This window comes from Hevea brasiliensis, chromosome 17, assembly GCF_030052815.1.
Source record: "Hevea brasiliensis isolate MT/VB/25A 57/8 chromosome 17, ASM3005281v1, whole genome shotgun sequence".
Classification (NCBI taxonomy): Eukaryota; Viridiplantae; Streptophyta; class Magnoliopsida; order Malpighiales; family Euphorbiaceae; genus Hevea; species Hevea brasiliensis.
The window spans coordinates 7,965,434-8,028,207 of record NC_079509.1 but is presented as its reverse complement, the minus strand read 5'-3'; the positions used below and the strand labels follow the sequence as shown (position 1 = coordinate 8,028,207).

General features: G+C 35.5%; 2 protein-coding genes across 2 annotated transcripts; both read left to right on the top strand.

Moving 5' to 3' along the window:
- Nucleotides 1–33,506: 33,506 nt before the first annotated feature.
- LOC110672506 (cytochrome P450 71AP13) lies at nucleotides 33,507–35,298 on the top strand. The gene is made up of 2 exons (XM_021835300.2): nucleotides 33,507–34,463; nucleotides 34,566–35,298. Exons 1-2 carry the CDS (start codon nucleotides 33,540–33,542, stop codon nucleotides 35,175–35,177), a joined length of 1,536 nt encoding a protein of 511 aa, XP_021690992.2. The 5' UTR covers nucleotides 33,507–33,539; the 3' UTR covers nucleotides 35,178–35,298.
- Nucleotides 35,299–54,667: 19,369 nt separating this feature from the next.
- Nucleotides 54,668–56,730, top strand: LOC110672507 (cytochrome P450 71A9). The gene is made up of 2 exons (XM_021835302.2): nucleotides 54,668–55,901; nucleotides 56,003–56,730. The coding sequence occupies exons 1-2, from the start codon at nucleotides 54,837–54,839 to the stop codon at nucleotides 56,624–56,626; spliced, it is 1,689 nt and encodes a 562-aa protein (XP_021690994.2). The 5' UTR covers nucleotides 54,668–54,836; the 3' UTR covers nucleotides 56,627–56,730.
- Nucleotides 56,731–62,774: the final 6,044 nt, after the last annotated feature.

Sequence of the window (62,774 nt, the reverse complement as noted above, 5' to 3'; positions counted from 1 at the left end):
TGAGAGAGAAGAAGCCATTTGGTCACTAAGCCACAATCACTCCTTATGTGGAAGCGGCCGAGGAGTCGTTGAAAGCTCCTTCCAGCCCTTGAGTTACAAGAAACCGTAAATGAAGGGGCTATGGCTATGGTAGCCAAGATAATGTCGAGAGTGGGTACGAAGAAGGCAAAGGCCCAGCGCCATTACAGGAATCGTGGAACCTATACCGCTATCCGTAAGGTAGGCCGCTGTGGTTTGGGATATGAGGAAGATGCCCTACGATGGGCGATTCGATGAGGAAAATGCTTCGGATCAAAGATTTGACCGTAAATGGGAAAAAGGAAGGTAGTCCCAGAATCGCGAGATCTTCACTAAACCGCCATTGAAAATCCAAACAGATGTGGAAGAATCACCCGATGAACCATCCATTGATGTCGCCCACCGATTCTTTTGTATGAAGCTATGGTCTCACCAATAGCCGAGGGGCAAGAGCTAGACAACCGGACAGCAGAGGACATCCTCGCACTAATCTCGAGTAAAGTACCTTGGTTATCTACACTTGATCATTTTGTCCATAGTGGCAAGTGTAACTCAGAATGAACCTTTTCTTATGGCATAAATATTAATAAATTAATAGCGCATTTTAAATCCAATTCTTTCTTTCCTTTGAATTCCATCCTTATAATATGTTCTATTTTCGCTCATTCAGACTATTCACCAATTAACACCTAATAATCCAATAGACTAAAATTCCTCCGTTAATTTGAAATCTCCATAACAGACATTACTTCAAGTGAATCTGAGGAAGATCTTGCAGAAGAAAGAGGTGAAAGGGATGAACCTTCCCTAGTGCCTTGTGGCGATGAAACATGCACCATAAACCTAGGTACTAAGAAGTGAAGAGGGAACTTAAGGTTGTGGAGAGTGAGGAATTGGGAGACGTGATCGCTTGTTTAGAGAATTCCGGACGATTTTCCGGAGCTATGATGATATGGTTGGTTTAGACCCCCGCATAGTGACGCATAAAATCCTCCTAATTCCGTGGACAATCCCTGCCAAGGTAAGCTAAGAAGAATGAATCACACACCGCCAAAGTTATGGATGAGGTCAAAAACAAGATGATGTCGGGTTCCTGGAAGTAGTCAAATATCCCCAATGGATACCAAAAGTTGTCCCGATACTGAAAAACGATGGCAGAGATAGGTTGAGCGATGGTTACAGGGATCATAATAGAGCAAGAGTGAAGGATGATTTCACTCTCCCCCACATTGATGTGTTAGTAGACAATGCTGCGGGATTGGGCAGGTGTTCATGTATTGATGGGGCATCGGGGTACAATCAAATCCCAATGGATGAGGAAGACAAAGAGAAAACCGCTTTTATCACTCAATGGGGAGTATTTTGCTATCGGGTCATGCCTTTCGGGTTAAAGAATGCCGGTGCTACCTATCAACGCGCTATGGTCACATTATTCCACGATTTGATGCATAAAGAAGTGGAGGTGTACGTGGATGATATGATCATCAAATCCCGAGAAGACGAAAGCCATGTGTGGGTGCTAAGGAAAGTATTTGAAAGACTCAGGAAATACCAGCTGAAACTAAACCCTGCCAAATGCGCATTCGGAGCCAGATCTAGAAAATTGTTGGGATTCATAGTGAGTGAGAGGGGAATAGAAGTTGATCCAGACAAAGTTCGAGCTATTCAAGAAATGCCATCCCCAAAAACAGAAAGGGAGGTGCGCAGTTTTCTGGGAAAGTTGAACTACATATCGAGATTTATTTCTAATCTCACCACTAAGGCCGAGCCTATTTTCAGACTACTCCGGAAGAACAATTCCACTCAATGGGATTCAGTTTGCCAAGAGGCTTTTGAGAAAATCAAGCAGTGCTTGTCCAACCCACCAGTATTGGTTCCACTAGTGGCAGGAAGGCCTCTGATCCTGTATATGGCAGTCCAACAGAACTCGATGGGATGTGTTTTGGGACAACATGACGATACTGGCCGAAAAGAGAGGGCTATTTATTATCTGAGCAAAAAGTTCAATGATTACAGTCAAGGTATTCTTTCCCTGAGAAAACTTGCTGCACTAGCTTGACAAATAATCGCCTCAAGCACTATATGTTGAATCACAAGACATGGCTCATCTCCGTGATGGATCCTATCAAGTATGTATTCGAAAGCCCATTCGTGCGTGAAGGATAGCTATGGCAGGTCATACTCTCCCAGTATGACATTGTCTATATGACCCGGAAAGCAGTGAAAGGTAGCGTGATCGCTGATCTCCTAGCAGAAAACCCTATCCAAGATTATGAAGCTTTGGATTTTGAGTTCCCTGATGAGCATATTAATGAAATAGACTGCGAAGAAGAGGGGCCAGCCGATGTTTGGGAAATGTATTTCGACGAGTCACAATTTGTCCAAGAATGGAGTTGAGCCGTATTGATATCCCCGATGGAAAACACTATCCGATAGCTATCAAGTTGAGATTTGATCGCACTAACAACATCGCGAATACGGGCTTGTGTGATGGGTCTACAGCTGCCATCGAAATGAAAATCAAGAAGTTGGAGGTATATTTGAGACTCACCATTATTTATCAGGTCAAGGGAGAATGGCAAACTAAGGATCCTAAGCTAATCCCGTATCAGAAATACTTACTGAAGCTGATTAAGAAATTCGAGGAAATCTCTTTCACTCATCTTAGTAGAGACAAGAATCAATTTGCTGATGCCTTAGCTACTTTAGCTGTTATGGCTCAAATGGAAGAAGGGCAGATGACTCAGATATTAAAGATTAAAGCAAGAAGTGAGCCAGCGTACTGCTTCATGATTGAGGAAGAAACTGATGGTAGACCTTGGTACCATGACATCTGGATTTATATCGTAACTGCAGAATTCTCCAGGACGCAGCAAGAACGAAAGGAGGATGATTCGGAGATTAGCATTGGGATACTTCCCCAGTGGAGAAATCCTATACAAAAGGAGCTCCAATGGCGAATTGTTGAGATGTGTGGATGCAAAAGAGGCGAAGAAGATCCTTTTCGAGACTCATGAAGGAAACTGTGCCACCCATACTAATGGACATATGATGGCTAAGCAAATCATGCGACGGGGATATTTCTGGACCACCATGGAAAAGGACTACATCGAATATTTCCGGAAATGCCATAAGTGTCAGATCTACGCGGATCCGATAAATGTGCCACCTCACAAGTTGTTCAACCTCGTCTCACCATGGCCTTTCGCAATGTGGGGCATCGATGTGATTGGTCCCATCAACCCTAAGGCATCCAATGGGCACAGATTTATCTTAGTAGCCAACGACTATTTCTCCAAATCAACATCCTACGCACACATTACGCAGAATACATTTCTCAAATTCCTCAAAAACAATATCATCTGCCGGCATGGTCTCCCCAATGAAATCGTCACTGACAACGCCAAGAATCTGAATGGTCCAAAGATTCAGAAATTGTGTGATCAATACAAGATCCGACATCTCAATTCCTCCCCATACCGTCCCCAGATGAATGGAGCGGTGGAAGCTGCAAACAAAAACCTTAAGAAGATAATCCGGAAAATGATGGTTACATATAGGGATTGGCATGATATGCTTCCCTACGCTCTTCACGCATGCCGGACTTCTATAAGAACCTCAACCGGGGCAACTCCATACTCACTGGTTTACGGGATGGAAGCAGTATTACCTATTAAAGTTGAAATTCCTTCCTTAAGGATTCTGAAGGAATCGGGGATTGATGAGTCAGAATGGATCCAGTCAAGGTTGGATCAGTTAAACTTGCTGGATGAGAAAAGGTTAACAGTAGCATGTCATGGACAGTTATACCAGAGGAGAATGGCTAGGGCATTTGACAAAAGCGTTCGCCCATATGAATTTCAACCCGGGGACCTAGTTCTGAAGAAAGTGTTACCAAATCAAAACGATCCCCGGGGCAAATGGTCACCAACCTACGAGGGGCCATATGTGGTTAAAAAGGCATTTTCCGAAGGAGCCTTGATCTTGACCCACATGGATGGTGAAGAACTTCCAAGACCTGTGAATGCTGACACTGTCAAGAGATACTATGCCTAAAAAAAAAAAAAAAAGGGGTAGGAGTGAAAACCCGAAAGGGCGCTCCCAGCAAAATGTGTGAAAGAAGGCGAAAACCCCGAAGGCGCGATGACGTAAAAATGAGAAAAGGATGAAAACCCTAAGGCGCCCCGAAAGAGCGAGCCATAAACAAAAAAAAATATATATATATATATATATATATATATATATAATCTAGGGGTGAAAACCCAAAAAGGGTGCCCCTGGAACCAGAAAATGGAGAAATAAGGGGGAAGCACGAAACCGAGAAGGGAAATGAATCGTCACGACATGAAACTTCAGAAATGCTTGAAATAATGGCAGTTAAGGGACTTCAAAGCTAACCACAAGGAATATGTGAGATCTGTCCTTGTACTCTTTTTCTTTGAAACTCTATCTTTATTTTTATTAAAGCTATAATAAAGTCATACTTCGATTCCCTTTATACTCACTCTTTAACATTATCTTTCTGCAACCTCGTTATTTAATGCGTTATTAATCTGTTAAAATTTTTTGCCATAAGATTAAGATTTGACAATTGATAACCTCACGTACTTTACTATGAGATTTGCAGGAAATGACCAAAAAAAAAAAAAAACAGCGGTAGGAGTGAAAACCCGAAAGGGCGCTTCTAGTCATATAGACGAAGGGGAAGTGAAAACCCGCAAGGGCGCTTTTCGGGAGGAAGTCAAAAAAACAGAAATGGGGCATTTGAAGAAATGAGGCCATAGGTCAAGTCTTGCAACTCGTCCTCCATTCATTATTGGCCTTCGGGAGTCTGTGAAGTACACTACCTTGGTGAAGATCTTCTTGTGTCCGGTTTAGGCGTTCTTTGTAAGTGGGATTTAAATTTCCTGTTATCAACCTCTTGTTCCTTGATCTAAGTTGATTTTAATTTCATGCATTTAAATTTCCTGTTATCAACCTCTGGTTCCTTGAACTAAGTTGATTTTAATTTCCCGCAAATTAAATTTCCTGTTATCAACCTCTGGTTCCTTGATATAAGTTGATTTTAATTTGATGCATTTAAATTTCCTGTTATCAACCTCTGGTTCCTTCATCTAAGTTGATTTTAATTTCATGCATTTAAATTTCCTGTTATCAACCTCTGGTTCCTTCATCTAAGTTGATTTTAATTTCATGCATTTAAATTTCCTGTTATCAACCTCTGGTTCCTTGATTTAAGTTGATTTTAATTTCATGCATTTAAATTTCCTGTTATCAACCTCTCGTTCATTGATTTATGTTGATTTTAATTTCTCGCAATTTAAATTTCCTGTTATCAACCTCTGGTTCCTTGATCTAAGTTGATTTTAATTTCCCGCAATTTAAATTTCCTGTTATCAACCTCTGGTTCCTTGATCTAAGTTGATTTTAATTTCATGCATTTAAATTTCCTGTTATCAACCTCTAGTTCCTTGATCTAAGTTGATTTTAATTTCATGCATTTAAATTTCCTGTTATCAACCTCTGGTTCATTGAACTAAGTTGATTTTAATTTCATGAAATTAAATTACATGTAATCAACCTCTCGTTCCTTGATCTAAATTGATTTTAATTTCCGCATTTACATTTCTTGTTATCAACCTCCGTTCCTTGATCTAAGTTGATTTTAATTTCCGCAATATACATTTCTCGTTGTCAACCTCCGTTCCTTGATCTAAGTTGATTTTAATTTCCGCATTTACATTTCTTGTTATCAACCTCCGTTCCTTGATCTAAGTTGATTTTAATTTCGCAATATACATTTCGTTGTCAACCTCTCGTTCCTTGATCTAAGTTGATTTTAATTTCCCGCAATTTACATTTCCCGTTATCAACCTCTGGTTCCTTGAGCTAAGTTGATTTTAATTTCATTCAATTTAGATTTCATTTTATCAACCTCTGTGTCCTTTTTCAAAGTTGATTTTAATTTAACTTTTGATTACAGATCTCTAGGTCACTAACTTATGTATTCTTTAGTTCCCTAACTTCGAACACCTAATCTTCCAAAATATGGGTCTTAATCTTTAAATAATTCCTAATCGGGATAATTTTTCACTTTAATAGAAATTATGTAAAGAGGGGCAGCTGTCGACACCATATTTTGGCCGATCCCTGCACTAATAAACTTTGAAACCGATCCCAAGATTTCTAAGTCTCCCTTTGACAAATAACCACATTTCCGATCTCTCTTGCTAGATAACCACATTTCCGATCTCTCCTCACAAGGAATTGAATCAATACTAAGTCCTCACATCCACAAAGCCTTACCGGCCTATTAAATCACTCACCGATCTCTCAAACCCATTGTCGAATCTCCCGACTACCAAGTATATTCCTGATCTCTGTTGACAAACGAAATTGAACTGACACTAGATCTTTGTTACCATTTTTGTTGCCGATCTCCCTTTCAAAAGTCTAAGTATAATCAAAGGTTCCGTTCCGGTTTAATGATGATCTCAATCTTAAATGTTCAAGCTAAATTTCTAATTTTAATCAAGTCTCGTTTAGCGTTGGTTCCCTACCAATCTCACGCTCGTTGTGTTTTCCGATCTCTCACACTTAGGTTAATAATCACTTTCTTATTTCAACATACTGCATAATCAAGTGTTTAAATAATTTAGAAATTTTCCGATCACAACCATTCATCGAACAAAAGAGGCATTCCATTACATTTCATTTCAAGAATTTGTACAAGTTATTCAGCTGCAGGATCACTCCTAGCCTGATCTACATTTTGTCCGTCCCCTCTCTCACCCTTAGCCTCCTCCTCACTCTCATCACCTTCATCCTCGGGAGCCAGGTTGGCCATCCAGGAGAAGTCCTCCTCAGGGTAACGCTTCTTGAGCCCAGCCAAGAGATCTCTGTGAGCATTCACATAAGCGCCGCCACCCAGTCACCATCTCCTCTTCTTTCGCTTTGAGCTCCTCAGCAAGGTGAGCAAGTTGAGCAGCTTCATCGGCCTGGAGCGCTTGCACTTCTTTAAGAGCATGATCTCGCTCAGCCAGGACATGAGCTTGCTCAGCCAGCTTGTCCTCATAGAACTTCATTCGCCCCTCAATTTGAGATATGTAGTCCTGAGCGGATGAAAGTTGAGATCGGAGGGAAGCTGCTTCATGACCCATCCTCTTGACCTCTTTACCTGTGCGATGCGCCTTCTCCCGTATGATGTCTGGTTCACTGTGCACTCCACGCTCGTGCTCATAGATCGGGTCAAGATATCATCAAGGTTATCCGAGACACCTATCCCGATCTTCTCAAGACAGATAGAGGACGCCAAGACCTTGGCAAAACCGTGGTTCTCTCGAACTGCATCGATTCTTCTCCAAAGGAGTGGACTAAGACTTGGGCAATCGCGAGATGGTTCTCACGTTAGGTTGAGAAGGACCCTCTTCCGCCTGAGCAACCGGAGGAGGTGGAGGCGACTCTACCGGCGAGGAGGATCGACCACTTCTACGACCACCGGTCCCGACGGTTGAGACGAGCCTTCTTGTATTTCCCTGGGCTCATGCCTGGGTGTTTGCATTTCCTCGGCCCGCTTCATCTCCGTACCTTCCGAGATCTCCTCTCTTCGCTCCGGCCTCCTTGGAGGCTTCGCTTGCCATACTCGCATAAAGAAGAGGTCGCGAGATCGCTAAGGTCCTGAGATCTGAGATGTAGAAAATACCGATGCTGAGGTCAGAGAGCCGAAGTTCGCGATCTTTGCCGGTGATTAACTCCATTGTCCAGTGATGTAGTTCAGCGGTCACTGCATCCAAACAAGAGAACTTCTCTCTGGACGCCTGCTCCTTCAACTCCATCACCATTGCGCCTCTTCCCTATTTAGGCAATATGCTTCGTGAGCACGGGGCCTTGGTGCAGCCAGTGCAGGGAAGCCCTCAAAGTCGTTTCAAAATTTTGCTTCTCGTGATAAAGAATCTGCTCTTCCAATTCTTCGTGAGGAGGGCAGACGGTGAAAAGCCCACGGTGGTTTCGCTTGAAAAACTAGACTGCCGCCCTTTCGACGAGTTAACCGGTGCAGTTCAATGAACACTTTAGTCAGAGGTCTGAGCCCCTTAGCTCGACATAGGCCTCGAAGGCTACTAAGATCCGCCACGAGTTTGGGTGAACTTGGGCGATGCACACTTGGTGATATTTCAAAACTTCCTTAAAAGTCGCCCGAGGAAACCGTAGACCGGCCTTTAATCGCTCCTCGATACCATAATCATGTCGTTCTCTTCAAAGAAATGATCGCCCGAGATCGCCATGACACGGATAAGTTCATATGAATCGCTCAATGTTGTACTCTTGGTCGAATGATCGCAGACGGTTTCTTGCAAGACCGATGGCGCTCGCCCATGGGAAGATTCTCTCCTCAAGAATGTGTTCGCCTGAAGATCTGCTTGGCCACGAGCGGGAAATGCATAATGGAAGAGGTTCGTGTCGCCCAATCGGTCCTACCACCTCTACTTCATCGACGACCACGAACCGAATAGAAGGGGGCTCATCGCTCTCGACCTTCTGCACCGCCATTTTCAAAGGAAATAAAGAATTTAAATGAAAAGAAAGATCAAAACCCTTACCGAGCTTGATCTGAGTCAAGAGCTTGAGAAAACGAGAGAATTTTGAAGTTGTTCGCGAAACCGAAATGACACAAGAGAGTAATCACTAACCCCACCCCTATTTATACTGTCCGAGCATTTAATGCTCACGATGTTCCGTGGTGCATCGGATAGCGACTCGCCACTGCTCGACAAGTCTCACGAATATTCCCAAGATTCCATGAAGAGATCGGTTAATTATAGAGCAGATCAAGGTGTTTTGAATTACTGATCGTATAAGTGTCATTCAAATGAAGAATAAGATCATATAATCACATAAAAGATCGAAAAATAATTAATGCAATAATAATAAGATGATAATCGACAAAATAAAATCTTTATTTCCAAAAGATCGGATTACATCATTTGGGCGATCTCTAGGATCTGATTACACTAAAATTGATTACATCATTTCTGATCTCTAGAGATCGGATTACATTGAAAATAAAATACATCATTTGGGCGATCTCAGAGACCGGTGGAACATCCCATCTAAAGGGCTTATGTCAAAGCCCACATTGTGACTGATCCAAAGGATGTCATCGACCGGAACCGAGCCGCTGTCGGAACACCCAATGTGGAAGAAAGCCGCTGTCGGAACACCTAATGTGGTGAGAAGCCGAATAAACTTAGAAGAGCAACCGCCAAGGGTCGGCGTAACATTAGCGCCTTCTCGGCGAAATCGGTTCACGATTATACCGGCCGAACGACTCGAGATCAAGACGATCGAGGTCCGTGACCGGACGGTTAGTTAGTCCATTCTCTCACCATCATCGATAAGGTCATCATAATTCCTTGATCACCGTGGATCGTAAATTTTCACGGGAATAAAGAGGTCCATCGGAAAGGATCAAAAGCCACAATCGTGGCTAAACTTCACGAGCAATAGAATCGAAAGTAAGAAGGAAGAGAGGAAAATCGAATGAGGAAAGTCTCTTCTGTCAGGGGTATATATAGGGGAAAATCTGTAACACCCCTGATTTTTTTATATATTATTATTGGGCTTCGTGTAGGTATCCTCAATTCGCGAAAATTCGAGCTTGTCCGGATCGTGAATTTCCGCCATGCATCACTACCGGAAAAGTCTCCGAATTGGATCGAGGTTTTGGCTACCCCACCATTGTCAGGCATCCCGAGCGCGTTCCAGAAGTCGGAATCGGCAAAGGTAAACCCGAACCTAGTTTTTACGTAATTTTCTAGTACTTAAATAGGATTAAAAATCCATAAAATATTCGTGGTAGCTTAGAAAATTACGATTCTTTTGCAATAGCTTAGTAATATTGCTAAGGACCGCGGCAAAGTTTTATAATTTTTAGAGCTTGTTTGGGCGCTTTTGCAAAAATGATCAATAATAAGGACTAAATTGAAATTTTATTGTGATGGATGATTGATTTGATGGGCCCAGGGGAGGGTGTGATATGATTGAACCGTTGATGTATGGATTGTGAGTATAGAAGTGCGCTTAGCCCTTTTGCAGTTGGGTAGGTCCTAGGTATAGGAGACTCACGATTTTCACGACTTAGGACGAATTGGTCTTTTTCTTTATTTGTATTGAGTCGATTGTATTAAATAAATGTAATATGATTGTCGTGAGCGATGCCTTCTTCCTCCGCCCACCGCCACAAGAATTTGTCGTCAAGTCTGTGAGTAAAATATTAATTTTAATTATCATTTCGATATTATTATATGTTCAGCATGCCCATGCATCACTTATAAGCATATATTTATGTAGTTAATTCCTAGGCACGATTTTTGTTGCATTCATAACTGTTGATGTACCATTGATGTTGTTGTGATAATTTGGAGCAGTGTGCGTGCGTTGGCGTGCGTGTGATGTGGTGTGGACTATGGATAGGACGGGGTAGTCACGGCTTGAGTAATTCGCTGGGACCCATTCCTTCGAGGGGTAGTCACGGCTTGAGTAATTCTGGGACCTCGATTTGGTTATTAAGTGGAAGTCCGAGCTTGAGTAATTACCGCACAAGTTGGATTTAAGAGAGTCAGATAGGATCACCCCATATATTATGATTGATGTTACAGGGTGCGTGAGTGCTCCAAATTAACTTTTTGATGTTATGATGTGAAAATGTTGTGTATGTTGCATTTCACTCTACAGGTTGCATTAGTTTCAGATAGTTATAGAGATTATAGTTAAGATTGATATTTTACTCTCTGAGTCGAACGCTCACTCCTGTTCAAAAATTTTTACAGGCCACAGGAGGATATTTTGTTCTGGGTTAACCTGCCTTTTTACCTCGCAGGTTGTTTATCAATATTGTGTAATTTTAATTACTCCTAGAATTTCCGCATGTGTTAGCAGTAATTATTTGAAATTAGTCTGTAATATTATTATCATGTTGGACCTGTAAACTTAATATTCTATGTCTATTTTGATGGATTGGATGAGGGAGCTGAGCTCCCGTTTATTAGTATGTTGATGAGTATGTAGAGGGTGAGCTGAGCTCCCCAATTGACTATATATTGTGTTTACAGGTCGGGTGAGTCGAAAACTCCCGTTGGAAAGTCCATTTTATGGCCGGACTGTCCGCTTGTTTTCTTGAATTTGGGCCCAATGGGCCTTAGAATTGGGTAAATGAACAGTTAGGCTTACTACGGGCCTCGGGGCTTTAGGTCGCCTGTGTCCTAGTCTTGGTCCGGCCCATAGGTTGGGTCGTGACAAATGTGGTATCAGAGCTTAGGCTCTAGATTCATGGGAAAGAATATAATTGGGAGTGTAAAAAAAAGAGTCTTGTTAGGATGTTACATGCCGAGCATAGGATTCTGATTTGTCTTTTCTGTAATTCTTTGTTTCTAGATTCTGCGTTATACCTCGGGAAATATAAAAGTACCTCAGTTAGTGTCTTGATTTTCGTGGAGTACATAGAAATGTGAAATAGAGTTAGCAGACATGTTGAGGTCTATCATGAAGATACGTACTCTAAGAAATGCTATGTTTCTGTCTGTATGGGTTTAAATGGTGTGCCTATTTCGTGCAAGGCACGAGTACATAAAGGTGAGTCTTGAAAGTACAGTTGCCTAGATAAAGATGAGGATACCACCGGCAACATCATGGGTGACCCAATGTAATAAGTTTATGATAATAGAAGATTCAAGAGAGATAAGAAATTAGGAGACCTAGTCGGCCAGACGTATCGTAGTAACTATACAATGTTCTCGATGTCCGCTCCGTAAGTCGCAGATTACGATCGACATGAGATTATTGTGTAGAGCCACGACTTCCTGTAGTGCTTATGATGAGGATGTTAAAGCGCTTTTGGTACAAGAATACCGCAATGTAGTTTTATATCCGCAGAGGAGTTGGGAACTCTGGTTAAGAGTCTAGAGCTAAAATATCGAAAGGTCACAGCTGGGTGGTAACTAGAGTCGTTGACTCGCTTACCTAGCATGAGCTAGAGTTACAAGAAGAGTTGCCATCGCACTGCAGGTTTGCACTAGTTGCAAAGTAAAGGTGACACCTATAGAGTGAGACCATCTAGTCTTCGGTATGGAATTTTGGATGATTTTTTGCAGTATGACAAATATTTTGCTTAGAGCTTAGTGAGAATAGTATACCTTGTGTGTATTAGTATGGAATAAAGTACAACCCTACTACCTAGGGAAGGTCGAAACTATGAATTAATGATTCACAGAGCTATAATATGATAGGAGAGTCATTAATTTGACATGGTTTGGGCAACGTGGTAAATGTAGTACCTTTGTTGCAGCAAGTTAGGGTATAGTCCTATATTTTCAGAAGGGATCGAAAGTTATTATTAACAATGGGGTCCAACAAAATAGTTCCCCAGATGGGACTGTAGAGTGTGGTAGAGAGTAGTTGGCTCGGGTATCCTGGAGAGGATACAAGTCCCATTATAGGAATCATATATAGTCAAGATCATGATGGATGTAAATCCTTTAAATTGGATGGCAGGTTTGGGTGCCCGGAATCTTAAATATTGGCGAATTGAGTAAATATAGAAAAAAAAAATAATAATAATAACAAATAAATAAAATTACTGCAGAATCAGTTCTCGAGGTAGTAAGGATATTATGTAAGCTAAATGATAAGAATAGAGATCCTACAATAAAATTATGACTAATTTCTGAGTTCCTTTCTAACTTCACATTATTCAAAACAATAGTATAATCTAATTATAATAGTGTTAAGAGAAATAAATTAGCGAAGATAAATTATAGAAGGCCAATGGATAGAGGAAGTGCAGAATGAAGGTTTGGATAATTGATTACAGATGCAATATAATCTAAATGCCAGTGGAAGTACTAGCTAGAGTGGTCAAAGGACCAAATCTGAGTAGCACAGATATGTGATAACGTGGTAGAGACTCTGAAAGATATAGTTAGCAGGTACAGCTGCCATGTTAGGAAGAAGAATGGAACCAGGGATAGAATAGTTAAGTTCTATTTTGGATAAGAAAAAGGAAATAAATGAAAGGACAACCTAAAGGGCGCGTAACAAAAGGAACGAAGTTAAGATATAGGGTAGGCTAAGTGTTATTCTTGGCAAGGAGAATGACAATGATGGAAAACCCAAAATGGGACCACATTAGTAAGAACAGTGATGGAGGTATGGAATACAATAATAATGAGTAAAAGCTAGAAGGTGTGCGATGATATTGTGGACTATCTAATTAGGCAGAGAAGAAGAAGTTAGTAAGTAGTAAGTTTAATAAAAATTAATCTAAGGGATCAAAAAGGTATGATGAGAGGAAAAGAATGATAGATAATGACACAGAGGCTTTAAGTTAGACTTTTGAGATAGTGACAAGGTAGTTAGAGGTTCATTATGAATGTCAGGCAAACATTTTTAGTGTGATCAACAGAATCACTTTGTAGTGAAGCAATAACGACATGACAACAGAATGGGTAGAATGAGAAGTGACAAGTCTTCGTTGTTATAAATCACTAGAAAGTTCAAGGATCAAACTAATGACCATAGATAAGATTAGAATTAGTGTTGGAAGAATCTATTATTAAGAGAAATCTTTCAGGAATCAACAAAAGTTAAGGCACAATATAAACGATGATGGATATGAATCAGAGGTCGAGTATAAGTAAAGTTAATAAATTATAAAATATTATGTCAGGAAGGACAATGGTTCGGTAAAGAGTTCATGCAGATGACATCTTATAGGTAGAGCACAATTGTGCTAGGAGATGATGAAATTTTAAGAGAAAGACCAAGAAACATAGGTTAAATGTTGTTATATGGACAATCCGGTGTAGTTGAATATAAGAGGACATTTTTCTTTCTATCCAAGTTTAGCTTGTGCTATTGGTTCTAGAGGGCTGTATAAGGAACAAAAATTGAGGCAAGGAGACCTAGTTATTTGAGATTTTAATAGGCACCAATTCATATACAATTTCCTGATATGAGAATGACAGTAAGTGCATACCTAGTGTTAAGTATGAAAGGACGATCAGAGTAATGACAGGAGTTAAATTGAGTTAGCTACTAAGGTTTGCGACTGTTCTAAACTATGAGCTAGATGAAGTACTATTTATGGATGAGTTTCAATAGATGAAATTGTTACTAATGGGAAAAGTTGAGGCTGGAGTTTGGAAAGCTATGGGCAATATATGTGATTATATTAAGGAGAATGAACATGTGAAGTATCTTGTTTAGAATTAAGGCATGGCACACATTTTCCATAGCCGTGTTAGTTCATATGGAACTTATAGTTCTGGGGCTCATATCCATCCAGGATAAGCAATTTCCTACTAAGGCTGGTAGGGAATGATAATATTCTGATAGTTAAGTTGGGAAAAGGGGGATACAAGGAAAATTTTCTATGGTTAATTACAAGTGTTACATAAGGTGAAGAATGTGCTGATAGGAGTAAATCGTAAGGTTAGAATTCCTGAAGTAATAGAACTAGTAATCAAGATAAGACTAAGAAACAAAATGAAAGTTAAAGTTGATGATGGGATAGACATCTTTGAAGGAAAATGTGTAAGGATGAGATAGGACTAAAAATTAAGGAATAAGTACAGCAGGTTGAAAAGATATCAACAATACTAAAAATAGGAAAAGGGAAGTGGATAAGATCCAAAGGACAGAAGAGAGCTCGATAGAGTCGCTTATAATGATGAGGATAAGGAGTGTCTAACCACTGCCCCTGTGTTAACACTACCTATGAGCGGTGAAGGATACACCGTGTACTGTGACGCCTTCAGAGTTGGCCTAGGGTGTGTTTTGATGCGGAATGGAAAAGTAGTGGCTTATGCTTCAAGGCAGCTGAAGAGGCATGAGCAGAACTATCCCACCCATGATTTGGAAATGGCGGCTGTAGTCTTTGCACTAAAAATCTGGAGACACTACCTATATGGTGAAGTGTGCGAGATATACACCGACTATAAGAGTTTGAAGTACATCTTCCAACAGAGGGATTTAAACTTGAGACAGAGGGATTTAAACTTGAGACAGAGGAGATGGATGGAGCTTCTGGAAGACTATGATTGCACCATCCAAGCACCACCGAGAAGGCCAATGTAGTAGCAGATGCTTTGCGTAAAAATCTTCCGCGCTTTGACATTTCAAGAGAGAAGAGACTATTGATTCAGAGGTACATGAGTTGATGGATCAAGGTTTAATCCTAGATCTTTCAGATGAGGGGTATTGTTGGCTCACTTTTGGTGAGGCCGGACTTGAGGGACAGAGTTAGAGTTTCCCAAAGACAGACCAACAATTGATGAAAATCATAGAAAGAGTACAGCAAGGTGAAGGTGGTGAGTTTGGATTTGCCAATGATGGCGCCCTAGTGCAAGGTTCTAGGATATGTATGCCCGATGTGGACAACCTCAGGAACGAAATCATGCGAGAGGCACACTATACATCAGACAAGATTCACCTGTGTTCCACCAAGATGTACCATGATGTGAAAGATAGTTACCGTGGAATGGCATGAAGAGAGACATAGCAGACTTTGTGTCCAAGTGCTTGACTTGTAAGGTGAAGTTTGAACACGAGACCGTCAGTGAAGCTGCAAGAGCTCCCTATCCCGTAATGGAAGTGGGAAATGATCACTATGGATTTTGTGACTGGGTTGCCTCGCACCACGCGAGGATATGACTCGATATGGGTAATTGTAGACCGCCCGACCAAATCACCACTTCTTACCAGAAGACTACATACTCTGTGGCACAAGATGCGGCTCTACATTCGAGAAATAGTCGATTGCATGGAGTTCCGGCCCATAATATCGGCAGAGGGCCCCGATTCACTTCTGGTTTTGGAGAAAGTTGCAGGAGGCACTTGGCACACGCTGAACTTCGATAGCCTTCCACCCTCGCATGCATTGACAAATTGAAAGGACAATCCAAACACTGGAAGACATGCTTCGCATGAGTGTCTTGGATTTTGGAGGTCAATGGGATGAGCAGCTAGCTTTGGTGGAGTTTGCCTACAACAATAGTTACCACTCCAAAGATAGGATGGCACCCTATGAGGCACTATATGGAAGAAAGTGTAGGTCTCCTCTGTTGGACAGAAATGGGAGAAGCGAAGGTGCATGATGTAGACCTAGTGCAAGACACTCGCAGGTAGTTCCTTTAATCGTGAACGATCGAGGACATTTTCAAGAGGCGTAAGAGTTATGCACCCTGCACGGAGGGATGTGGAGTTTGCAGTGGGCGACTATGTATTCCTGAAGGTATCTCCAATGAAGGGAGTCATGAGATTTGGAAAGAAGGGCAAGTTAGCACCTCGGTATATCGGACCTTTTGAGGTTACTGATAGAGTTGGAGCAGTTGCCTACCGGTTGGAGCTACCACCCAACCTTTCTCACGTTCATCCCGTGTTTCACATCTCTATGCTCAGGAAATACATTCCCGATCCTTCTCATGTACTACAGTCGGATGTGATAGAGCTAAAAGAGAACTTGACATTTGAGGAGCAGCCTGTAGCCATAGTGGACTACCAAGTGAGACAGCTGAGATCCAAACAGATCCCTATGGTTAAGGTTGTGTGGCGGAGTCGACTGGAAGAGTGCACTGGAGTCAGAGCGGGACATGCGTAGCAAGTACCCTTACTTGTTCAATGCATAATCATGTGTTTTATTCTGCCTTGTGTAAAATTCGAGGACGAATTTTCTGTAAGGGGGAAAGAATGTAACACCCCTGATTTTTTTATATATTATTATTGGGCTTCGTGTAGGTATCCTCAATTCGCGAAAATTCGGCGCTTGTCCTGGATGCGTGAATTTCGGCATGCACTAGCCACTGGAAAAGTCTCCGAATTGGATCGAGGTTTTGGCTACCCCACCATTGTCGCATCCCGAGCGCGTTCTCAAGCTCGGAATCGGCAAAGGTAAACCCGAACCTAGTTTTTACGTAATTTTCTAGTGCTTAAATAGGATTAAAAATCCATAAAATATTCGTGGTAGCTTAGAAAATTACGATTCTTTTGCAATAGCTTAGTAATATTGCTAAGGACCGCGGCAAAGTTTTATAATTTTTAGAGCTTGTTTGGGCGCTTTTTGCAAAAATGATCAATAATAAGGACTAAATTGAAATTTTGCGTATTGTGATGGATGATTGATTTGATGGGCAGAGGGGCTGTGTGATATGATTGAACTGTTGATGTATGGATTGTGAGTATAGAAGTGCGTTTAGCCCTTTTGCAAAGTTGGGTAGGTCCTAGGTATAGGGAGACTCACGATTTTCACGACTTAGGACGTAATTGGTCTTTTCTTTATTTGTATTGAGTCGATTGTATTAAATAAATGTAATATGATTGTCAGTGAGCCGATGACCTTCTTCCTCCGCCCACCGCCCACAGAATTTGTCGTCAAGTCCGTGAGTAAAATATTAATTTTAATTATAATTTTGATATTATTATATGTTCAAAGATGCCCATGCATCACTTATATGCATATATTTATGTAGTTAAACTCTAGGCACGATTTATGTTGCATTCATAATCGTTGATGGACCATTGATGTTGTTGTGATAATTTGGAGCAGTGTGCGTGCGTTGGTGTGCGTGTGATGTGGTGTGGACTATGGATAGGACGGGGTAGTCACGGCTTGAGTAATTCGCTGGGACCCATTCCTTCGAGGGGTAGTCACGGCTTGAGTAATTCGCTTGGACCCTCGATTTGGTTATTAAGTGGAAGTCCGAGCTTGAGTAATTACCGCACTGTTGGATTTAAGAGAGTCAGATAGGGATCACTCCCATATATTATGATTGATGTTACAGGGTGCGTGAGTGCTCCAAATTACCTTTTTGATGTTATGATGTGAAAATGTTGTGTATGTTGCATTTCACTCTACAAAGTTGCATTAGTTTTATAGTTATAGAGATTATAGTTAAGATTGATATTTTACTCTCGAGTCGAACGCTCACTCTGCTCAAAAATTTTTACAGCCACAGAGGATATTTTGTTCGGGTTAACTCGCCTTTTTACCTCGCAGGTTGTTTATCAATATTGTGTAATTTTAATTACTCCTAGAATTTCCGCATGTGTTAGCAGTAATTATTTGAAATTGGTCTGTAATATTATTATCATGTTGGACCTGTAAACTTAATATTCTATGTCTATTTTGATGGATTGGATGAGGGAGCTGAGCTCCCGTTTATTATTATGTTGATGAGTATGTAGAGGGTGAGCTGAGCTCCCCAATTGACTATATATTGTGTTTACAGGTCGGGTGAGTCGAAAACTCCCCGTTGGAAAGTCCATTTTATGGCCGGACTCTGTCCGTTTGTTTTCTTGAATTTGGGCCCAATGGGCCTTAGAATTGGGTAAATGAACAGTTAGGCTTACTACGGGCCTCGGGGGCTTTAGGCTGGCCCAGGTCCTAGTGCCGGTCCGGCCCATAGGTTGGGTCGTGACAAAATCGGGCATTTATTGCTAAGCAGAAAACGAAGCGGACGCTTCAGGAATCGAGGGGAATTAATGCGTTGACCGGACCGGGCCTGATTAAAGGAAATATTGAGATCGGAAAAGGGGAGACCGGTATGAAAGATCGGAGAAGGATCAAGTTAAGAAGATCGGAAAGGAAGAGAGAGCAGAAAACAAAGAGAATAAGGCGCCTACCGCTATCATCATAATCAGACCCAAGGTAGTTAAAGCGCTGCAGGAGAAATCTCAACCGCACACCCCAGAATCGCCCGCATTTCTAACATGCGTACGTCAGGACAGCGCTGTACATCCTAATCTCCACCGTTGATCTTACTTGTAAGGATGAGCTCGGAGCCCTCGGATCGAAGAAGAAAACGACAAGATCAGCGCCCTTCACTCCCAAAATTTCTGATCGACCCGACAAGAGAATTTAGAACCGCGATTAGAAGAAGAAAATGACAAATGTTCAAGGGGATCTCACCGTCTGCTCGATCCTCTTTAATTCCTGAGCCTCAGATCATGTCCTTCTAAATCCTGACCCTCCATCTCCCTCAAAATAGATCCTGACCCTTCAAGGGGAACACCCGGTCCGTATAAATACCTGCATGAAAAACTGTTCAGGGGACGGACAAAAAAAGAAAAGGAGGAAGTTACTATAGCAGAAGAACTCTGAAATTTAATTCAGATCGTTACTCTGCTTTCATAAGAAGAACTTTTGGAACCAGTTTCAAGTGTTTTCTTAAAAGATTTTGAACACTCAAACTCTCCATTTTCACTGCTCATTATCCCGTAGCGTTCACATTTTTCAGTTCCTTGTTATCTTTATTTTCACTTCCATCGCCCATGCTCAATCTCATTTAAACTCGGGTATAATTCTGACTCGATTGCATTTAGTGAAGCACTCTTTGTTCCAAGGCGAACCTTAGTCTCCTGGCTATCAACTTGCAATCTTATTGCGTTTTGTGATTCTCGGTTAGTTCACTAGAATCGACTCCTTACAGGTCAGTATTCATGTTGCCATTTTATTAAGTTTAGTTCTTGTTTTACGCATTTCCATTCTTCTTTCTTTATGTATGTTATTTTCTTTAAGTTCATATCACGCTAGAAAGATACAGAGAAAGGTTGTGCCCTAGTTTATTTCTGTGTCGATACCTTTGTTAATCTTTATTATTTCTGAGCGTAAGTCCTCTAGTTCCAAGCGATACATAAGTAGTTGGATGAGATGTGGGTAACGGCAACTTAAGAGTCCTCTTGAAATAATGAAAGGTCTGAATAATAAGCCTGAAAAATGGTAAAGCTGAGTCACTAGAATAACTCAATAGGTCATAGGGCAAGACGTTATAAGACAGTAAAACCAAACCCTAGATAACTAAATGGAATAGATCGGCTACCAAAAAATGCTGGTGAGGCGACCATATAGGAAGGTCGGAGGATTCGGTTTAGCATCCCCTGCCTAGTCCTAAGGTACCAATAAGTTAAAGAAGTCTTGCGCAGACCTCCTGACACCTTTGAACGTCAAAACCCTTAGCCTTAGGCCCTCTCGATAGGTAAAATTTAGAGAGATCGGAAAAATCCTTATTCGACTACCATTTAATTAAAAGAGGTCGGAGGAGAGTTCTTATCCGATTCTCAATCTAAAATTTTAACAAATATTTTAAAGGAGATCGGAGGAGAGTTCTTATCCGATTCTCACCTAAAACTTTAACAAACAACTTAAAAGAGGTCGGAGGAGAGTTCTTATCCGATCCTCGAGCTAAAGTTTTAATAAATATTAAAAGAGGTCGGAGGAGAGTTCTTATCCGATCCTCAAGCTAAAATTTTAATAAATATTAAAAGAGATCGGAGGAGAGTCATTATCCGATCTTCAAGCTAAAATTTTAATATTAAAAGAGATCGGAGGAGAGTTCTTATCCGATTCTCAATCCAAAATTTTTAAAAGAGATCGGAGGAGAGTTCTTATCCGATTCTCAAATTGAATTTTAACCAAATAGCCCCCTTCAAACAAATTAACAATACAACAATAACTCACTAAGGTTGTCTCACTTACTTATGTATTTGGGTAATCCGAATTTAGTGAAAAATTAAATATTCCTTTTTGTTAAAAGGATTAACATTTCCATTCAAGCCCTCCTAACTAATTTATAAAGAATGCAAAGTTAAATCTACTTACCCTTATCAAGGGACGAGGTGGGGTGCCTAACACCTTCCCCACCCGTTTACGGACCCCGAACTTAGAATCTCTGTTTTGAAGTGGTTTTATTTAACTTTGTCTTCACAAATGGTTTTCTTTAGTTTCCCTTAAAACTAAGGTGGCGACTCCTCATTCTTTTCCACTTCGGTGAGGGTTCGTTCAGGCGACCGCAAAATCCCTTGCGACAGAGTCGAAATCAAATAGTACATAATCATTCTTTTCAAAAACTGAAAATATACCGGTATCTATGTTTGATGTTTTTGCTTCTTCTCCTTGGTGCCTGGAGTACACCCTGGCTGGTTCATTACTCTGTTCAGGTTGATTTGTGGTGCTGCAATTGCCAGTAGCACTGCTTCTATCTCTAACTCTGCCCCTACTGACTATCTGTGGACCTTTGAGGGTTAGACCTTGGACTGATCTCTTTGGTGTAGTACGTGGTGGAGATCGATGTGCTCTAGTACAATTCCTAGCAAAATGTCCAAGCTCGCCATAATTATAACAAGCTCTAGTGGCCTTATAACAATTACCCTCATGTAACTTGCCACAAACATTACAGATACGGGTAGGATAGGCACTTTGGGTTGTACGATGACTAGATCTTAGTGGCTTCTGCCCTAAAGATCTGCTTCTATCATATCCATAATCACTAGGCTCTCCAGCTATCTTCCTCTTTCCCAAGTTACTATTTGAACCTTGACTAGTTAGTTCCCCACTTTTTCCTTTTTCATGTGGTCCTTGTGGGGGTTGGGCTTGGGCTTGGGCTAATATACTGTCAGCCAGTTGTTGAAAATACGTAGCCAACTGCTGGGTCATTTGTGCAGAAATCTGCATAAGTGGGATTGGAGCAGTTGGATCTCTGATATTCTGAGGAGTTGGGCCTCCTCTCGTGCCTCAACTGTATCTAGTTGTTCTACTATCTTATCTCCCTCTTTCATTTCTATTCCTAGAATCTTCTATTCCTCAAACCACCTACACAAGGAAATTTCTCTCCATTAGTTCATATTGACGATGTAAATGTACTATATGTATCAAACATTTGAGCTGTTATACTTATCAAGAAAAATAATCAATTTCACAGTTCAAAATTCACATTAAAACTCGCTGTGATACCACTTAAACATGTCACACCCTATCCCTCCATAAGGCATGATATGATCCCGTAGTATACCTAATAAATTACCGAACTTTGTCTACCAATAATCTATTAAATAAACTACAAGGGATTTTGACGAACAAAGGCAAATTTTAAAGTTGGTGTGGTGAGAAAAATCTATCTTAAGTGTTCTTAACTTAAGTATGTGTCCTAAAACTTAATGGGGATAATTAGGTAATTTTTAAAATTCTTGAGGAAAATCTTGGTGGTTACGGCTAAAATCGGGTAAAAACAGTTCTTCAATTTACCTGCAAAAGAAATTTACAAAAATTTTCCCAATCCAATTTCAACCAACTCACAAATTATTTCCTGTAATCAAATTCAATCCATCTCAATTCATTTTTAACAAAACTCATCATAAAGGAAGTAATTCATTAATTTCAAAATTTAGAAAGAAATCTAAGTACTGCATTTATTGGGGTAATAAAATTTATTTTACAGAAATATACAAGTAGATAAAATCTCCATTTAACATTTCAGTAATTTGCATTTGAGTACATCCAAAAATATTATTACAAAACTGGTTGTACAACTGCTCGAACGTACAGTACATACAAATAATTATATAATTACATCAAAATTTAGTGTACAATAGTATACCTATGATATAACCAAAATTTATCCCAGCCCTTCTTTAAGTCGCAGCTTCAAGTGATCTCACTCAGCTACACTATCCTTACTTTCACCTGCGACAGCATACAAAACTATCGCTGAGCGGTGAACTCAGTAGTACACAACTATAATTTAAAATGTAATATACTATATTCTGACAAAATCATAGCAACAATTTTGGAAGTATTTAATTTCATCATATTTCACAAAATCAAAATCAATGTTTTCAATAATGTAAATTATTTATTTAAATGACAATGATCAATAATTACAATTTTCCAATCATAAATAAATATCAAAACATTCTCATCAATTTATGACAATAGATGTTGAATTTCATTAATAGGGAAAAGCATCAAAATATGAGCCAATTAAAATAAATAATTTCCTTTAAATTATTTGTGCATAAAATATCATTTGGAAAGCACAATTTCTCATTTTCAATCCATTCTTATTCTCACTATCTCAATGCAAGACTAATCCGTAAGAGCCATCTTCGAAGTGATTCTCACTCCCTATGGTAAGGGAGATCGAATTGTGCACATTCCATCCATCACACCATATCAATTTAATTTCCAAAAGAGCCATCTTTATCATTGATCTAAACTCTTATATGAGGAAGATCATACATCAATGTGCACATACCATGGTAATCAAAACAAAGCTAACTCCATTGTCTCCTCAACAAATGAGGGACTGGTAATAACCCTGTCAAGCATTAATAGTGAGATAGAAAATAACATCATAAATCTCATTGCCCTTTTTGTGAGCATTAAATCACAATACCAATCATTTTCAATGCCAATTCCGATAACCAATATTTTCCATGCCCATCACAATTCAAAACATAATTTTTTTTTTTTTTTCATTTCCTATGTAAACCATATTTCAATCACAATTTTCCAAAGCCAATTTTATTCAATCCACAACAATACTTAATAATTATTGAAATCAATTCATAACTTAATAAACATAAATCACAAAGAGTTAAAATCATTTAATCATTCAAAAAAAAAATATATATATATATATATATATAAGACATTTATAAATTAAAACTAGTTGTGCACAAACCTTGTTAGTTGTCTTGATCTATTCCAATTTTCTTTCTTCCTTCGAAGACCTCTTTCCAATTGAAACACATAATTTTAAAGTGTTTCAGTATCCATTCAAACTATTTCTAATAATTAATTCCAATAATTTCATTTTTGCCTACTAAATTTACCTTATAAGTTTCCCCTAAAAATTGAATTCATTGTATGTGGTATGTTATGATTACTATTCATTTGACCAATTGGTCAAAATATTGACTTTTTCATACTTACTAGATATACTATTTCCAAATACCCTATAATACCACATTTTAGGTCTTAATTTTTTTGGCATTGGTTGCCAATTGAATTTCAAAGTTCCCTTGATGTATTTCCAAAAATTCAGTTTTGGTTACTCAAGTTTACTGTTCCATTGACCATATCTACAATGAAAATTTAGCTACACTTCCTTCATCAAAGTTGTTTCTTAATGTCTTAGCTTTAATTCCGTTTTTGAATCACTACATTTGGAGTTTTGTGGCTCAAGTTATGCCTATTTTTCTAAGGCTAGCTAGATGGGGTATAAACCCAAAAATTCTGGGCAACTAGGGTTCTAGCAGATTTGAGCAACCAACTTTGGTTGGAAATTTGACATGGTTATGATCAGAATTTGGGTTCGTGTTCTTCATGAAATTTGTAGTACTATGTCTAAGCTTTCCATTGGTATAAAATCAGGTCATTTGGACCTTTCTACACCAAGTTATGACCATTTGAACAAGTACTGTTCATATGATCAATTCTGTATAGTGGCGGTGTGTCTAATCTGGATTCAACCAAGGTTTTCAACAACTTAAGGTCAGTTTTAGGGTTGGGTTTCTATATGAAAATTGTAGCTTTGGGTCTTAATTTTCATCTGCAATTGGCCTCACACCAATTGGAGCAACAGAATTTCAATTACGGCCATTTGAGTTGACGAAGGTCAAGCTGCCAAAATTGGCCATTTCACCTACACAACTTCAATTCTATTCCATGCATTCAATCACACTCTAAATCACACCAATTGACTAATTTCAACCTCAATTAGGTCAATTTACATTAATTCACTAAATCCCCAAATTTTTCCCCAAATTCCCAATTATCAAGAACCTTAAGTCTCCAAATTAGCACAATTCACACAAATTTACTTCACTAACCATGCTCAATACCTCTTAACAAATCACAAATCATATTTAATTTAATTAAACTCATCAAATTCATCACCCCCCATAAGCTGGCTGAATTTCCTAAGTTACCTAACATGCATGATTTTTCATATTTTCCAAACAATTCTCACTCAATTATATGTTCCAAGATGAATTTTAAAGAGAGAATTGAAAAGGTCTTTACCAACCTTATGGGTAGCTTTTCCCTCTTCTCCAATCCTTCAAGTTCCCTTTCTTTTCCACTTCCAATCTTCAAATCAAGGCTCAGGATTAAGTTTTTCTTAAGGGAGTTGTGAAATTGATGGGAATTTTTAGGGTTGTAAAAGCTTAAAAAAAGCTTCATAGTGGAAGAAGAAAATGAGAGAGAGAGGTGAGAGAGTGGAATCAGCTAGAAGAAGAAGAAAGGGAAAAATGAATTTTATTTTCTTTTAATTTGTCTTTTAATTTAGTAATTATCCCACCAAATAAATAATTTACTTAATAATTTTAATTAGGTCATCCATATGTCATGGTGATGTCATAATCCCTTAAATTTAAAATCCCTTTTCTTTTCTTTTTCCTTTTCTTCTATTAACCTCTCCACTTTTAATCAATTTTTCAAAATTTAAATTTCCTACATTTTATTGGACATTTAGGCCAAAAGTCACCTCTAAGGGTGAATTGAGCATTTTGCCCTTTACCGATCTGATCCATTTTTCCAATAGCACTGATTGCTTCTGAAACTCTAGTTCAATTTTTTAAACTGGTTCTTGATTCTTTTCTGTGGTTTCATAATACCCTTAGCTTCGCAATAATTCTTAGGCCTGGAGTGCCATAAAGTCCCACTCGAAAATAGGGCAGGGACTAACCTCGCAGTCACTTCCCGATTCGATCACCCATCGCTGTGGCCTTGGCTCATTTAACCCATCATGCTTTATTTTCTTCATTTCCATTTCACCTTCATATAATTGCTATTAATTTTTGTTCATGGCTTTTCTAGGTGACTTAAATTTGGTTCTAAGCCCCTTGACTATCTGGACCAACTCTTGTCACTGGAATAGTAAACTGTATGAAACTACCTACTTTAAGGGCGTTACACTCATCACTGGACAAGTTGAAGAAGATATAATTCAAGTCAAACAGTACTTACATAGACTGTTTACAATCAAAGATCTCGGTCATGTTCGTTATTTCTTGGGACTGGAAATGGCTCATTCCTCATCTGATTTATTCCTTAATCAGAGGAAATATGTGTTAGACATATTAAAAGATGCAGGATTGCTTGAAGCTAAGTCTACTGAATTTCCTTTACCACAGGGTCTCAAATTGAATAATGAACAGGGGAGGTGCTACCAGATCCTGACAGATATCGTAGATTAGTTGGACGATTACTTTACCTTGGAGTAACAAGACCGGATATCACTTATTCTACACAGCAGCTTAGTTAGTTTATGCATACACCTCGCAAACCTCACTGGGATGTTGCGCTCCATGTTCTTCGTTATTTGAAAGGGTGTCCTGCTTGTGGTTCGTTCTTTCCTGCCCAGCCTGACTTCAAGCTTCGAGCTTTTTGCGATGCTGACTGGGCTACCTGCCCAATGACTCAAAAATCTTTGACTGATTTCTGCATCTTTCTGGGTTCATTGTTGATTTCCTGGAAGACAAAAAAACAAAATACTGTTAGTCGTTCTTCGGCAAAAGCTGAATATAGAAGTATGGCCACAACAATTTGTGAACTCAAATGGATTACTTATCTCTTGCAAGAATTTGATATTCCTCTTTCTTTGCCCATTCCTTTACACTGTGACAATCGTGCAGCTCAACATATTGCTGTCAATCCTGTTTTTCACGAACGAATGAAGCATTTAGAAATCGATTGTCACGTTGTACGTGATCAACTCACAAAAGGATTTATTTCCACTTTGCATGTCCCTTCACGCCTTCAATTAGTGGATCTCTTCACCAAACCATTAGGGACCAAGTGTTTCACTCTCTTCTCTCCAAGATGGGACTTCTCAATATTAGGGCGTCTCCATCTTGGAGGGGAGGGGGGGGGGGGGGGGGGGGGGTTCCATAGATAAGCTATTCTAGTCAAGGAGATACAAAACGATGCCGCAATACTTGGAGAATAGCACTTAATGAAGTGATGCGTTTTGAAGCTTTATTTTCATTCTATGTAAATTAAATTAGCAAATTAGTTAGATGTTGAGCTGTACAAATTTGTTATAGTTTATTATAACCATTTTTAATTTCTCCTGCTTACAACTCTTGTATAAAACTCGTGTTCTTGATTTCAATAGACACTTTTTTTTCATTCTCTACAATTACAGCTACATAATTTTCCAATACTATCAAGTGCGGAGTGGCCCACCATTTTTATTTGTGGCTAAAAGTCCAACCGTCCTTGGAATAAGATTTGTGTCATTTTGTGTAATTTTTTCTTCTCCAAATCGGAAACTAAGGCTAACCTTTGACGTGATGGAAGACTTCTAACTTAGTTTTCCTTTCATTTAAATTTATAATGATCAGTTGCAAGAAAAAGCAGAACTACAAGACAAACTGGCTAACATCGGTGACAAATTCGTCATACCAAGAAAAATGAAACAAGAATAGACTGATGCTGGGACTGAGGCCGCATTTGTTATTAAAAACAATAATTATTATTTTTATAATTTTTAATTTTTTATTAATATTATTTAGACATTTAAAAAAATTTAAATTAATTAATATTTATATTCTCTTAAATAGTTAAATATTATTTTTAAAAAATTAAATTAATAATTATTTTTTTAATATTAAAAGTTATAAATGTAATGTTTAATCATGAATTTTTTTTAATCTTATACCCAAACACATCCTTAAAAAGGAAAAGAGTGAGAAAAACCGTATCAAGGTTAGAGATGACGGAACCCCACTCATCCCAACGTTAAATTCATTTTCATCCCAAAATTGATACGAAAGAAATTTCTACTCCATTAATGATTAGCCTTCCCATCTTATCCTAATCCCTTTTCATTTTACCCTAATTTTACTATATATTTTTTAGTTATACAAATAATCAAATAACATTTAATTTATATACATATATCATTTATTATTTAATTTTTTTATTATTAATTAATACTCAACTCAACTCAATTAAACTTTTATCCAAAAAATTTAAGGTCGGCTATATAGATTCTCTTTCTCCACTCTAAACGATTTTGGGTTAAATCCTCGAAAATGTGTAATGCTTCTAGGTCATATTATACCACTCTCTTCTAAGTTAATTTAGGCCTACCCCTTCTTTTCTTTCTTTCATCTAACCTAATATGTTCTACATGTCTAACTGGAACCTCCATATGTCAATGCTTCACATGACCAAACTATTTCAATCTTTCTTCTCTCAACTTATCCTCAATTGGCACCACTCCTATATTTTCTATAATACTCTCATTACGGACTTTATCTAGTCTAGTATGGCCACTCATCCACCTTAACATTCTCATCTCCGCAACTTTTAGCTTAGACACATATGACTCCTTCAATGCCCAACACTCACTACCATATAATATGGCCGTTCGTATGGTTGTACGGTAAAATTTTTCTTTCAATTTATTAGGAATCTTATGATCACATAAAACTCCCGTGGCACGTCTCCACTTCAACCATCCGGCTTTAATCCTATAACTAACATCCTCCTCACATCCCCCATCTACTTGAAGGACCGAGTCAAGATATTTAAAGTGATTACTTTGGAACAATACGACTCCATCCAAATTAACTCCTTTATCACCAGTTAGGCCTTCACTGAACTTGCAATGCATGTATTCTGTCTTCGTTCTACTTAACTTAAATCCCTTTGATTCTATAGTACTTATCCAAAGCTCTATCTTTTTATTGACTCCATTTCGTGTCTCATCTATCAGAACTATATTATCCTCAAACATCATGTACCAAGGGATACTGTCTCGTATATGTTTCATCAATTCATCTAAAACTAATGTAAAAAGGTAAGGGCTTACAGCTGAACATTGATGTAATCCAACTGAGATAAAAAAATCTCTTGTGTCCCCTCCCACTGTGCACACAATAGTAGTTGCTCCTTCATACATATCTTTCAACACTTGTATGTACCTAATAGATATCCTTTTTTATTCTAACACTCTCCATAAGACATATCTTGGAACATTATCATAAACCTTTTTCAAATCGATAAAAATCATGTATAGATCTTTCTTCCTATCTTTATGTTTTTCCATCAAGCTTCTAATGAGAAAGATCGTTTCCATAGTTGAACGACCGGCATGAAGTCAAATTGATTGGGAGAGATAAAAGTATCATGACGTAGTCGATGTTTCAACTCTCTCCCACAACTTCATAGTATGGCTCATGAGTTTAATTCCCCTATAATTTGAGCAACTCTGTATGTCTCCCTTATTTTTAAAAATAGGTACTAAAATAATACTCCTCCATTCATCAGACATTTTCTTTAAGTTTAGAATTTTATTAAACAATTTAGTTAACCATGCCACTCCCATATCTCCCAAACACTTCCACACTTCAATTGGTATTCCATCGGGTCCATAGGCTTTACCCACTTTCATTCTCTTAAGTGCTTTCTTTACTTCTAAAAATCTAACCCTTCTAGCATAATTCACATTCTTTTCTATTACTCTGTAATTTATATTCACGTTATTACCATTTTGACTATTATTAAAGAGATCATAAAAATAATTTCTCTATCTTTCTTTAATGTTCTCATTTTTCATCAATAATTTTCCTTCTTTATCCTTAATACACCTAACTTGATTGAGATCTTGATATTTCTTTTCTCTCCTCCTTGCTAATCTATAAATATCTTTCTCCCCTTCTTTAGTTCCAAGTTTCTCATATAACTTTTCAAAGGCCTACGCTCTTGCTTGACTAATTGTCTTTTTTGCCTCTTTTTTTGCTATCTTGTACTGTTCATATGCCTCATTATTATCACACTTAGGTAATTTCTCATACCATTCACTCTTTCTCTTCTCTGCCTTTTATACTTCCTCATTCCACCACCATCTCTCTTTTGAGTGTGGTCCATGTCCTCTAGATTCTCTAACTACTTTTCTAGCTACTTCTCTAATCTTTGATGCCATCTATATCCACAAATCATTGGCCTCTATATCTAACTTCCATGTTTCAGACTCAAGAAGTTCATTTTTGAACTTCACTTGCTTTACTCCTTTAAACTCCCACCACTTTATTTGAGCTATACTATTTCTTCTAACCTTACTTGAATTGTTCCTAAACTTGATATCCAAGACCACTAACCGACGTTGACTTGTTAAAGCCTCTCCCAGAATGACCTTGCAATCCTTGTATAGAGCTCTATTTGTCTTTCTAATTAAGAGGAAGTCAATTTGACTTCTATGTTGCCCATTTTTGAAAGTCACTAAACGTGACTCTCTTTTTATAAAGTAGGTATTTGCTATTATTAGGTCGCATGCCATAGCAAAATCCAGAATATTTTTTCCCTCCTCATTTCGGCTACCAAAACCAAAACCTCCATGAACATTCTTATAACCTTACCTATCACTTTCTATATGCCCATTCAAATCTCCACCGATGAAAACATTCTCTTCATCGGTATGCTTTGTATTAGATCATCCATATCTTCCCAAAACCTTTGTTTACTCTCACTATCTAGTCCTAGTTGTGGGGCATAAACACTAACTATATTTATTGTTTCTCCTTCTAATACTAGCTTTACCAGTATAATTTTATCTCCTACTCTTTTCACAGCTATTACAGTTTCTTTCAATGTCCTATCTATGATTATGCCCACTCCATTCTTGTTTCTCTCATTTCCAGTAAACCACAGTTTATACCCTGAATTACCCACTTTTTTGCTTTTCTCTCCTACCCATTTAGTCTCTTGAATGCAAGCAATATTCACTCTTCTCCTTTCCAAGGTATCCACAAGCTCCATTAATTTTCCTGTAAGTGATCCAATATTCCAAGTACCAACCCGGATTCTCCTCTTATCCTCTTCTTTCATAATTGATCTCCTTCTATGGTATTTTCTATTGTTCTCTATACCTATCTTGTGTTTTATTCTATTATCTGTTCTAATATCTGTCCTATGAACTAACTTCTTTACCCACACTCGTCCATGATGTGAGAACCCTTGCTCATTTAACACCACACCAGGGTGCCGACATAGCGCGTCACTTTCAGTGAACACCCTACACCCTTGCATATTTTTCACTACACTCGGGCTCCGATGTAGCGCGTCGTAAGTAGAAGACGCCCCAACGTTTATATCATTTGAATCCATATCATCAGGTGTGACGAAATTTTTACGCTGGTTGTCACCTACCGCAACCCTCCTCCTTTATCCGAACTTGGGACTGGCTAAGTGCAAACTACTTAGGCTGAGTTTTATTATTAATTAATAATATTTAAAATTTAACCAGTTACAAATTAAAATTTTTTTTCTTGAGTCAACATATAATAAAATATTTAAAAAAAATTTCACAATTGTGCTCGATGAGATTTAATACTTAAAAACTATCAAGAGTTACATCCCTATTAATGCCATCAAATACATCTCTATATAAGTAATTAAACAATTATTTATTAATTGATCATACATGTAATTATATAATTTTGTCTTAATAAAGTTTATTACTGAAAAAGCTCATTCCAGTAAAATAAGTGTAAACTTTAAAAGTTAATAAAACTTTAGATACACAATATGCTTTTTTATTTCAACTAATTTTTTGAAAACTTCATGAAGTCCTTTCCATTGATGAAACCTATCATCTTGTCGCAATATCAAAAATAAAATTTCCAATTTGATTTTTAAGTGTTAGAAGCTCACCATTTCAAAACTTAGTAGGATAAAATTGAACTAATCTAAGCAATATTTTTATGTCAAAAGAAGGGAAGGAACTATTTGAATTCAAGCAAGCCATGCAAACAAGTAATTCCATGTTAACTCCATTAAAACGGTTATCTGTAAGCTCTTGAAATTGTATATCAATGATTGTGATGAAAAATTAAGGCTTTGTCTTTTAAAATAATTCTCCATTATTTATTGCTAAAAGAAAATTATTCTCTTCGTCTCCATTAATTAAATTAGATTGTCTAGTGAAATGAGAAATAATTAAATTTAAATTTTATTAGAAAAAAATATAATAATTAAATTTATTAGGAGTTAATTTAAATAAATATAGATATTAATTTTTTAATAAAAATAAGATCAATTTCTCATTATAAAAATATATTATTAATAAAAAAAATTCAACGCTTTCATTTGAGAGGATAATTTACAAAAATACATTTGCATATAGGAGTAATTAAAAAAAAATGTTCAACACTCATTTATGATGATGCATCCCCACTGAATTTAATATAATACATATAATGTTTTACGATGATACATAAATATATATATATATATATATATATATATATATATATATATATATATATATATATATTTAAATTGTATAATTATTAAATTAAAACAGGAATGCTTGCCCCAAAACTTAGTGGATTAAAATTAAAATTTAATTATAAAATTCTTCTCATCTCTCATTATTACATTTCTATTTTAGATTTTATATATCGTTTTGCAGCTTAGTATATACACAAATTCAATTCATATATAAGCTTAAAATTATTAATGTCACACTATAAGTATCGGATGTAGTGCATATTATATATAATTTTTTTTTTTTAACATTTAAAATTCTACTGTAACTATGTATGCTATTCAACTTTCTCAAGACTTCATCTGATGTATCACAGAAATTTTTTAAAATGCAAAAATCAAATAACTATAGTCTTTTCTTTGGCGCCTGTAATCTTTCCCATTAAGGCTAGTGATAAGCGGTTAAGAGATAAAATCTTGGTATAATTGTAATTATTTGTTTTCTTAAAAAATAATTATTTATATAAAGAAAAATATGTTTTTAATGTCATAAATAAATGTAATTTTTTTGTTATAGTTTTTAAATTATTAGATTTTATTAAATTTAATTATAAGATAGTAATATCATAACTTTAATAATATTTTATTATTTAATTTTATATATTGATCTGAAAAATTTTTCCAGATCTGGTCATTGATTTATACTTAAATTTTCTAAAAGATAATAATTTTCTATTACCTATATATGATTTCCAAACCTTATGAACTCATTTGCTTTAGTTATTAAAAAAAATATTGTTTGTTTGTATAGAGAAAAGTTTGGAGATATCACCACCATGAGTCCGTGAGTCCGCACCGTAACGAAAAATATTAGTAGAAAACAACAGATGACAAGTTGAATGCCACAGTGATAGAAAAATACATAGAAATAGACTCAAAATATCGATCACAAATGGTAGCATGCTGCCAAAATAAGATTGGACATTGGATTCTTCTTGAAAAAAAATGATAAAGAAAGGTTGGAAATTGCACACAGTGGTCCAAATTAATAAAAACTCAAATTCCATACGTCATTTTGATAGCGATTATCGAGGTTTGGCAGTGAAGTTAGCTCAACAATAGAGAGCAGCTGTATTTGAAGCTCTAGAGACCTCAGAGCATGTGGTTGCCTGACAATCAATTAAACTCTTTGGTATTTTTTAATCAACACTATTTAAATAAAATATTATTTTAAAAAAAATAATATATTACTTTTTCTGTTAAAAGCAAATAATTTTAATATTAAATAATCTAAATAATAAATAATTTTTAATATTTAAAATTTAAGAAAATTAATATTTTTATTAATTAATGACTTCTTTGACTTAATTAGAAAATATTGTTCATTTCGCTTCGACTGAACGACAAGATTTTATTTGGCCAATATAAAATCTAATTACCCGCTTAGAATCTCTGATATTTGTTCAAGCCAACTCTAATGGCTCTCGATCAATGGCTGAAGGACTTAGGCTTCAAGCCTTCCTTGGTTTTAGCGACCATCTTTGTAGCAATGGTCCTCAGGTTTCTACCGAAGGAAAAACAAAGGAAAAAATACCTCAATCTCCCACCAGGGCCTGGAAAGTTGCCCTTCATTGGCAACCTTCACCAGCTGGGTAACATGCCTCACATATCTCTCCACCGGTTGGCTCACAAGTATGGTCCAATCATATTCTTACAGCTTGGTCAGATCCCAACTGTTGTCATTTCTTCCTCTAATTTGGCTAAGCAAGTGCTCAAAGCCCATGATCTTGCACTCTGTAGCCGACCTCAACTATATTCAGCCAAATACCTATTCTACGATTGCACTGATATTGCGTTCGCCCCTTACGGTGCCTACTGGAGGAATATTAGGAAAATTTGCATACTGGAGCTACTCAGTGCCAAGCGAGTCCAATCATTTGGCTATATCAGAAAAGAAGAAGTTGCCCGTTTGGTTGCTCGGATCGGAGAGTCTTATCCTGACACCACCAATCTAAGCAAGATGATTGGACTATATGCAAATGATGTCCTTTGTAGGGTGGCTCTTGGAAGGGACTTCTCACGAGGAGGGGAGTATGATCGGCATGGCTTCCAGAAGATGCTCGACGATTACCAAGCGCTGCTTGGAGGATTCAGTCTTGGAGACTATTTTCCTTCCATGGAATTTGTGCACAGCTTAACAGGAATGAAGTCTAAACTCATCAACACCTATAGACGTTTCGATCAGTTCTTCGATGGGGTCATTAATGAACACCGTAATAATTCCGAGGGAAAACTAGAGGAGCAGAAGGACCTTGTAGATGTCTTACTTGATATACAGAAGAATGGATCTTCTGATAGTGATACGCCTCTTACCATGGATAACGTTAAAGCTGTGATCTTGGTCAGTAAACTGATTCAGATTTCTTGATTTACACCCAATTTGCTGTTAAATGAGTCATTTAAAATAAATTAATTACAATTAGTAATTGTTATGCTGTTGCAGGACATGTTTGCTGCTGGAACTGATACAACTTTCATAACGCTTGATTGGACAATGACAGAGCTGATCATGAATCCCAGAGTCATGGAAAAAGCACAAGCTGAAATAAGAAGCATTGTTGGGGAGAGAAAAGTTGTGCAAGAGAGTGATCTGCTTCAGTTTCACTATATGAAAGCTGTGATCAAAGAGATCTTCCGATTACATCCTCCTGTCCCAGTTTTAGTCCCAAGAGAATCCTTGGAAGATGTTGTGATTGATGGGTACGATATCCCAGCCAAAACACGAATTTATGTCAATGTCTGGGCAATGGGAAGGGATCCAGAACAATGGGAAAATCCAGAAACATTTCAACCAGAAAGATTTATGGGCAGCAGCATAGATTTCAAAGGGCAGGGTTTTGAATTGATACCTTTTGGAGCTGGTAGAAGAAGCTGCCCAGCTATCACATTTGCAACAGCAACCGTTGAGCTTGCTTTAGCCCAACTTCTCCACAGCTTTGATTGGGAGCTCCCTCCTGGAATAAAAGCTGGTGATATAGATAATACTGAAGCTTTTGGCATCTCAATGCACAGGATAGTTCCTCTGCACGTCATTGCCAAAACACGCTTCCAGTAAGGCAGCAATAAAGAAGACTATAGCGATTCTTCTTCTTGTAAAGTATTATAAGAACTGAAGATAAGCTATGCAAGTTTTCGAATGCATAAATAAAGAATTGGCTTATCTTGATCGGTGCAAATGATTCACATTACAATGAAATGTGTCCAAATTTAACCATCACAAGGGTGAAGAAATCCTCCTGATATCTATCTTTGTTCCTTTCCTTCATCTCATCTCCCATTAATTATACAGATAACTGGTCCTTGCAAATAGCAACAGAATTCTTCTACACTGGAAATTTAGCAAGGCACAAACCCCTGAGGAATGTACAGTTTGAATGCGGGGAGACTGAGATAGCATTAATTTATCCTGAGCAAGAACTGTGACATCAAAATTATCTTTTGCTTAAGTTTCAAAAATCAATTCACTGCTCCGATCACCAGTCCAAGTGGCAAATCGGTAGTTAGAGGTTTGATTGAGAATAAGAAATCCACTAATAGAAAGCTTGGTGGTAATTTTAATAGAGTAAACGTACTGATTAATATCTTATTTTCATATTTATAAACTAATAGCTAAAAAGCCGTTGTATCTTGAGTTTTTTGCCTACAAATTCACTCTTATTGTTGACTGTTGATGCTCAGTAAGGTTGATGCCCAGTCTATTGGGCGAGCATCCACACGGATTTCTCATTCCTGTCTGTTCCGCTCTACTAGTCCCAGCATTCTTTTACTCGACCTGAATTATTCGGTATGGTTTAACCGAACCACATAATGTTCAGTTTGGCTCTAACCATAACTTTTTTTCTTTGCTCTAATCATCTGACTAAGCGCTAACATTTTGATTACCACTATAGATGAGTTGGTTTTGAGTGGGTAGAATCAACTATATCGTTGGACTAGTAGTTTAATGGATAATTGTCTTCATAATCGATAGAACTTGTAATTTTTCCTGACCACTTGATTTGGGCCCAAGTGGATGGAAGATTGGGAGGCCTTGCCTTTGGATATGTCGGACCAGGAAAGAACTAGGGCCCATTAAAATTCGACTGCTTTAGAAATAGTCAAAATAGCAGCACCAGCACCAGCACCGAATCAACTTCAAAGTTCAAACTCCATACCTTTCTACTTTCTACTTAAATCTATTGATAAAAATATAATAATGTTTTTTTTAAAATAGATTTACCAAAATAAATTCAGTGACAAATGGGACCCTATTACATTTTTCTCATTCATCAACTTTACCTCAATTTTATTATTATTATTATTTAACATAATTTTTTAGTTTAATATTTTTATTATTAATAATAATTAATATGCATATATTTAATAATATTTATTAATATTACTATTACTACTAATTAATATATAACTTGTTAGGGGAATAAGTTATATATATATATATATATATATATATATATATATATATATATATATATATATATATAAATTTATTAGCCTTATTATTACCATTAATTAATGTATAACTTTTTAATTTCTTAATACTTAATTTAAAAATTTAAATGAAATTAATATATATCTATATTTATGAATTATAATAGTAAAAAATGTAAATTTTTATCATCAATAATAATTAATATTTGTATATTAAATTAAATTCATTAATCTTATTAATATAACTAATTAATGTGTGTTTTTTTATTTTTTAATATTTAATAAAAAATTTAAATAAAATTAATATATATCTATATTTAATTTTAATGCATCTTATTTCTATCTATTTTAGCTATGTTTTATAATTCATTGTTAATAACTTCTCTGTATATATTAAATAAAATTTATTGATCTTACTTAAATTTATGGTCATATTATTATCACTGCTCACTTATTAATGTGAATTTTCAATTTCTAATTCTTAACATAACATTTATATAAATAATATAAAACTAAGTTATGAAGTAAGGTTGCAATATAAAATTAAGTTATAATATAAAGATAAATAGGAGAATGATAAGTAAAATGAAAAATAATTAATGAAAACAATAATGACATATAAAAAGTCATATTCACAAGTATATATTCATAATTAAAATACCATGCAAAATTATTATTGAAAAAATAATTCTACATAAAAATAAAAATATTGAAAGGATAAATAATATGTTTTTACACTAAAATTAATATATAGTTAAAATTTTAGAAAGGGCAAACAATTTTTTATTAAAAAATTTATTAAAATTATGAATAAAATTTAAAATTTCAAAAGCCCTTAGAATTAACCTTGATGTTGTGGAAGACTTCTAACTTAGTTTTCCATTCATTATTTATAAAAATAATAATAAAAAAAAAACCCTAATATTACGTAATGAGTGGGAAAAGAAATCTGACATCTCAGTATTAGTAAAGACGTGGTACCAAAAATTGTGATTTCAACACTGATTTAAAAATCAAACTGAATATATTTGGTTTGAAAATTTTTTATGTAAAATTATTATTTTTTATTTTTTAAAAATTATATTTGTCTATTTTAGAAATAAGAACTCAATCTAGCATGACATTATTGAAAAATTATCTGGTCTATTCGTGTGGATGTGTACTACATAGAAATTGGGGTTATGGATGGTCGTAGACCACAAAAAAAAGTCTATTAATTTCCTTTTCATGATATTCAGATTTCAACTGAAATAAATTATTTATTTAAAAAAATTAATTAAATTATTTTATAATTATATTTAATTTTTTATTTATTTTAAATTATTTTTTAATAAAATAAATAATTAATTAAAAATAAACCAATTGAATTAAATTCTTATAAAATTTTAGATTTCAAAATAAAAATAACATGAAAGTGTATAATTTAAGAGCCTGAGAAGTTAGCAAGAACGTTCTTCAATTGTTAGAGCTAGGAGTGTTCGGCTTCAGTTCAGTTCGTGATTTGCCTAGAAACCTATCCGAACTGGAATTTCAAAATTTTGGTACGATTCTGATTCGATTTTTTATTATTTTAATTTCAATTCGATACAGTTTCCGGTTCTTCGGTTTCAGTTCGATTCTCAGTTCTTAAAATAATTTTATGTAATTATTTTCTTAAAAAGTTATACTTGAATTAGCATTTAAGTTTTAAATTGAGTTATTAATAAATAATATATCATATAATATATCTTTTAGATATACGTAAATTATATAATTTTTAATTATAAGGTTGATGCGTCCCAACCGCAAGTGCACGGGTCGTACAAGTAGTATAGAAAAATATCGATCCCACGAGGAGTTGTGTTAATGATTGAATTTTCGATATAAAAGTTGACTAAATTGAAGTATTTATGAAATTAAAATAATGAATTAATGGGTAATGGAGTATGAAATCTAAATGTGCAAATTTAATATTCTATTCAACAATGTATTAATTAAACTAAAATTGCATCAAATAGAAATAAGCAAGTTCAAATATGGCAATATTTAAAATGGCAAATGATTAAATTCGATTAGAAATTAACAATGGTAAAAAGGCGATTCCGGAGTTCGGGATTTCATATTCAAGCTATTTTGGGATTTTCCCTAGCTAGCCCAATCCATGAAATTTATGGGTTTAAAGGAGATTAATTCTAAAATCCTTTGAAAACTCTTTCGAGTGAGACAAAGAGTGCCTTAATTAACTTAATCCTACTTTCGTGGAGTTAAAATTAACCAAGACCCATTAGGTTCTTTAATCAATCTATTAAAACCCTCTTAACCCTTAGTCTATTTCTAGATCTAAGTTAATTAAGTCCAATTTCTTGATTAACTATCACTTGGTTTTCTCCTGTCTGTGCTTCAACCAAGGATTAAGAACATAACTTAATGGGGCCCTTCATTAAGCATGTGAATAAGCACACAAGAAATGGATTAAACCTCATAAATTCATTAAATTGGGACTAACCCAGTTCAAATCCACAAAAATAACTAAAATATTACATCCCTTACTCCAGAATCAAAAGTAAACTACTCACTATCCATAATGCTTACAAGATATGATGAGTTTAAATGGAAATAAAGCTTTAATCTAAGCTAAGAAGTAAGAAATTAAACACTAGAAATGTAGAAAAATGTAAAGGAAGGAAGAAATCTGCAAATCTTGGTTAAAAATGGTGTGGAAGGTGAAAATGACTCCTCAAATTCTGCCTCTCTTCTCCTCTTCTTCTTTTCTCCTTGCCTCCCTTCTAAAATGAGAAAATGGGACTATTTATAGCATTTTTTCGACATGGAGCCCTAAAATGGTATGTTCTAGGAGGAATTATTTGAGGGAATCTCCTGCCACTCATTAATGAACTCTTCATGGGATCGCATAAGTGGATCGCATAAGTTATGCAATCCCTTATGCGCTTCACTGGTTCTGGGTCACTTATGCGAAGCTGCATGACTTGGTGCATAGGTTATGCACAATTTCGTGAATGTGCATAAGGGAGGCGAGAATGTGCATAAGCTATGCAGTCTCCTTATGCACATTTCGGCTGGTTCTGGAACAGTGATCTTTCTCCTTATGCAGATCTGCATAGCTTATGCGGCAAGTTATGCACAGTTTGGTCAATGCATATTTCAGCTTGAAAACTTGTTTTTGACATCTTTTTGCTGTAGAAGACACTCCTCAATGGCAAAATTCTCTTTAGTCCTTCAAAAACACCATTTTTCCTACAAAACAAAGTAAAAATTACAAATTAATCCAAAATCGACAATTATGAAAAACTAACTAATTAACTAATAAAATTAGCTAAAAATGACTAATAATCAAATAAAAATGGTTATGAAATTAAACCTAAATGATTATGCAAAATGTATGCATCAAATACCCCCAAACTCAAGCTTTTGCTTGTCCTCAAGCAAACTTTAAAATGAAATGCAAAAAATTTTTAGGGGTGCCTTATCCAAAGAACTATGAAAATCACCTATTAAAGTAACTTAACACACCTTGGTGAGACATCATTTGACTACCTTATATCCAATAACTCCCTCTAAACACTCCAATCTCTAAAGGACTAGTTGGGTGGCTTTTTGGCTAAGAAGATATAGGCAAGGGATAGACACTTCAAAACTTTACACCTCTTAGGAAACTTTCAATCCACAAACCCAACTAAAGGTAAGTCAAATCACTCTCATAGGCAACTTTTCAATACTCAAGGGATTTGGCAAAAGATTTTAATGCATGATGCATGATTCCTAAAAATGAGCAATGCATTAACTAAATGGAAGAAGTCTATTTGTGTGCAAAGTGTATAATTTCTAAGTGATGTATAATGTGTGTGTAAATGTGTTATGTATATGTATGTATGGATGTATATGTAAAATATTTACAATATATGTAAATGAAATGGGATGAGATGTTCCTATACTCAAAATGTAAAAAAAATGAAGCAAAAATCAAAATGAATGTGCACCCCCAAACTAAAAATTAGACATTGTCCTCAATGTCTCAAGTAGTGCATTATCAAAATTCAAAGTAAAGAGAAATTACCAGGAATTGTGAAATTTAAGAGCAAAAGGAAAGAGTTATCTGGTATAGAGCAGATGAGAATTCAAGGAATAATGGTGATGCATAAGAGGCTGTACAGGTTATGCAGAGTAAAGTGCTGTCCAAAACATGTGCATAAGTAGGGTGCATAAGCCGTGCGGTTCTGCATGAGTGGCAATAAGGGTTGCATAGGCTATGTAAAATATTTGCAAATTTTTTTTTTTTTTTTGGTCATGCGGAAGTGCATAAGTTATGCACTCTCCTTATGCAAGTCTCAGCAGGTTTTAACTTTTCCAGAACATGTGCATAAGTAGGGTGCATAAGCCGTGCGGTTCTGCATGAGTGGCAATAAGGGTTGCATAGGCTATGTAAAATATTTGCAAAAATTTTTTTTTTTTTTTTGGTCATGCGGAAGTGCATAAGTTATGCACTCTCCTTATGCAAGTTTCGGTGACCCTTGAAATTTTGAGGAGCGAAGTCATGCGGGAGTGCATAAGTTATGCACTCCCCTTATGCATCTCTCGGCAGAAGTGGTTGTTCAGAAAATCGGGTCATGCAGAAGTGCATAGGTTATGCACTCTGCTCATGCACTGTTCGGCAATTTTTGGAATTTTGGGTTGGTGGTCATGCAGATGTGCATAGGTTATGCACTCTGCTTATGCACCCCTCGGCAAGTTTGAATTTTTGGAGTTCTTGGTTATGCGGAAGTGCATAACTTATGCACCTTCCTTATGCACCCCTCGGCAAGTTTGATTTTTCTGGGTTTCTGGTCATGCGTAGTGCATAGGTTATGCACTCGCTTATGCACCCTCGGCACTGGAAATTCGAGTTTTTGGTTATGCGTAGTGCATAGGTTATGCACTCGCTTATGCACTTCAGCAGAGAGAAAATGCAGAATTTGAAGTTGTGCAAATGTGCATAAGTCATGCACTCACCTTATGCAAGTTTTGTGAGATATGAAATTTGACAAAATGAGGTTATGCGAAGTGCATAAGCTATGCACTCTCCTTATGCACTTGCAATAAAGGTGGAAAATGGCAAGAATTGTGGTTATGCAGATTGCATAAGCTATGCGATTGCTTATGCACAAGTTAGCAAGATCAAGAATGCAATAGAACATGGATTGCAAGTGTGAAAAATACCTAGAATGAAGAAATATAATTCCATGAAGCATAAACCATGAGAAGTTTCACCAAAAACACATCAATATATACAAAGTATATCAAAAGGCATCACACAAGCATGTAAAAATGGATCCTACATAAAAGACCTTTGAGAACTATGCCATTTTAAGACAAATTCTGCAAATCAACATTTAGCACATAAAACTCCATAAAATTTGCATGAAGTTGCATCTAACCACAAATGATGAAATGAAGTCTCCAAGTTTTGCCAAGAAAATGCAGCATTTTTACCTTGAATCCTACAACCCAAAGAAGCTCAAACTGCAAAAATGACTCACTTACCACCATATTAAGATTAAAATCACACATACTTAAAAGTCTCACACCCAACCTCACCAAAAACACAAGCCATCTGCTGCAAACACCCTCTTTCTTTGCAGAATTTCTTCTTCCTCTCTGCATAAACCAGTTGCGGCTCAAGGACAGAATCTATCTGCTGCAGACTTTTCCTTTCTCGCAGATTGCATTTTTCCTCTGCAATAACCAGTTGCAGCTCCCAATAGTTCACCTTTCTTCATTGATATACATCTACAAGGGACAAGATTTTATAATATCAAAAATTGAATTTGAGGAAATTTAAGATAAAAACAAAATTAATGAAAATGAAAGTAAATCAACAAAAGCAAAATAAAAGGACTTGGGATGCCTCCCAAGAGCGCTAATTTATAGTCCTTAGCTAGACTCTTTTCATGTTTCATGGTGGCTGAAATTGGAATTTGTTGCCTCTGTTTCCAATAGGTGCTTCAATGAATCTATACTTCATTTTCTTTCCATCACATGAGAAGATCCTTGTTGCTTTGTCTAAAAATCTGACCATTTCTTTCTTGACAACCTTTGGTGCATCTTTTTCTTTGAGAGATGGTTGCTTTACTTCACTTTTCTCCACTTCCTCAACTTGAAAGATTGGTGCCATAGGACAAGGTGGATTACTATTCAAATCTTGTGCAAATGCAGCCTCTTTTGGATTTTCATCATTGATACTCCCTTCATGGATAAGACAACTTTCAAGAGAAGCCTTCGGATAGCTCTTTCTAAAGTGCTCTTTTACTAACTCATCAACTATATCAATTCTCAAACAAGAGTCTACATCTTCATGTTGCTTCTTCTTATCATTGCCAATATTGAAGACTAACCGATCATCTCCGATTCTAAGAGTAAGCTTTTCACCTTTCACGTCAATCAAAGCACCACCGTAGCTGTGAAAGGCCTCCCAAAATGATTGGCATATGAGAATCCTCTTCCATGTCCAAAATGACAAAGTCAATCGGGATGTAAAATTTTCCAACCTTGATGGTATATTTTCCAAGATCCCTTCTTTATATTTAATTGATCTGTCTGGCTACTGTAGAGAATTGTGTTTTGTCTTAAGATATCCCATGTTAAGCTTCTCATAGATGGAGAGGGGCATAAGGCTTACACTAGCCCATAAATCACATAAAGCTTTTATAGAACATGATTCCCCAATATGGCATGGAATTGAAAAACTCCTGGATCCTTGAGCTTTGGAGGAAGTTTCCTTTGGAGGATAGCACCGCATTCCTCGATTAATGCTCTGATCTCATAATCTTCAAGTCTTCTTTTGTTTGAGAGAATTTCTTTCAAAACTTAGCATAAGAAGGCATTTGGGAAAGAGCATCGATAAAAGGCACATTTGTATATAGCTTCTTCAAAACCTCTAAGAACTTCCCAAATTGCTTATCAAGCTTGGCTTTTGAAATCTCTGTGGAAAGGGAAGTCGTGGCTTGTAAGGCTCTGGAGGTATATATTTCTCTTCTTTCTCTCCAACCTCCTCTTTACCTTTTCTTGCACTCCCTTTTCACTCTTTTGTTTTCATCTCCTCAAAATCTTCCTCATTTTCTCTCTTTTCACCTTTTTCACTCTTCTCATTATGCACTATTTTACCACTCCTCAGTGTGATGGCATGACATTGCTCCCTTGGATTTTCTGTTTGACTAGGAAGTTTCCCCATAGAATTGGTACTTGATGAGCATGCTTGTTGTGCAATCTGATTTTCCAGCATCCTATTGTGTGTTTGCATTTGTTCCAGCCTTGCTTTCATCTCTCTCAACTCTTCATCACGCTTAATTTGATTAGCAAGAATTTGTTGTAATAAAGCCTCTGTGGTGGAACTTTGTTCTTCTTTGTCTTGGTAAAGGTGCGATTTGCATTCTTTTCTTTGAAAACTAGGTGGTGGTTGCCTAGGTTGTTGGTATTGATGCTCTTGTTGTTGTGATGAAAAGTTCCGAGTTGAAGCTTGATTTTGCTGATTCTCCCATGAAAAATTGGGATGATTCCTCCAAGCATATGAAGGATAATCTACTCCACAGCTCATTGTTCCTTCTGCATAAGTAACTTGTTGAGAACTTCCAAAGCATGATGATGAACTGATTAGCATACTTAAATCCTCCATTTTCTTAGCAAGGACATTAGTGAGTGCATCAAATTTGGCATTGATCATGTTGAATGGATCAAGCTCATACATTCCAAAGAACTTGCCTTTGTTGAGTTGGAGTTGACCCTCTTGGACTACTCCATAGATGACTGTTCTTTGCTATTTTCTCTAATAACTCATAAGCTTCATCTTCATGCTTAATGATGAATTCCCCTCCAGTTTGAGCATCAATGATTCCTCTGATAGCAGGAGTGACATTTGTGTAAAATTCTGGTTTATCATCCATTTAGGAATGGCATGATGTGGACTTTGTCTATACAACTCCTTCCCTATCATCCATGACTCATAATGAGTCTCATCTTCTCTTGTTCTATAAGCATTGATTTGATTCCTAAACTCTTTAGTTTTTCCAGGTGGAAAGTTTTTGGCAAGAAATACATCGTGAGTCGCTCCCAATTTGTAATTGAGTTGTGAGGTAAAGAATCAAGCCAATCCAATGCTCTATCTTTCAAAGAGAATGGAAACAATTTTAGCCTTGTTGCATCATCGATACTCCAGTTGTTTTTGCATGTCACAAATCATAGCAAACTTCTTGAGATGTGTGTGTGGATTTTCGAAGGATGACCCCAAATTGAGAATTCAATCATTTAAAGGACTCCAAAATCCATCTTGTAACTATTTACATCAATTCTTGGTCTTGCTATGCTCTCTCTCAAGTCATCAAAACGAGGAAAAGCATGATCCATCATACTTCCCCTAGGCAGATTAGCATTTACTACCTCTTCACCATGGGCTGCATTTTCATTATTTTGACCATTTCCAGCATTACCAACACCAATTTTAATTCTTTCATCAGCCATGTCTGCTTCTAATTCAGTTTCTATCAAGGCTTCTTTTCTTTTTCTGGTTTCTTTCTTGTTGGCCTTACAAAATTTCTCAATTTCAGGGTTGAATAATAAGGATGTATCACTTGTGCTTCTAGCTCTTCTCATAAAAGATTAAGAGTACCTGAAAAAGAACAAACAAACACAAAATGAAAAGATAACAAAGATAAAACTAAAAACAACTAAAATAATCAAGAATTCAATCTTAAACAAACAACTCCCCGGCAACGGCGCCAAAAACTTGATGCGTCCCAACCGCAAGTGCACGGGTCGTACAAGTAGTATAGAAAAATATCGATCCCACGAGGAGTTGTGTTAATGATTGAATTTTCGATATAAAAGTTGACTAAATTGAAGTATTTATGAAATTAAAATAATGAATTAATGGGTAATGGAGTATGAAATCTAAATGTGCAAATTTAATATTCTATTCAACAATGTATTAATTAAACTAAAATTGCATCAAATAGAAATAAGCAAGTTCAAATATGGCAATATTTAAAATGGCAAATGATTAAATTCGATTAGAAATTAACAATGGTAAAAAGGCGATTCCGGAGTTCGGGATTTCATATTCAAGCTATTTTGGGATTTTCCCTAGCTAGCCCAATCCATGAAATTTATGGGTTTAAAGGAGATTAATTCTAAAATCCTTTGAAAACTCTTTCGAGTGAGACAAAGAGTGCCTTAATTAACTTAATCCTACTTTAGGAGTTAAAATTAACCAAGACCCATTAGGTTCTTTAATCAATCTATTAAAACCCTCTTAACCCTTAGTCTATTTCTAGATCTAAGTTAATTAAGTCCAATTTCTTGATTAACTATCACTTGGTTTTCTCCTTTCGGTGCTTCAACCAATGATTAAGAACATAACTTAATGGGGCCCTTCATTAAGCATGTGAATAAGCACACAAGAAATGGATTAAACCTCATAAATTCATTAAATTGGGACTAACCTTCAAATCCACAAAAATAACTAAAATATTACATCCCTTACTCCGAATCAAAAGTAAACTACTCACTATCCATAATGCTTACAAGATATGATGAGTTTAATTGGAAATAAAGCTTTAATCTAAGCTAAGAAGTAAGAAATTAAACACTAGAAATGTAGAAAAATGTAAAGGAAGGAAGAAATATGCAAATCTTGGTTAAAAATGGTGTGGAAGGTGAAAATGACTCCTCAAATTCTGCCTCTCTTCTCCTCTTCTTCTTTTCTCCTTGCCTCCCTTCTAAAATGAGAAAATGGGACTATTTATAGCATTTTTCTGACATGGAGCCCTAAAATGGTATGTTCTAGGAGGAATTATTTGAGGGAATCTCCTGCCAGCTCATTAATGAACTCTTCATGGGATCGCATAAGTGGTGCATAAGTTATGCGATCCCTTATGCGATTTTCAGTTACAGGTCACTTATGCGGTTGCATGACTTAGTGCATAGGTTATGCACAATTTCGTGAATGTGCATAAGGGAGGCGAGAATGTGCATAAGCTATGCGATCTCCTTATGCACATTTCGCTGGTTCTGGAACAGATGATCTTTCTCCTTATGCAGATCTGCATAGCTTATGCGCAAGTTATGCACGCTTGGTCAATGCATATTTCACTTGAAAACTTGTTTTGACATCTTTTCTTGTAGAAGACACTCCTCAATGGCAAAATTCTCTTTAGTCCTTCAAAAACACCATTTTTCCTACAAAACAAAGTAAAAATTACAAATTAATCCAAAATCGACAATTATGAAAAACTAACTAATTAACTAATAAAATTAGCTAAAAATGACTAATAATCAAATAAAAATGGTTATAAAATTAAACCTAAATGATTATGCAAAATGTATGCATCAAAGGTGCACATATAACTTATGATTAAATATATTATATAATATAATAGTATATCATATAATATTTAACTATAAGATGCAAATATAATTAAGAAAATATATATATATATATATATATATATATATATATATATATATATATATATATATAAAAGATAATAGTATATTTATAATTAAGAATGATTAGGTAATTTAATGTATTTATAACTAAAATTATTAAGAAAATATAAAAAAATGAAATGTAATATTAAGTTATATTTAGTTTATAATTATATATATACACATATGTATATATAATTATATTGAAAGTATATAATACATTTAAAAAAAAATAGAAAAGCATATATATAAATTTGGTTTTCAGTTCGATTCCAGTTCGGTACGGTTCTGGTTCGATTCTTAGTGAAAAATCAGAAGCAACTAAAGTATCAAAATAAATTCGATTCAGTATAATTCATGTCAATTCGGTATGTTTCTTTGATTTGGTTCGGTTCCCCAATAACCATGCATTGCCCTGGTCAAAGCAACGTGGGAACTCCTCAATGTCTATTACCATTGCATAGTCCCTCATCACTTTAGCCTTCGCCTTCACAATCTTTCTTTTCAGATGGTCTCCACTTAGCACCAATAAGAACAATACCTCCTTCTCCACCTAGGCTTCCGATCATAGGAAACTTCCACCAAGTCGGCCGGTACCCTCATCGCACTCTTCGATCATTGGCTCATACCCATGGCCCCGTCACGTTGCTTTACGTGGGGAGCGTTTTATTTCATCGGCTGACATGGCCCACGAGTTCATGAATTGGCACAAGATTGGCTCTCTTCGATCATTGGCTCAAGCATGTACACAATTAGCTTTGTACCATAACGTTGGTTTAAAATTTGGCATAAGATTCCCCGTGAATATCTAGATTCTGCACTGTTATTGAGAACAATGTCCTCTCATGTTCATTATTGATCAAATACAATCTAGCCCAAATCAGTGTGACATTATATTCTGAAACTTGCTGAGCACCAAGAAACAAGGCATCAGCAACACGAAAGACTCCAACCTGCAATAGAAATAAAAACATTAATTTCTAAGCCAAAAACTGCTCACTCAGCCAACTGGTTAGTTTACCATAAAGACAAATATTGTAGTTACCAGACATGTATCGATAGCTCCAACCTTCTTTAGCTGCTACAACTCTTTGTTGATCTATCTAACTAAAGTTGTATGGGAAAATTAGCAATAAAATAGATGTTTGATAAGGCCAAATACAAGATGACAAATATTACAGGAATATTGAACCTGCATATCATGGAAATGCAAATTTCAGTAACAAATAGCATTTGTTTTATCTATCACAGGAAAACAATCTGGACAAGATAAGTTGGATGATATTTCCTATGAACTGATGAACATTTGTTCATACACCACATCAATGACCGTCATGTACAATTTTAAAATTTGAAAAAAAAGCAACAACAACAGCAATCACATCAACCTTTCTTACTTTTATTTGATCAGTATAAAAAATCAACTAAAAAGAAAATCAGAATCATAAAAACTGAAGGAAAATTCAAGAAATTCACATTGGAAATCTATGTATCTCTTCTTCAGCAGCCTCAAGGCCCCCTTGAAACCAAAAAAGGCTTCTGTAACCACTAACCAGCAACTCATTAGCAGCTAGGGATCTGTGAACATTCAAAATAAAACAAATTCACTCCTACAAACGCATATGGTAAACTGACAAAAAAAAATGCTGTCCATTAAAGTCGATTGCATTAGGAAATAGTCAAAATAGCAGCGCCAGCACCACCTCCACTGCCATTATTGCATTTAGAATTTCAACCTTCAAAGTCCATACTTCTCGATTCAAATTGGAAATACTATCAAGCGCAGAGTGCCCCACCATTTTTATTTGTAGCTAAAAGTCCAACCGTCCTTGGAATAAAATCTGCGTCGTTTTATATAATTTTTTTCTTCTCCAAATCGGAAACTAAGACTAACCTTTGATGTCATGGAAGACTTCTAACTTAGTTTTCCATTCACTTAAATTTATAATGATCGGTTGCAAGAATTTCCTGAGTACGATGAAGAAATGGCGGTAATGGATCGTCGTAAATCCACTCAAAACTCTATTAATTTCCTTTTCATAATTCATAATATATAATGTGGAAAAATTTTTATTCAGATATAGTCAATCATGGATTTAAGATAATTTATATATGATAAACTTACTTATTAAATAGGTAAACTCACATATCTCTATATTAAATTTTATGATTAAATTTAATTAAGTTAGTTTTTCTTGTGTAACTTTCCACCAAAAATAAAATAATAATTTAACAACCCGAGAAGTTAAGCAAGAACACACACCAGAGACTCGCAGAGAGGAAAATGTAGAGTTTGCTTCAATTTTTAGACCAACATGGAAACTCCTCATTGTCAATTATCTTTCTGTTCAAATGGTCTCCACTTAGGAATTTTCCTGGCGAACGATTTGGATAAAATGCATTACCCAAAAACAGTTATAAAAGAAACTCTCACTTGCATCCTCCGCTTCCATTACTAGGGCCTCGAGTAGCAACCCAAGACGTCAAGCTATAAGGCTTCGACATTGCAGCAGGAACCCAAGTAATTATCAATGCTTGGTCGATTGGAAGAGACCCTGCATCATGGGATCGAGCTGGGCATAGAGATGGCAGTAGGTTAGGTAGGATATCACAAAAATCACTTAACCTGAATTCAAATCCAATTAATATTATTAAAACTTGAATTCATCCCAAACCCAATTAAAATTTATTCTTAACTACTTAAATTCATCCCAAATTCAATTATTATTATCCGAAAAAAAAAACTTAAACCCATGTAATCTTATATATTTTAATTAATATTTTACATAAAAAATTATTTTGATTAATAATTTTATTTTAAAATTTTAATAATTTCATAAAATATTTAAATTTCATTTTATATAAAATAAAATATATAAAAATCTATAAATATTATTATAAAAATAGATATTTTAAATATATTTTTTTATATTTAATCAGAAAACGATACCTAAACATATAAAATCTGAACTTATTTTTCAAATCCGCACCTATTCTAAACCTGATTATATAATATCCAAACTTGTCTTGTTAGGGTTCGGCCAGATCGGATACCCACAAAAACTCAACCCATTACTATCCCTAATTGAGAAGTTTTGGCCGGAGAGGTTCTTGAACACTTCCATAGATACATGACTTCCAATTGATACCATTCGGGGCTGGTAGGAGGGCTTGCCCAGGCATCCAGTTTGCAAGAAGCATTGAGGAACTCGCTTTGGCAAATCTACCGTACAAGTTTGATTGGGCAATCCCTAGTAAGAGATGAGGATTTGAACATGACTGAATCCATTGGCCTTACGACACAGAGAAAATTTCGTCTCCTTGCTGTTGTAACTCCATGTTCTTAATATTGATGTAATGATGCATAGCATGCTGTCTGTTTCTCAGAATAATTCTAGTTTCCGCTAGTGCAAAATTATCCGTAACTAGCTAGGCCATTGCCGATTCAGTATATTATTTAATTGAATAAAGATATAACTATATAGTATTTCTCTTTTATATTTAATTTATTTGAAATATTTTAAAAAATATTTATAAAAGAAATTATGAAAATATAAAAAAATAAATATAATTTAAAAATAAATATAAAAAATAAAAAATAAGATCAATAAAATATGCAAATAAATTCTCATAAGATGAAAAACTACGTTATTGATATTTATGCAAATTATTATTCATCTTCTTATAATTTCTTAGTTACTAAAATATCATTTACTAGGTTTGAGAGAAAAATGTAGTTAGATATTGGAGAGAGAGCTAGTTTGATTTTGATTTGTGATATTAATTTATATAGTTTATAATTATGACTTTTAATTATTATAGTATTAACTAAATTGTAACTATTGTCATAAATTTTTTACTATAAAGAATTAAATACAAGGTTTTATAATTATAATAGACAATAAAAAGAAGGCTTTGATTTAGATAATTTATAACTCCTATTTTTTTTTCTAATATTTATTAAATTGTAATTATTATCATAATTTTTTTAATAAATATCATTTACATGCGTTATCGATTGATGTTGTAAAATGGTTAAGGAAATAAGGATAAAATGGACATAAAAAAAAAAATCTAATTGAGCTCCACTATTTACTTTATGGTGAAATTTATTTTGAGGCTAATTTTATTATATTTATATAAATAAATATAGATATGTTGAAGAATTTACTATCTGTACAATGGAGCTTATGATATATATCAGAGTTTATTTACAAAATTCTGGGACTAATATATTTGAGGTTAAAATATTTATCCTGTTTTAAGTATTCCTTTCCATTCTAAAAACCATTACTGTATTTTAAAAAAAAAAATTTAATTGAAAAAATACGCATATATTTAATTAAAGAGTTTAATTGAAAACTTTTGCTTGACCTTGGCATGAAGCAAGAGGGGGCAACTGAGATTTACAGTGACAGTAGCTCAGCTATAGCTATGACAAAAAATCCCGTCTTTCATGGTCGAGCTAAGCACATAGAAATAAAGCACCATTTTATAAGGGAGCTAGTAGCTAAGGAGGAAATCAGCTTGAAATTCTGCAATTCAAATGAACAGATTGCAGACATCTTCACAAAGGCGCTGCCATATTCCAAGTTTAGTTATTTAAGAAGCAAGCTTGGGATGGGAGAATTTGAATCAAGAGGGGGTGTTAGGAATGTGATTCAAATCACTAACGGCTAGTAGGAAGTGGTCTTGATGAGTTTAGTAATAAATCTCATGATTGCAGGAACTGTTACTAGTTATTCTCATTTTGTGGGAATGTTATTAAGTGTCGTTCTATTTTCTAGGAGTTCAGTTATATGAGTGTGACTATTTATAGCTTGTTTTGTTATGTCTGTGTGTGTGAGTCTTTTGATTTATTGAATAAAAAATCAGTTCACTTTGTTCTTGTGTTGTGTTATTTCTTTACACCTTCTAGTTTTTTTCAAAAGTTTTTTTTTATTCTAACACAAAACAGGTGAACAATTAGCTGTTAACTCAATGGCAAAGGAGATGACATTATCCATGGAGATATTGAGCGGGATAAAACGTGCAACGTAGCTAAAGAATCAGGACAAATTATCCAATAACGCAAAAGAATGGAGAAAAAAAATGTAATCACCAGCTTGTCAACAAAAAATGCAGTAAATGAGTCAATAATAGAAGAATATAAAGGCCAAATCTATGCATTGCAACATTCCATTTTAGTGCTTTGAGATCATCAACAAGAAGAAGCAACAAACAAGTTGCCAAGACACAAGATCAACCACTACATAGCAAATTTGCAGTGAAATATTTCCAATGACAGACACGTGCTACAGAGCTATCGTGACAATTACGCGTAAAGATGTTATATAACCACCAAATGGAAGGAGCTAAGTCACAGAGTATTTAAGAACCAGCGGGAAAGAAAGAAGAACTTCCAGCATTTAACATTCAACAGGGAAAGAGGAAACAACAGATAGAAAGGTACTATACCTTTTTCTTCTCAACTGAAGGAAAAAGATCCAGTAGGGTTTTGTTATTGAGTTGAATTGTATAACCTGCTTCCCTTGGTGTAAGAACATTTACTTTTCCTTCCCTAATCTACACATGCAAAACAGTAAAAAAGGAATAAATCAATCAAAATTTATGATCTGGCACTGCATTCTTGTTAAGGAACAACCTCGCCGATGAATAGGCTTCTGCAAGTGTTTGAGGTTTAAACATTCTCACAGCCAATTGTAACTCATCCACAAGACCCGAAAGTAAAAAACTTAGGGCCTAATCCTCACGGATTCCAGCCTTTGGATACAACTCATCGAAAGAGTCTAAGCACTCTTGCAAAGATGATACCTGCTCAAGATTCCTCATGTCAGCCAGCGGATCTTCAAGGGCTTTGCTCCCAAACCTTGCAGATATACCGTCATACATGAACCCCAATCCGCATAAGCAGCATTTCCATTGATCTTCACATGCCATTGGTGCCATTGCAAGGCTCTCCCTTCCAAATGAAGAGCTGACACCTTAACCCGCTCATTATTAGCCACATCAAAGAAGCATTCTGCCCTCATCAACCAACCCTCAAACCCTTCTCCATTAAACTTTGGAAACTCAAAAACGTACTGCTCGAGACTTGATTTAATAAAAATTAGGTTTGGATAGGCAAGTTTAAACTCTTGATATTCATCAACATTTGAAATATTACCTTCCTAAGCCAGGGGATGGCAAGTTTGTTTAGTTATGGGGAAACCTTTGTCAGAGGAATTTTGTGGTGATGAAATCCAGCCAGGGGAGAGGCTATCTACGGATCTCTAAATGTTAATTTTTAAATTAATAAACAATTTTACAATAATAAAATATTTTTTTAATGATTCTCTAATGGTGCATATTCATAGCCAGTCACTAAAAGCGTTGTTAAATTCCTCCTCCATTCCCTTAAAAAAAATAATAATAAATACATCATACGATTGAATTGACTCTAATTAAATTAAAATTAAAATATATAAAATTTATTTATTTATTTTAAAATTTAAAAAATTTATTTATTCATAAAAATTATCAAGAATTAATATAATTATTAATTTAAAATTAAAGGGTTAAAATAGAGCATTTCACTATAATTCTATTACCAAAAATATATTATTTAATATATGCATTTTAATAAAATTATTTTTTCATAAAAATATATTATTTAATCTTTTTAGCCCGTAAACTGTTTTTAGTCCATTTCATTTTCCTCAATTCAATTATTTAATTCCTAGCTGCAATTAATCTCTCTTGCTCAATTAATTTGACAAATAAAAAAATTAGTAAGAGAAACTAAATAATTAATAGATTAAAAATAATAGATCAAATCATATTTATTAAACCCAAACTTAACTAGTCAATTGAGTGTGTAAGCTTGTGAACCGACCCTCAAATAAGTTTGGATTTATAAATAAACTAGACGAGAAAGCAATCTAGCGTAATCCGGTTGACCCAACAATTAAATTGATTAATCAGTGTAACTTAATTAATCCGATTGATTCAATTATTCAATAAATTTTTTTTTTAAATACTAGTTTTGAGAATTGAATTCAAAATCTGATAAAAAAATTTTAAAATAAAAATTAATTAAATTAACTTAATAATTATTTTTTATTTTAATATATTTATTTTTTAACATATACTTAATATTTTATAAATATTAAAAAAATTACACATTATATTACTTAATACTTTTATATAAAATTTAAAAATATTATTAAATTTTATTAAATAATTTTATTTTAAATAATAAAAAATTGATTAATTTTATTTATTTATTTATATATTTTAAATATTTTATTTAATTAATTTATATATATCTAATTAATTTTTAATAATCTATAAGTTGAAACATTAATCTATTGGTTGCATCATTAATCTATTCATTGGATCTTCACTGAGTGAGTCGAATTTAATAACACTAAAGCAAATAGTATAACTTTTAAAATTAAAAAAATTAAATAATTAATTTTAATAAAATATACGGATTAAGTAGCCACCACGCAAATGCTGATCCAAGCAGCTATACTTATCCACTTATTAAGGTCAATTTTCATTGCAATCAAGGACGAAATAGAAACTTTCTAAGCAATACTTATCCACTTGTTATGATTTCTTATGGTGTGGAATGCTTGAGCCTGTTTATCAGTTTCTCTCAGTTTTGCTGCTGTTTTTTTTTTTTTTTTCCTTTTTAACACACCAAAAACTTTGAAATAAAACATAAATGTAGAATGCCATTTTACAGAATTTATCCCTGCTTTAAAAAATTTGTGTTTTTGGATCTTAAACAGGAAGCAATTGTGAATCATGCTTGTAATATTGTGTAAGAATAAAAATTTGCTTCTTCATGCCTGACTATTTTTCTTCTCCCTGTTTTTTAACTTTTTCTTTAATATTTCATTTTTCCCAGCTATATTTATTTTTATTTTATATAAATTTTGGATTCTATTGTGCTATATATATATATATATATATATATATGGGTGCATCTCCTTCGCCGTCCCAGAGCGATCACACTATGAGTTCTCATCCACTCCTGATGCTGATCTTAATTGTTTTCCTTCCATCTTTCTTGCTTCTCCTGTCTATCAAATATGGAAAGCAGTCACTACAAGCAAAGAGGCTTCCTCCAGGTCCAAGGAGGCTCCCTCTTGTAGGAAACTTGCACCAGCTAATGAATCCAATCCATAGATCACTGCAGCACCTAGCAAAAGAATATGGCCCTATTATGTTCTTGCAACTTGGATCAATACCCACTATAATAATTTCCTCAGCTGATATGGTGAGAGAAATCTTCAAAAAACATGACCTTGTGTTTTCAGGCAGGCCAATATTATACTCTGCCAAGAAATTTAGTTATAACTGTTCTGGCTTGTCCTCAGCCCCCTACGGTGAGAAATGGAGGGAGATGAGAAAAATTGTAATTGTAGAATTGCTAAGTGCAAAGAGAGTCCAATCCTTCCAGGCAGTACGGGAAGAAGAAGTGAGCCTGATGCTTGATTCTGTAGCTTGCTCTTCGGTTCCGATTAATCTAAGCGACTTGTCAGTTGTCCTGTCAAATAATGTTATATGTCGTGTAGCTTTGGGTAGAAAATGCGACGGTAGATTTATTGGCGAAAGTGGTGGACTTAATGACTTGCTTCGTGAAGCACAACAGTTACTTGGAGGATTTTGCATTGCAGACTTCTTTCCATGGATGGGGTGGCTCTGCAAGTTCAATGGCCTAGAAGCAAGGGTGGAGAAGAATTTCAAGGAATTTGACAAGCTCTATGATAAACTATTACAGGAACATCTCGATCCGAGGAGGCCTAAACCTGAGCATGAGGATCTTGTTGATGTATTGCTTCGACTTCAGAAGGATCCAAATCGAGAAGTTGAACTCAGCGACGATTCTATCAAGAGTGCCCTGATGGTAAATTTTCCACAACTTTCCGAGTTGCATGCGTGTTTCTTAATTCTTTAATTTCTTTTATTTTACATAGATTTTCTCAATCATTTGATCTTGGTTATTAGGACATGTTCATAGCGGGGACGGATACTTCCTCAGCCACATTAGTTTGGACGATGACCGAATTGATAAGGAATCCATATGCAATGAGAAGAGTCCAAGAAGAGGTAAGAAGAGTTAGTAAGGGAAAAGAGATGGTGCAAGAAAGCGATCTTCCTCAACTTGTGTACCTGAAGTCCGTAGTGAAAGAGTCATTGAGAGTCCATCCACCAGCACCATTATTAGTTCCAAGAGAAACTATAGAGGATTGCAAAATTGGAGATTATGAAATCCCAGCAAGAACTAGGGTATATATTAGTGCATCATCAATATCCATGGACCCTAAATCATGGAAAAATCCAGAGGAGTTTCGACCCGAGAGATTCCTGCATAGCTCAATTGATTTCAGTGGACAACACTACGAATTAATACCATTTGGGTTTGGGCGTAGAGGGTGTCCTGGAATGAATTTCAGTATTGTTTTAATTGAGCTTGCACTTGCTAATCTCTTGCATCGCTACAATTGGGAACTGCCTCAGGGTGTTACAAGGGAAGATTTAGATATGGAGGAAGCATTTGGCATTACAATGCACAAGAAAACTCCTCTGTTTGTTGTGGCTAGCCCAGTACAATATTGTGCAGGTCATTAAGAACTTGAGCATTATTGCATTGAAAGAAAAAAAAAAAGTAGATTCTGCCTGTTATTTGTAAAACAAATTAATTAAATAAATATATCAAAAGAAATTACTCATTATATGATGTTTAGCTAACTTATAAACATTTATATATTTTATTGACCTAATTGCGTACATTAATTAATTTCTATTTAGTTAGGAGTTCTTTTCTCTCTTTATTTCAGTAGGGAGAGAGAGTCCTCTCTTTCACTTCCTTCTTTGGGTTTCGGTTTTTGTCCTTCCCCTGCTCTAGCCATGGGTTCCCTCCCCACATTTGATGTTGAGATATAAATACTTGTTTTTTCGTTTTATTTTGCAGCTGGGGCATCATTGTTGAGGGTTTCTTGGGTTGCTTTTTTTATTTTAGTGATCTTCCTTGTTCTTGCGTTGGATGTATGTTGAAAGATATTTGAAGATAAGAGTGTGCCACTAAGAAAGAAAGGCATCCCGTTGAGTTCAAAGTTAGCTTGTAATGTGCAAGTGGGTCGCTGAGAGTTCTACCCCCTCATTCCTTCACTAATTTTTTTGATATTCTGTTGGTTGTTGCTTTTACTTGAACTGAGCTTCGAATTCAAACCCTTTAAAGATCTAGAAGATGACAATAACTAGATAATTTCTCTGTTTTTCGGTTGGAAAGTAAATATTACATGGCGATGAAAGTGGGAATCCTTTGTTTTCTTCTTGCTCTTTGGCTCTGGTTGTCATTAGGGCTGTGCACGATTTTTAAGAGAACCGAATCGAATCGAAAAATCGTATCGAACCGATAGAAATCATACTGAATCGAATTTATTTTGATATTTTGATTCGGCTCTGGTTTAGTTCTTAGTGAAGAATCAGAACCGTACTAAAATCAAATCGAAACCGTATCAAACTGAAACCGAATCGAGAACCGAATTTATATATATATTTTTCTATATTTTTTTTAAGATGTATTATATACTTTGAATATAATTTACAAACTTTTATATATATATAATTATGAACTAAATATAATTTAATATTATATTTCACGTTATAAATATATTAAATTTATATATATTCATAATTATATATATATATATATATTATAATTAAATATTATATAATTAATAAATAATTAAAATATATATTATATAATATATTATATGTTAATAACTTAATTTAAAATTTAAATATTAATTTATATATAAATTTTTAAAAAAATAATTACATAAAATTATTTTAGGAATCAAGAATCAAATTAAAATCATATCTAATTGAATTGAAATTAAAAAATTTAAAATTATATTAAATTAAAATTAAAATAATAAAAAATTAAATTAAAATTATTATAAATTTTAAAATTTTAATTTAATTTGGATCGATCAATTCTTAGATAAATCTCAAATTAAACTAAAATTGAACACCTAGTTGTCATCTTTCTTAAGCAATGAAGTATCCATCCATATACGGAAAGGTTAAAAAAAAAAATTATATTTCTATCCCATCCAAACTTAATTTTCACACGAATTTGATTGGAGGAAATGAAAGTCTTTGTCAAGCAAGTCGTATTCTCTGTATCAATAAAGATATATAATGTATATATATTAATCATTTTTGTTGCGTCCACAAAAATCAATCAAATCCCAATTGGGTTGACAGTAAGGGGAAAAGTTGTGATTGTTAATGATTTTACTAAACTGGCCCTTCTCTTTTAAGGCTAATATCTCATGTATTTTTTAAATTCAACTTTTTAATTGATTAATCATAGAGACTGTAATTTTTAATATTTTAGAAACAGATAATGAAAATTACAATTATATTTGACTAATATAAATTTCAACAGATAAATTTAAAAATTGAACGTTCTTAATTTTTTTAGTCAATAATACAACTCAACTCAACTCAACTCAACTCAACTAAGCCTTTATCCCAAAAATTTGGGGTCGGCTATATGGATTCGCTTTTTCCACTCTGAACGATTTTGGGTTAAATCCTCAGAAATGTGTAATGCTTCTAAGTCATCTTTGTACTACTCTCCTCCAAGTCAATTTAGGTCTACCACTTTATTTCTTTCTATCCTCTAGCCTAATGTGCTCTACTTGTCTAACTGGAGCCTCCGTATGTCTACGCTTCACATGACCAAACCACCTCAATCTCCCTTCTCTCAACTTATCTTCAATTGGCACCACTCCTACCTTTTCTCTAATACTTTCATTACGGACTTTATCTAGTCTAGTATGGCCACTCATTCACCTTAACATTCTCATCTCTGCAACTCTTATCTTAGATGCGTAGGACTCTTTCAGTGCCCAACACTCACTACCATATAGCATAGCCGGTCGTATGGTATGCGGTAAAATTTTCCTTTTAATTTATTGGGAATCTTACGATCACATAAAACTCCCGTGGCACGTCTCCACTTCAACCATCCCGCTTTAATCCTATGACTAACATCCTCCTCACATCCCCATCTACTTGAAGGTGAGCCTAGATATTTAAAGTGATTATTTTGGGACAGTGCCACTCCATTCAAACTAACTCCTTCCCTATCACCAGTTTGGCCTTCACTGAACTTGCAATGCATGTATTCTGTCTTCGTTCTACTTAACTTAAAACCCTTTGACTCTAGAGTACTTCTCCAAAGTTCTAGCTTCCTATTGACTCCTTCTCGTGTCTCATCTATCGAACAATATCATCCGCAAACATCATGCACCAAGGAATACTCTCTTGTATATGTTTCGTCATTCATCTAAAACTAATGTAAAAGGTAAGGGCTTATGGTGATCCTTGGTGTAATCCAATTGAGATCGGAAAATCTCTTGTGTCCCCTCCCACCGCGCACAATAGTAGTTGCTCCTTCATACATATCTTTCAATACTTGTATATACCTAATAGATACCCTCTTTTGTTCTAACGCATTCCATAAGACCTCTCTTGGAACACTATCATAAGCCTTCTCCAAATCAATAAAAACCATGAGTAGATCTTTCTTCCCATCTCTATATTTCTCCATCAACCTTCTAAGGAGAAAAATAGCTTCCTTCGTTGAACGACATGGCATGAAACCAAATTGATTGAGAGAGATAGAAGTATCAATACGTAGTCGATGCTCACCAACTCTCTCCCACAACTTCATAGTATGGCTTATGAGTTTAATTCCCTATAGTTTGAGCAACTCTGTATGTCTCCCTTATTTTTAAAAATAGGTACTAAAATATTCTTCCTCCATTCATCGCATTTTCTTTGAGTTTAGAATCTTATTAAATAATTTAGTTAACCATGCCACTCCCATATCTCCCAAATACTTCCACACTTCAATTGGTATTTCATCGGGTCCACAGCTTTACCTACTTTCATTCTCTTAAGTGCTTCCTTTACTTCTAAAGATCTAATCCTTCTAGTATAATTTACATTCTTTTCTATTGTTCTATAATCTATATTCACGCTATTTCCATTTTGACTATTATTAAAGAGATCATTAAAATAATTTCTCCATCTTTCTTTAATGTCCTCATCTTTCACCAACACTTTTCCTTCTTTATCCTTAATGCACCTAACTTGATTGAGATCTTGACATTTCCTTTCTCTACTCCTTGCTAATCTATAAATATCTTTCTCCCCTTCTTTAGTTCCAAGTTTCTCATATAACTTTTCAAAGGCCTGTGCTCTTGCTTGGCTAACTGCCTTTTTTGCCTCTTTCTTTGCTATCTTGTACTGTTCATATGCCTCATTATTATCACATTTAGGTAATTTCTTATACCATTCCCTTTTTCTCTTCACTGCCTTTTGTACTTCCTCATTCCACCATCACTCTTTTGAGGGTGGTCCAAGTCCTTAAGACTCCCCAAGCACTTTTCTAGCTACTTCTCTAATCTTTGATGCCATCTGTATCCACATATCATTGGCCTCCATATCTAGCTTCCATACTTCGGACTCAAGAAGCTCATTTTTGAACTTCACTTGCTTTACTCCTTTGAACTCCCACCACTTTGTTCGAGCTACACTATTTCTTTTGTCCTTACTTGAATTGTTCCTAAACTTGACATCCAAGACCACCAACCTATGTTGACTTGTTAAAGCTTCTCCTGGAATGACCTTGCAATCCTTGCATAGAGCTCTATTTGTCTTCCTGGTTAAGAGGAAGTCGATTTGGCTTCTATGTTGCCCACTTTTGAAAGTCACTAAATGTGACTCTCTTTTTATAAAGTAGGTATTTGCTAGTATTAGGTCGTATGCCATAGCAAAATCCATGATGCTTTTGCCCTCCTCATTTCGACTGCCAAAACCAAAACCTCCATGAACATTCTCATAACCTTGCCTATCACTTCCTACATGTCCATTCAAATCTCCACCAATGAAAACATTCTCTTCATTCGGTATGCTTTGCATTAAATCATCCATATCTTCCCAAAACCTTTGTTTACTCTCACTGTCTAGTCCTATTTGTGGGGCATAAGCACTAACTATATTTATTGTTTCTCCGTCTAGTACTAGCTTTACTAGTATAATTCTATCTCCTACTCTTTTCACAGCTACTACTGCGTCTTTCAATGTCTGTCTATGATTATGCACACTACTTTCTTGTTTCTCTCCTTTCTGTTAAACCACACTTTGTACCCTGAAATAACCACTTACTTACTTTTTTCTACTACACATTTAGTCTCTTGAATGCAAGCAATATTCACCCTTCTCCTTTCCAAGGTATCCACAAGCTCCATTAATTTTCCTGTAAGTGATCCAACATTCCAAGTACCAACCCTGATCCTCCTCCTATCCTGCTCCTTCCTAATTGGTCTCCTTCTATGATATCTTCTATTATTTTCTATGTCTATCTTGTGTTCTGTTCCACTATTTGTTCTATTATCTGTCTTATAGACTAACTTCTTTACCCACACCCGTCCATGATGTGGGAACCCTTGCTCACTTAACACCACACCCGGGCGCCGGCATGGCGCGTCGCTTTCGGTGAACGCCCTACACCCTTGCATATTTATCACTACACCCGGGCTCCGATGTAGCGCGTCGTTAGTAGAGGACGCCCCAACGTTTATATCATTTGAATCCATATCATAGGGTGTGACGAAATTTTTACGCTGGTTGTCACCTACCGCAACCCTCCTCCTTTATCCGGGCTTGGGACCGGCTAAGCGCAAACTACTTAGGCGGAGTTTTTTTTAGTCAATAATAATTTGAAAGAAATTTTGATTTGTTCGTTATCCAACTAAATTGATAGTTATGATTTTAATTTTGTTTCAAGTTAAGGATAGTTTCACTTTTATTTTAATTTTAATTTTAATTTAATAAATTAATTAAAATAATGTTTTTTTTTTGTTAATTTACAGTTCATAATAAATCAAAAGTTTGAATCTCCCTTTTTCGTCTAATTTATTCATCACTACAAGTGATTTTTTATTAACGCTATCTTTGGAATTTTTTCAGAGAAAAATAAAAGTGGATGCAAATTTTTTTTTTTTTTTTTGGGATATTGAAAAGAAAAGTAACTCTTAACTGCATAGATTTTGTGGTGGAATCTTGTGCTCCAATCTTTGTACAAGGGTACATTTGGTATTTGGTATTGTTGTTGAGAAACGTATTTTAAAATTATATTAAATTTAATTTAAAAAATAAATTTAATCATAAAAATGTCAAAATAATAAATAATTTTTTTTCAATTTTTTTTTAAGCAAGCTTTTTAAACTCTCAATCTCAGTGCCCAACAAGCACTCAACAAACCAAGTGCTGTAGACATAGTTGAAAACAGAGGCCTAAGCAAAAGCGATTCGAACTAGAACTGAATCCACATAACTATGGTAATTCGCCAGTAAAAAGACCAAAGCAGAAACAAAGGGCAAAAAGACCAGAGCAGAAACAAAGGCAGAGATAAAGAGACATAAGTTCGATTATGGCTGAAGCCCAAAGATATACTGATCAAAGAAATCCTTTTTAAATAACCCAAGATTTACAACAAAAGAACAAACCAATTTGTTTACGCACTACACAACTCTGTTTAGAGGTGGAAAGGAAAACCCACTTCAGGGATAGGGGATACTGAGCAGAGGAAGCCGCTCAGTCAGTAGGGAAGAGGCTTAAGACTTCAGGAACGTAAAAAACTCTCTGTGAGAGTTTCTCTCTTAGGGTGTAATGAATTACTATATGTATATGG

Bases quoted from the DNA above. Each gene is read 5' to 3' on its own strand.
- LOC110672506 (XM_021835300.2), top strand. From the start codon at position 33,540: ATGGCTCTCGATCAATGGCTGAAGGACTTAGGCTTCAAGCCTTCCTTG. The intron at 34,464-34,565 runs GTCAGTAAACTG...ATGCTGTTGCAG, and splicing joins ACGTTAAAGCTGTGATCTTG to GACATGTTTGCTGCTGGAAC.
- LOC110672507 (XM_021835302.2), top strand. From the start codon at position 54,837: ATGCCTGACTATTTTTCTTCTCCCTGTTTTTTAACTTTTTCTTTAATA. The intron at 55,902-56,002 runs GTAAATTTTCCA...CTTGGTTATTAG, and splicing joins CTATCAAGAGTGCCCTGATG to GACATGTTCATAGCGGGGAC.